The sequence below is a fragment of the Phoenix dactylifera genome, chromosome 14 (assembly GCF_009389715.1).
Source record: "Phoenix dactylifera cultivar Barhee BC4 chromosome 14, palm_55x_up_171113_PBpolish2nd_filt_p, whole genome shotgun sequence".
Taxonomy (NCBI): domain Eukaryota; kingdom Viridiplantae; phylum Streptophyta; class Magnoliopsida; order Arecales; family Arecaceae; genus Phoenix; species Phoenix dactylifera.
The window spans coordinates 19,991,706-20,063,794 of record NC_052405.1 but is presented as its reverse complement, the minus strand read 5'-3'; the positions used below and the strand labels follow the sequence as shown (position 1 = coordinate 20,063,794).

Below are 72,089 nucleotides of genomic sequence, written 5' to 3'. Positions count from 1 at the left end.
ATGGTTTAGCTGTACTAGCAAAATAGCTTAATTTTGGTTGATTTCCAGAAAAATCAATTAAATTTGACTATAAGCTCAAAAACCACTGAACCGTAATCTTATTGATAGATTATAATAAAATTTTCAAGGAAGAAGCCATGTAAAGTGAATGTAGGAGCTAAGTTTGGCTCCAGACTACTAAAAATCTTTGTAGTTGTGTTGCTTGTGCTTGTTCTTATCTTGTGCATTTATTCATCACTTATTTTGCTATGCATACTTACTTCACATTGCTCTCACATTACACAATATAGTTTTACTTAAGCATTATTTAGGTTTGTAAAATGTTGTTTAAAAACCCAAGTCACCCTTCCTCTTGTTTTGTGATCTTAAGCAACAATTAATTTCATGGGTGACTCTTGCAAGCTTAAGGGAGTGCTTATAGCTCACCTCCAAGTGGGATCCAAGGTTTTGATGATCTCTTTCTTTGTGATCGAAGCGGTCTCTACTTATAATAAACTGCTTAGGAGAGATTAGATCGATTATTTCTACCTTAATTCTTAGTCCTTGTGAAATATAGATGCCACGAACGATGAGGATGTGGTAGAGATCGTCCCTAAAAATAATAGACCTTTTCTTGTGAATGCCAATGTGGCCAAGGCATTGCTATATGATCGTGTTCTCGGCCCAATCATTTTCTTAGGCTATGACAAGTGTGGAAGATTGACAAGCCTCATGGCGTCAAATAAATTAAGACCAACTCTTCATGTCCGCATACATTTTGAAGATGCCATGGCTCATATGAATAAAAGGGTCACACATCCAAGAGAAGATTGATGGATGAGGCGTCTGAAGGAGCCAAGGCCATGAAAGAAATTCTTGCAAGATAGTAGCCTGCGTAGAGTTAGAAGAGAGCTTAACTTTGACTTGCATGATTGAATATATACACAAAGATGAGAGTTTTGATGAGATTCAGATGGAGGAACTCAGCCATGCACCATCTAAGCTAGAAAATACTAAGGGTGAGGTATAAAATCCTTTAGTGGAGGTTCATCTATACACCGACTCTCAACAATGATCGACATTCATTAGTAGGTAACTAAATCTATAAAATAGAGAGAAATTGGTGGACTTGCTCAAAAGATATCAGGATTGTTTCGCATAGGACTATACAAAGATCATGGCCTAGATCAAAGATTGGACGTGCATAGACTGCCAATTAGAGAGGTGTTGAAGCCCTACAAGTAACCCTAGAGGAGAATGTCGGTCGAGTTGACTTTAAAGGTTAAGGAAGAGATTTGAGAGGCTATTTAAGGCTGGATTCATAAGAATGGCTAGGCACACCAAATGGCTGTAAATATTGTATTAATCATTAAAAGGAATAAAAATCTATGAGTGTGCGTCGATGTTCATGACTTGAACAAGGCCACTCCAGAAGATAAAAACGCTATGCCGATCACAGACTTGCTAAATGATGCGGCAAGCTAACACGGTATTGTCATTTATGAATGGCCATATCTATTACAACCAAATCTTCATAGCAAAAGATGTGCTGAAAACTACTTTTCAATACCAAGGGCAAATTGGGATTTTCGAATAGGTAGTAATGCCTTTTGGCCTAAAAATGCAGGAACCACTTATCGAAGGGCGATGAATGTGATCTTTCAAATATGCCAGGCCATTTCATAGAAATCTATATAGATGATGTGGCGGTAAAATCATAAGGCATGCCCAAGCATTTAGTTTGCCTAGAAAACTCATTTCAAAGGATGAGATTTTACCAATTGAAGTTGAATCGACTGAAGTGCACCTTTGGAGTTACCGTTGGTAATTTCTAAGGGCTTTTGGTTTAGTAGAGAGGGATCGAGGTAAATAAAAACAAAGTGAGGGCAATAACCTAGGCTCAACTACCATGCAATAAGAAGTAGTTATAGAGGTGGCTCGATCAGATAAATTTTCTACAAAGACTTATATCTAGCTTTGCTAAAAAGTTTTATCCGTCTTATTACTATTTAAGTTATGGGTGGAAGACAAATTCATATGGACCAATGAACATTAGTGTGCTTTAGAGGAGATCGAGACCTAACTTGCCAATCCTCCTATCTTTGTCCCTGCAACAACAGAGTCCCACCATGGCCAAAAACTCTATTAGGAGCCTCTTGGCTCAAGATAATGAGGTTGGGCATGAGTAGGCCATTTATTACTTCAGCAAGATATTAGCAAAGATCGAGCAACAATATATGCCGATCAAAAAACTATATCTAGCTTTCATTATACTTGTAAAAAGTTAAGGTATTATATATTTCCTTTTCTTGTTCACATGATTTGCACCACTTATGTGATTAAATATATACTAATGGGGTCAATCATACATTGAAGGATTGACATGTGGACAATTGTTCTCTCCGAGTTTGCTTTGTAGTACAAAACCATGCATGGCGCAGAAAATTAAAACTGCAGCGGAAGACACATGCACGGTTCGTTCATCGCATAAACATATTTTAAAACCGTTCGTAGATAGATTAAGATTAAATACTTTAGAAGAAAATATCTGATCTTCACCTTGTGTGGATAGATGTTCACCGCAATCTGATGATCGGTGTAATACTGAAAGGCTCGCTTGAAGCCAGACACGTGTCCGGCCTCTACGGGTATCCACACAAGGAAGAGGACCAATCCAAGCATCTGAATCTCTCTGAGGTGCTAGCTCCCTTACAGAGATTGCTTTTGATGGCTGAAATCCTCTCTTTCAATCAACTCTTGATTTCTTATGAGAGGAAGATGAAGGATGAAGAAAGAGGAAGAAAGGCCACGTCCTTCTTTTTCTTTTCCTTATGGTGGAACAAGAGGAAGGGGAGAGGGAGGGCCGCCAACAAAAAACCAAGAAAAAAAATCAAGGGGGGCCGGCCCCCTTTTTTTTTTGCCTTTTATAGGGATGCCTTAGGCATGGAGTCCTAATAAGGAGGGGTCCACGCTGATCCTCTTGCCCTCACGCACGCCCAAGGACCAAAAACAAGGAGGGGCGCACGCCCCACTCCTTGCATGCATGTATCCTCTTCTAAAGAGGACTAAGTGGCCCAATCCTACTCCAATTAAGATTTCTTTGCATCATGACTCAATTGAACTCTTAATCCTTATCTAATAAGGAGTCATTCTTATCTAATAAGGAGTCTTATTGCAATTAGGATTCTTCAATTAAGATTTCTAGTCCTAATTTAATTGGGACTCTAGGAGTCCTACTCCAAGTAGGACTCTAAGAGTAGATATAATTTGCAGTTCTAACTAATTAGGACTCTAGGAGTCCTACTCCAAGTAAGACTCTTAAATCTTACCTAATAAGATCAAGCCCAATTCAATTAAGTTCAATTAATTCAATCAAATTGCAATCCAATTACAATTATTTCTTATTCAACTTACTAACTTTTAGTGGGTTAAACCAATTATCAATCAAATCGATAATTATGAACTATTGTGATTCTAAATCACAATCCAACCATCGGATCGGTCAATACTTCTAATGTATGTGACCCCATAGGTTCTATTCTATCTGGTAGTGTGAAAACTCAGGAAAAAAGAAAAAAAAAGAAGGAAAGGGTGACGGGCCGGCCTGAAAAGACCGGGCCCATTCCCTTATAACGATCGTGCCCTAGGCACGATCGTGGAAGAAGAAGGGTGAAGGGGCTGTGGCAGTGTTCGGCGGCGTGAGTCGATCGCCGGAGGAGACGAGCGCCGGAGATAAGATCCGGCCGACCGCGGAGGGAGCCTTATTCCTTCGGTGAAAGCCCCCACAAAAGCTTGGGATCTGTGAGTTTCATCCGAGCTCGCTTACGGACTTCCTCCTCCGATTTCACGCCGGAAAGGTCGCCGGAATACTCAACGGATGGAGGTAAGCATGGCTCGCTCTTTTCCGTTTCATTTGCTTGGTTTTTGGATCGTGTGGGTGAAGTTTTGGCCGGTGAATCGTCGGAGAAGAGTCCGAATCAGGGTACCCCTGTTTCGGCCTCTCTCTCTTCCAGATTCCACCGCCGCCGGCCGCCGGGTTGGCCGGGATTCATGGCGGTTGGGGTTGGTCGAGTCTGTGAGGGGGTCAGAGAGGGTTTTCTAGGCTGTGTATGTGATGAGGGAGGGTGGATCCGAGGTCTTCTTCCTCGGGATCCCATCCTCTCCTCCTCTTCCCCTCGTCGGTTGGCCACTAGCGGCGACGACGGCGGTTGGGTGCCGTCGGGTGGGGGGCCGAGCCACCATCACGGTGGCTGTGAGGAGCCGTGCGGGTCTTCCATGGATGCTGAAGGAGGGGGAAGGGAGGAATGAGGCCCTGCCTGTTCTTGGGAGAAGAAAAGGAAGGGACCACCTTTTCCTCCCTCTCTTGGCCGGCCATCATCGCCGGAGTGGTGGCCGATGATGGTTCGGCCAATGGTGGCCGAGTTGTTGTCGGGTTGGGGAAGGAGAGGGCACAGCCACCATGGCTGTTGCCCTTGGATCAAAAAGATTTGAGGAAGAGAGATGTACTCCCAATCATGAAGAGAGGGATCTTCCTTTCTCTTGGTTTCTTCACCGGGACCGGCTATCGTCGCCGGCGTGGCTGCGGTCACGGCTGGCGACGATATAGGCCGGTGGTACAAGGGTGGGAGTCGGGCCACCCCGACTGCCCTAGATTTGGAAGGATTGAGATGTTTGGGGACCTGGTGATGGACTCCATAGTAGATGTGAAATATGGTTTAGAATATTTAAATATTAAATAATTTAGTTTGTGATTTATAATTAATGTTGTAGGAGAAGAGTCAGCGGTGCCAGGAGATTTTGATCAGAAGATTCAGCACCCCAGCGCGTAGGTTGTGATTCGGATCCGTGGTAACGTCAGTCTACAATTTCTGTAAGAATCCCTACAACTGAGCACCTCTATTTATGCATGTATGGAATTTATCTTTGGATATATTTTTATCAGTATGTTGATATTAATTTTATGAGCTTGTATGACACATATGAGATGTGCATTTTGATTGCTATGAAAATATTGAAATAATTAAATTGGGAAGAATTAACATATTTTTGAGAAATTATGAAAATATATGATGTGATTGGAATTTGATTAAACATGTAAAACTGGACATGTAGAATGGGTTGGACTAACCTTGTCATGAGATAGCCTCTACGAGCTTATGCGTAGGATAGTTGCCACGAGCTTATGCGTGGGATAGCCTCTACGAGCTTATGCGTAGGATAGCCTCCACGGGCTTACGCATGGGATAGCCTCTACGAGCTTATGTGTAGGATAGCCTCCACGGGCTCACGTGTGGGATAGCTGCCACGAGCTTATGCGTGGGATTTGTGCAGTCTTGGACTGGGTCATGAACTTGGTTAGTCCAAAGCCAGAAGTGAAAAGTCTGAAAACTTGGAAATCAGAGTAATACGGAAATTGATCACATAATGTGAAAAAGGATTTATGTGTATGAAATGGTTACTTATATTTGCTATTTGTTGAGCCTTTGAAATGATGAAATGGCATTTATTTGATGTTTTGATCATTTTATTATTATTACTGTGTGTGGCTGTTGGGATTCTTACTGGGCTGGAAAAGCTCATACTATACTTACTTTCTTTTTCAGAGGCACTGGATTTGTAGAGGCCATTGGGTGGGACGAGAAATAAGATCAGCATGGAGTCTGATTGCTGGATAGATAGAAGTTAATCTATCTTTTATTTATGGATATTTGAAATTATGTAATAAATCAATACATTTTAGTTGGATTTGATTGAATTACATTAATCTTTGATTTTGGCATATATGTGAATATTGTACCTTTTAGGCCTTGCATGATCTTTAGGGTATTGCTCTAGGGCTCATGCGGCCGGTCGCGTGCCGGATCCGGGAGTTGGGTTCGGGGCGTGACAGAGTGGTATCAGAGCTTAAGGTTAAGGTATCCTAGGGTTTATGTTCAAGTGAGTATCGGTGGAGAATTATGATAGAAAAACTATCAAAGATTTGGTTTATAATCACTTGAGATTGTAACAAGAATGATATTATAATCTAAGATTTAAGACCACTAGGGACTGTGGCCTTAGTGGCATTAAAGTTTGAGGTTTAAGATTATTGGAAAATGTGTCCAGTTGGAATCTGAGCATATGTTTAAGATCACTAGGGATCGTGACAGAAATTTATCATAGCTTAAGGTTATGATCACTTAGGACATGACAATTAAATTCAGTGCTTAAGCTGTAACATCACTGAGCATTGTGATAAAATGCATGCATTGGGTTTGGTTTTCGATGAGTGTGGAAGGAAAGTATAAATTGTCTTTGATCATGATAAGAGAGGTTTGACCTAAGATAAGTGTAGGTCAACAATGGTATATCGAGTATACCATGTTCAGATATTATTTAAATGATTTGAAAGTTCAAATTTGATATGGGTTTTGATGTGACTGTACTTTTGGATTTTGCTGCTAATTATTAGAGTGGGATTTGTACGTTCATCTTCCATAGTATTGGAGTGAGCTAAGAAGATTTCATAATATTGAAAGGAACGTTCTTCGAAGTTGAAAATGCATGTGGATTATATCTGATATTGGCATGTTGGATATTGCAAATAGGTCTATTTTCTATTGATGTATTTGATTATTTTGAGGCCATAGAGTATGCATATTGATGGGAAAATTCTAATTATTTGAATTCTCATATTTGGATTGGGCTACTGAATTTTTTCTTATAATTGTTGGAGATTATTGGATGTGTTAATTTGAATTCAAGTCTAAGTTTATGATCTAACTAGAAATCTTTATCATTGTAAAATACAAAATTGAGTAGAAATGAGATGCTTATGTGAGTTATTATGTGTAGCATTGATCATAGACATTAAGAATTTTGGTGAAAAAGAATTTGGAGGTTGATAGGGTTAATTCCTACTCATAGTGATATTGGCTCAACAATTCTAACACATTGAATTTGAAGTAAATTCTGTTGGAAGGAAATCAATGTAGATTTTCTAATTAAATTGCTAAGGGAATACAAGAATTACCCCCTTTAAATTAAACTTAGATATTTTGGATTCTAAGAAGGTTATGGAGATCACGTAGTGACCTTAAACTTGACTAAAGGATTGGGGGTTAGTTATGGTAAGTACACTCTATATAAATCGAGGACAAAAAGATCTAGAGGTTTTGCTCTAGTTCTACTTGAAAATTTAAAATTTGGATTTTCTTAGTCTCGGTGAAAAGTGATGCTTTGGTTAGAAATCATTTTGTGACTTTAAAGAATTTGATGAGTTAGATCAGAGTGCGCAGTAGAAGTATAGTGGCTTGAGTTATTTTGAAACCGATTAAATAATAATAATAATAATAATACCTTGATCTGAAAGGTATTATTATAGAAGACTTGAGTTAGTTTTCTAGTAGAGGGGAATGTCGTTGATTCTTTGCCTACTGGAAGTAGCTATGGGCTCTCCTATTTTTGATAATTCTAAGAAGAATTTTGGGGCATTTTAAATTTAGCGTTAACGGATTGATAGCTATGTGATTAAGCTTGGGCCTGGAATGATTTAATATAGTTCTTCGACTCCTAGCTATGACATTGTTAATATACCTATTTGAATAGGTTTGCAGTTTTTCTAAGATAAAGGTTGATCATCTAATCACAGGCAAAGTTAAGAAAAGAAAAATGATTATAGAATATTAAGAGCATTTGATACTAAGGATTTCTCCTATTTCTGTCAAGCCAATTATGATCTCTGTGTAGAATCAAGAGAAATTAATTTCTTTGGGATATAATTATGGCATTTTAATCCAAAGTTGGGAGTTTGAAATTCTTTTGAAGGAGATCAAAAGAACTTACTACGTGTGGTAAATAGAAAGGATAAGTTTTGAGATGCTGTGATTTTTTTTTTTGTATGTCACAATCTTATGAGTAGGTACTCCGAGAGGGAGACTATTTAAGATCTCAGGGATGATATAATGGATGCATATTTTTAAAGTTTGAGGCTTCAAGTAAGTTAATTTCACGGACGAAATTTTTTTTTTAGGAGGGGAGAATGTGAAAACCCAGGAAAAAAGAAAAAAAAAAGAAGAAGGAAAGGGTGACGGGCTGGCCCGAAAAGACCGGGCCCATCCCCCTTATAATGATCGTGCCCTAGGCACGATCGTGGAAGAAGAAGGGTGAAGGGGCTGCGGCGGTGTTCGGCGGCGTGAGTCGATCGCCGGAGGAGACGAGTGCCGGAGATAAGATCCGGCCGGCCATGGAGGGAGCCTTATTCCTTCGGTGAAAGCCCCCACAAAAGCTTGGGATCCGTGGGTTTCATCCGAGCTCGCTTACGGACTTTCTTCTCCGATTTCACGTCGGAAAGGTCGCCGGAATACTCAACGGACGGAGGTAAGCCTGGCTCGCTCTTTTTCGTTTCATTTGCTTGGTTTTTGGGTCGTGTGGGTGAAGTTTTGGCTGGTGAATCGTCGGAGAAGAGTCCGAAACAGGGTACCCCTATTTCGGCCTCTCTCTTCCAGATTCCGCCGCCGCCGGCCGCCGGGTTGGCCGGGATTCATGGTGGTTGGGGTTGGTCGGGTCTGTGAGGGGGTCAGAGAGGGTTTTCTAGGCTGTGTATGTGATGAGGGAGGGTGGATCCGAGGTCTTCTTCCTCGGGATCCCATCCTCTCCTCCTCTTCCCCTCGTCGGTTGGCCACCGGCGGCGACGACGGCGGTTGGGTGCTGTCGGGTGGGGGGGGCGAGCCACCATCACGGTGGCTGTGAGGAGCCGTGCGGGTCTTCCGTGGATGATGAAGGAGGGGGAAGGGAGGAATGAGGCCCTGTCTGTTCTTGGGAGAAGAAGAGGAAGGGACCACCTTTTCCTCCCTCTCTTGGCCGGCCATCATCGCCGGAGTGGTGGCCGATGATGGTTCGGCCAATGGTGGCCGAGTTGTTGTCGGGTTGGGGAAGGAGAGGGCACAACCACCATGGCTGCTGCCCTTGGATCAAAAAGATTTGAGGAAGAGAGATGTACTCCCAACCATGAAGAGATGGATCTTCCTTTCTCTTGGTTTCTTCACCGGGACCGGCTATCGTCGCCGGCGTAGCTGCGGTCACGGCTGGCGACGATATAGGCCGGTGATACAAGGGTGGGAGTCGGGCCACCCCGACTGTCCTAGATTTTGAGGGATTGAGATGTTTGGGGACCTGGTGATGGACCCCATAGTAGATGTGAATTATGGTTTTGAATATTTAAATATTAAATAATTTAGTTTGTGATTTATAATTAATGTTGTAGGGGAAGAGTCAGCGGTGCCAGGAGATTTTGATCAGGGGATTCAGCACCCCAGCGCGTAGGTTGTGATTCGGATCCGTGGTAACGTCAGTCTACAATTCCTGTAAGAATTCCTACAACTGAGCACCTCTATTTATGCATGTATGGAATTTATCTTTGGATATATTTTTATCAGTATGTTGATATTAATTTTATGAGCTTGTATGACACATATGAGATGTGCATTTTGATTGCTATGAAAATATTGAAATAATTAAATTGGGAAGAATTAACATATTTTTGAGAAATTATGAAAATATGTGATGTGATTGGAATTTGATTAAACATGTAAAACTGGACATGTAGAATGGGTTGGACTAACCTTGTCATGAGATAGCCTCTACGAGCTTATGCATAAGATAGTTGCCACGAGCTTATGCGTGGGATAGCCTCTACGAGCTTATGCGTAGGATAGCCTCCACGGGCTTACGCATGGGATAGCCTCTACGAGCTTATGCGTAGGATAGCCTCCACGGGCTCACGCATGGAATTGTTGCCACGAGCTTATGCGTGGGATTTGCGCAGTCTTGGACTGAGTCATGAACTTGGTTAGTCCAAAGCTAGAAGTGAAAAGTCTGAAAACTTGGGAATCAGAGTAATACGGAAATTGATCACATAATGTGAAAAAAGATTTATGTGTATGAAATGGTTACTTATATTTGCTATTTGTTGAGCCTTTGAAATGATGAAATGGCATTTATTTGATGTTTTGATCATTTTATTATTATTACTGTGTGTGGCTGTTGGGATTCTTACTGGGCTGGAAAAACTCATACTATACTTACTTTCTTTTTCAGAGAGACTGGATTTGTAGAGGCCATTGGGTGGGACGAGAAATAAGATCAGCATGGAGTCTGATTGCTGGATAGATAGAAGTTAATCTATCTTTTATTTATGGATATTTGAAATTATGTAATAAATCAGTACATTTTAGTTGGATTTGATTGAATTACATTAATCTTTGATTTTGGCATTATGTGAATATTGTACCTTTTAGGCCTTGCATGATCTTTATGGTATTGCTCTAGGGCTCATGCGGCCGGTCGCGTGCCGGACCCGGAAGTTGGGTTCGGGGCGTGACAGGTGGTGAGATATATTATGATCTCTATCACAATATTATTAAAAACTCTTTTTAATGGGTTGGAATAATTCCAACTCATCTCATCAGAAATCATTGACCATCAAGATAATCTCTGTGAGTCTCACCATCCACCAATGACGCCTACCAGCATGTAGTAGCAACCTAACAGAATGAAATAGATGAACCTTTAAGTGCGGTTATCGTATGATACGGTCATTCGATCATGGATTCCTACAAGATGGAGGTCATGGATAACTCGTCAAACCCCATCATCTGTCATATATCAAGATTTATTCGACTTTAGTTCGAAAGTGGAAAACTCCTTTTCCACTATACAAACTGCCCCGGTCGAGGTCTTTCGAACTCAGTCTCATAAATCACATAGAACAACTCCTTATCTATCAAGGTCGATAGATTCCATGTAGGTGCACACCCTACTCCTATAGTGAACCTACTGCAGCCAATCTGTACCACAAGGACCCATATGGCTAGAGATCATGTACATGTGCAGTTAAATTATAGCAACCTCACTATGAATAGCCGAAGCACCGCAGGTCAAAAGACCAGTCATACTACTGCAACATCAAGTAAGTCACTGACGAGTAGATAGACATTTAAGTGACTTCTTGCTTTGGACACGCTCAGTGTCCTTGTTCTCTAACAAGCACTTGCACTATCACTCCAGTGTTCCTACACTGTGGGCTCGAGACTTGTCCATCCAAAAGGATAGTGATCTGTGCACTAATCTCATCGGATCAATCACCGTTCTCGTGATGATCCGTCAATCAGGAGCATTCAGGAATTAATCACTAATGACACATGGCTCAAATTTCAACTCTTGAGAATATACATCATCATTTTATTAATTTCTTGGACGATTCATAGACACACACACTATGAATGAAAAAGATGCCTATCATTATTCAATAATAATAAAGTCAAGTACAAAATTATGTCCCAGAATAAATTATGTGGCAGCAAGATTGGCTTCTAGGGCATACATCTAATAATCTCCCACTTGCATTAAAACCAATCAGCCATATATCTAAGCCCCATCTTATCAAGATAGGCTTCAGTCTTCTGCTGACTAAGCTGCTTAGTGAATGGGTTCGCCATATTGTCCGTGGAGTTTACTCTCTGCACCTCGACATATTTCTTCTCAAAGTAGTCGCGTATGAAGTGAAAGCACCGCTCCGCTCTATGTGCTTGGATTTCTGATGAGACCTAGGCTCCTTAGCAAGAGTTATAGCGCCATCGTTATCGTAGTAGAGTGTTATGGCATCTGATGATATTACATCTAACTCTGCAATAAACTTCTTGAACCAGAAGGCTTCCTTTGTAACTTCAGAGGCGGCGATATACTCAGCTTCCATAGTAGAATCAGCAATGATCGGTTGTTTGAAACTCTTCCAATTTACCAAACCACCATTGCACAAGAATATATATCCTGATGTAGACTTTTTATCATCAATATCAGTCATAAAGTCTGAATCTGTGTATTATTCTATCTTTAACTCTGATCCTCCTCCAAAGACCAAGAACATATCCTTAGTTCTTCTTTAGTACTTAAAAATGTTCTTTATAGCTCTCCAATGCTCCTCGTCTAGATTCGATTGATATCTGCTCGTGACACTCACAGCAAGAACTATATCAAGTCGTGTACATAACATTGCATACATGAGGCTCCCTATAGCCGAAGCATAAAGGATCTTGCTCATGCTGAATCTCTTCAGATGTGTTGGGGCACATCTTCTTAGAGAGATGTATTCTATGTCTAAGGGGTAGAAGTCCTCTTTTAGAGTTTTCTTCCTGAAATCATTGAAAACTCTTTCTTCCTGAAATCCTACTCTCGTTTCTCTCTCTCTCTCTCTCTCTCTCTCTCTCTCACCCCACCATTCCTAAGAACACTAGGGCATGCAATCATTATTGAAGAAGAGCCAAATTCCGCTTGGCTCTTGTCCTCCTTCACCATTAAATTAAGGTCCAACGCCTCTTGCAGTATAGGGGATACCCTAGGTGCTGTGGTTTGAGGCGCTCATCTCCCACAAGAGCTACATCAGATGGATGTGAAAATATCTTTCTTGAATGATGATCTTGAGGAAATGGTGTACATGGACATGTCTGAAAGATTATCATCTAAGGATAATCATCTAGTTTGCAAATTAAGAAAATTCATATATGGACTTAAACAAGCCTCCCGCCAATGGTATATTAAGTTTCACAATATTGTTACTTCATATAGTTTTACGGAGAACATTGTTGATCAGTGTATATACCTTAAGGTGAGTGGGAGTAAATATATTTTTTTAGCCCTATATGCGGATGATATTTTGATTGCAACCAATGATTTGGGTTTGCTATGTGAAACTAAAGATTTTCTTTCTAAACACTTTGAGATGAAGGGTTTGGGTGAAGCTTCATATGTCATTGGCATAGAGATTCGTAGAGATAGATTCCGAAGGATATTGGGATTGTCTCAAAAGGCCTACATCGAAAGAGTTTTAGAAAGATATAATATAAAGTTTTGTTCACCTACAGTAGCACCCATTGTCAAAGGAGACAAATTCAATTTGAGATAATTACCACAAAACAGTTTGGAATTGGAGCATATGAAAAGCATACCTTATGCTTCTGCAGTTGGTAGCTTGATGTATGCTCAAGTATATATTCGTCCAGACATTGGATTTGCAGTAGAAATGTTGGGGAGATACCAAAGCAATCCAGGACAAGAACATTGGAAAGCTGCCAAGAAGGTGATGCCACTACAAGAATAATGGTCATTAGCGACGCTTTTTTTGGCCTTTAACGATGCTTTTAAGCGTCGCTAAAAACCATCCCGACGCTTTCGTAAGCGTCGGCAAAGCGTCGCCTATGCTACAGTGGAGAAAATGTTTTCCGACGCATTGAAAAGCGCCGAAGGCTTTCCCGACGCTTTTTAGCGACGCTTTAAAGCGTCGCTAGATGTAATGTAAAGCGTCGGTATCTAACGACGCTTTAAAGCGTCGTTAATTGATTTCTGGTCGACATTTTAGCGACGCTTTAAAGCGTCGCTAATTGAAATTTTAGCGACGCTTTAAAGCGTCGCTAATTTATTTCTGGTCGAAATTGTAACGACGCTTTAAAGCGTCGTTAGAATATTAATTTTTTTAAAAAAATAATTTTTAAAATTTCTAAACCCTGTTTACAAAATCTAAGTGCCAGCTTGGGAGTGGTAGAGCTGACTGTGGCTCTCCATCATGTGTTCGATACCCCTGAAGACGATCATTTGGGATGTTGGTCACCAGGTCAGGAGAAAAAAAATCAAAAATAGAATTGCTCGTGCCTTTTTTTCCATATCAAAGCATTTGGATTTTGATCTTGTGGATTAGAGAATGGTTTTGAGGTTGAATTGACTGAATTGCAGGCCTACCCACATAAGATTTTGACTGGAAGGAGGGGAAGGATGCATACTATCAGGCAGACCTCAGGGCTTGCAGGGTTCCCCAAAAGGGTTCTCCGCTGGCCTTGGGATGCTGTAGCTCAGCTTGGCCATACCAGGAGTTCGTTCAGGCTCAGCTTGACTTGGCTTATGACAATTTGAATGAGCTGGTTTTCATAGCTTTCCTGTGCTCAGAAATCTGGAAAGAACTCCAGCTCTGCTCATTTATAAATTCAGCCTTAACTGCAGCTTGAATTCAACTAGTTGAACAAGCCTGATCCATGCTTGAGCAATTTATGAAGAGCTTAGTTCATTTGTAGCACAATCAAACATTCCAAATATCCTTTAGTTGTTTATTAGCTCTTCTACTTCAGTAGCCATAAACCATTGTTCAATATCCGGATGCTGCAAAGTCCTAATTCCAGAAGGCAACACAGAAACATTAGTATCATCCAATAAGAAAAAGGAAAGCAATGAAAGTCTTGGTCATGTTGATGTCCTCCCAAAGAATGGTTCATTTGCCTTAACAAACATAAAGCTAGCGACAACATTATATACTCTTCAACCTTCATAATTCCATTTTAAATGAAAGATTATCAATATATCAGCTGTTCTTATCGTTGTTCCTATCTTCCAGCACATCAATAGAATTTGATCATAGTAACTTGACTCCAAAAGCCTACATCTTCAATGGTCCTCCTTATACCATCGACCAGGCAAATCCTCCACAAAATCAATTCTGAAAACACTTCTGCATTTCCAAAGTAAAAGCCTCTAGAATATTTATTCATGGAAACTGCAAAAACCTGTCCTCAAAAATAAGGATACAGATTTCAAAAGTACTGGAACTACAAAACGCATTCAAGTGCCTGGCTATGCAGATCAAATATGTAATATATTTAAAAGCAACAGATACAAGAACAGTGCATAGTACTCGACAACCACATTTTAAAGAGCACCTGCAGTTCAAGAAAGCCAAGGTATCTAAAATAACATTAGAGTATAGAACCCTATCACATCTCCCAATATATGGAAAACAAGCAAAGGCCATTTATGTAATCACATGAGAATAATAGGACAAGGCGTACCCTCAATTTTTGTTTCTCAAATTCTGATACAATAAAGCTTGAAATATCAGAAGACACAACATAGCCAGGACCATTTGCATATGGTGGATAATCTTCTTCAGGCCATTCCTGAAAAGGGAGCACCAAATTTCTAAACCCTGTTTACAAAATCAAAGCCACACAACTAAGCGAGATATACACAAAATCAAACATATTTATCTAAACATTCATATTGTCAAATTACATTCATACTATCAATTTACGTTTACAATGTACTTCAAAAAGCATAAAAAAATACATATAAACTCTAAAATAAATGCTTCAGGGGTCGCTAGCATCACCATCTCTACGTGCAGATGAACCATCAGGAACCTGTAATAAAAAAACTAAAGCAGTTAAGAATACGAAAATTATTAAACTCTTTAAGAAAAATATGATACTTATGCAAAATGTTCAAGTAGATGTAGTAATTTACCTGAGGAGGGACAAACTGATGCAACAAAGATGTAATCTGATTAATCTGAGCCCTCAAAGATTGCATCTCTGTCTGGTGGCTCTGCTTCAACTCTTTTATCTCTGCCTTCAGATCATTAACCTCTGCAGTGCTACTACTCTGTCTAGCATCTTGAGTATATCTACCCACTGCAGACAACTGAGTGGGGGTAACTCCAACGCCATAACCCCTCACTCTACCATAACGCTCCGAGCCCATCAACTCGGTAAACACCTGAGCTTCGACACCTCTGGTGTTGCCGATTGAAGATGACTCTCCGATACGCTCTGAAATAAGGGATGTAGCTCTGTCCTATATCTCTCAAAAACAATCAAATTAATTTTTGAAAAATTAATATATATAAAAAATCATTGCAGAAATTATTAATAAATACATACAACTATATCTCTCGACTCCTCTCGGACAAAGCTGCCATCTCGGTGGGTGTGAGTCATCTTATAGAACTCCACCTCACCAGGTTTCCTCCCATGGTCTTCCATCTACAACAAAAAGTATATTGGAAGAGTTTCATCTTATAGAACTATATCATGATACATGCTATATGATACAAGAGTTTCAAAAAGTTTCAAAAAAACTTACGAATTCAGCTCTGAGCCTCGCTTAACTCTTCGAGCCTGAAGTGTGAGGAATTGTCTGAGATGCTCGTGCGGCTCGACCAATGTCAGAATATGTCTACCACGAAAAAATTAAACATTGTAATATATTAAATATATTAAACATTATATAAGGTATTGAGAGAGAATACACAACCTGTCCTCTCTCGGAAAATCAATAGTGAACAAGCTCCCTCCACTGATGATGGTATACATCAGGAGGACAAACACGAGCAACTTCCTCCTCTGTCATACCCTCGCGCTTCCAGTCGGCCTTCAACTTCGACTTATATTCTTTCCATTTGCGGTTGAGGGACTTTAGCACCCAATCATGGCTCTCTGGAGGGAGCACAAACTTTTTCTACACCAAAACAAAAGAATGTTATAATAATATTAAATCAAAAAATTACCTCTACTCAAATGCGGTGATCAAAAGAATGTAATGGTATGATCAAATGCGGTGATCTCATCACCTCTACTCACATCACCCTTAATCTTAGGATGATCAACAAATAACTGAACACCCCCCTCATGGTTTCACGCATGTCTCTTTCCTTCACAACAATACCTATCATCGAGGCAAAAAATACCATCATGCCCCACACTACGGAAATATATACTAACGTAAGCTAGGTCAATGCAACAAAATCACTTAATAGTTTATCTGCTAATGTAAAAGGTACAATAAGCCAAATATTAGAGCTAAAACCAAAGGCCTTCAACAAAGGAAAATCATAAAAAGATATGAAATACTAATACAAATTTAGATGTATGAAATTCGTTAGAGAACATAGAAGAAATATATGCTTGCCTGGTTGATAGCACAATCTGTTTGCAAATACTCCCTTCGAATTCCTCCAAGACCCAAATCTATGCTTTTACGATCAACACAACTACATAAAACAAGAAGAAAAACAAGCAAGAAGTCATATCCCTTGACCAGAAACTACATAAAACTGTTTTGGTACTGCCTAGATTCAGCAGTTTTGGCCAGAAATAATCAGTTCTGCCATTCTGGTCTTGGTGGATTTGACATTTCTTTGGCAGACAGCAGTTTCTTTAAAGTTACTAAGCTCGATTGGAACCATAGGGTTCTCCTACATTTCTTCAACTGAGTTTGCAAATGATCAATGGTCTTCTTTTGAACATCCAAGAAGCCAAAATCATCACTTTTTTTTAGGTTCTGTTTGATGCCTCCCAGGTTCTGCCACCATTGGGAGGTTTACATAGTTCTTCCATACCTAGAGTGATAGCAGTGCATTCTTCCACACCTAGAGTGATAGCAGTGCATTCATTTTATTCGTGTAGAAGTGATTCTTCCCTCCACTAGCAACCATTACATTCACCATGCCAAGTTTGGTTCTCCCCGATTCCTTCCTATCTTGTTTCTGATTATTAAAGAGTGATATATTTGGCATGTTTAATATAACACTTCCTCTGGCAATATACATATATATTATCAGTGTGTGTGGCTGACCGTATCTCAAGTTACGATCGATTTGGCCAGAGGATAAGTTACTGCAATTGGATGGCTTAGGATAGGTTCAATCACGACCTTCACAGGCTTACGGAAAACCAAACAGAGAGTCTACTCTAACTGGTACATCCTGCAGCCAATTAAATTTGACCGGACACACAATAATCCAGAGAATGTCATGGTGTTTTCTACATAAGGCATTTTAATCCAGAGAATAATCCCTCCCTCTAGCCATTCAGAAACTAGCAAAATCTTATAAGACTTTTCTACCTGATCCATCCAAAGGATGCACACTCCAGGCCGCCTCATAGAATGGGGAATCAATTATTGGGGCAATACACTTCTGAATTGAGTCAATAGCTAGAACTCTGAGTACCATAGGTCTTACCTATTGGGGCAATACCTATGTTAGAACTCAAGATCTACAAGGGAAAAAGAAAAATGAACAAAGAAACCCTAGATCTATGATAGGCGATCATTACCTTCTTTCTGAGGCCCCTCAAAAGGAGACGTCTCCTTCCGAGTCACCGTAAACATCACCATTTTCTCCTTCTTTCTGTCGAGATTGCGATCAAGATCGACAGAGCGGGCGAGAGGTGTGGTGACGAGAAGCGAGCACGGATTTAAAGATCCAGAACATCTAGAATTTAAAGATCGAAGCAAGAGAAGAAGATCCCAAACCTGGCCTTGTCCCTGTCCTTGCCGGCTCCAAACTTCAAACGCCGCGTGATGCCTATTTGCGGCGGAGGAGGCGGGAGATATCCACAGAGAGGAGGCCAACGGAGAGGGGGAGGAGGGGAAGGAGATGCGGCGGAGGATCGCTCGAAGGAGGGGAATGGCTGAGATCGGCGGAGGGAGGGGGGAGTCGGTCGGCGTGAGCTAGCTAGGGATAAGGTTTAAGGCTGCGGAGAGAGAGGGTCGATCGGGTTTTGTCGTGGGAGATATGAAGTCCGACGACGCTTATAAGCGTCGTCGCATCCGTCCCTTATGCCGACGCTTATAAGCGTCGGTGATTCCATCAAAAGCGTCGGCGGAAGATTTTTTACCGACGCTTTCCCAAAGCGTCGGCATCTACTGTTGCAAGAAAAAAAATTGCCGACGCTTTTATCTAGCGTCGGCAATTTAGAGTCGGCAAACACCTTTTTTGTTGTAGTGTGCGGTATTTACAAGGAACCAAGAACTTCGAGCTTACTTATAGACATACAGATTTATTAGAGATTGTCGGATATTCAGATTCAGATTTTGCTGGATGTTCAGATACAAAGAAGTCTACTTCAAGATATGTTTTTCTCTTGGCTAGAGGAGCTATATCTTGGAGAAGCATCAAGCAATCTATAACTACTTTATCAACCATAGAAGCAGAATTTGTTGTATGCTATGAAGCGACTTCATAGGCTATATGGCTACGGAATTTCATAGCAGGACTAAGGATCGTTGATTTTATATTAAGGCCAATAAAAATTTATTGTGATAATATGGCTGCAGTTTTTTTCTCTAAGAATAATAAAAGTAGCAGCCATAATAAGCACATAAATATAAAGTATTTGGTTGTAAGAGATAAAATGAAATCTGGAGATGTGTTTATTGAGCATATTAGTACTGAGCTGATGATTGCTGATCCCATGACTAAAGCATTGCCGGCTAAAGTTTATATTGATCTTGTGGATCATATGGGACTTATTAGCTCATTTGATGTATGATTTATTTTTCTCACTTTGTATTCACATTTTGTGAACAATGCTTACAGCTTTGATTAATAAAACATGACTATGGTTGTGCACATAAAGTTTATCTTTTGTCATATATGATATCTTTTGATATATAAAGAAAGGACCCTAATGAACTATTATTTAGTCATTCAATAAGATATAGATATATCTTATAAAGTATACATCAATATATCCTACATTGTAATACATGGAAGGAAATGTCTTCATAATAAGATATAACCGCTATAATTCATATAATGGTATTTATTGATTAAGTTACATGATTGGATAAATTTAATTTATGGCCATACTATGGTTTTATCACCATTATGTCATGGGCCAAGCGGGAGAATGTTAGCATGCCTCCTAATTCTAGGAGACTTGATGTGGCCCACTTGATCAAGCTTATCCCTCAGCAAGATAAACCTCGTTTAAATGTTGATTAAATCCAATCAAGAAAGAGGTTATATGGAGTTTATCTTATCTGGTAGTTTCTGTGATGGATGGAAATAATTAGAGATAAATCTTATGGATAAGCATACGAGTCCCTAACCTAGCAGTATAAATAAGCCTGTGGATCCATCACCTAAGGCACTCAAGTCCTGTATAGGTTTAGAAGATTCGGGCCTCCTCTCTCTCTCTCTCGTGGAAGTTCTTCTCTTCTTCCTTTTTCTGGTGTGACAACTACATGCTTGAGCAACATGGGCGGAGGTCAGTAAAAATTATTTTATATATTTGTTATTCCGCTGTGCATACTCTACCCAACATTAAACACCTACCTTCTCATAGAATCAACCACGTTGTAATTGTTAGTAGAACTTAAAAGAAAATTCCTTGCATCGGCCTAAGCTTTATTGCAGGGACACTCCATTCATCTATTAAATACACCTTTCTTGAACTTTTCTATATCCATAAAATTGAAATCAAAAGACTCGGAATGGGCCATATTGGACTGAAGTCGGCAAGCCCAACTGACTTCAGCCTTCGACCCAAAGCAGGATTGGATGAATGAAAAAGAGGATCACGATCGTGATCCTCTGCGTCTTCTCCTCCTCTTCGGTTAAGCAGATAAGCCACATCAACTGTGGCTTCTGTGGATTCTGCGGACCATTCGAATGGCCGCCGGCCGTTGGGTCGTACTCATCCGCCGCAAGGATTGCGAGCGGGTGCGACGACATCAAGCTTATTCTCCCATCTGAAATCCTTTAAATCCCCCTCATCTTTTACGATTGATCCACCATCAAGTATCTCATCCTTCTTCCTCACCTCAAGCGGCCATCGTGCTACCGAATCTGAGCTCTACCATCCCAAAATTCTCTCCATTTCTCTCTAGATCCCCGACGACCCTGTTTTTCTTCTTCTCAACTGTTTCGAGTGCCGCCGCCACTACACCGCCGTATCAAGCTATTCTCGGCTGAGATTCACCATCTCTACCATGCCAGTGCTCCCCTTCCTCCTATTCCTCTATTCCAAGCTAACCGAGCCTCTATTCCTCTGTTCCTAGACAAATCAAGCTCGTTTCTTTGTTCTGAGCCAAATCCTTGGCTTCTCCCTTGTTACTGGTCACCATAGCCACTGTCGGCTGCTGTCGGCTGTTGCCGGACCTTCTTCCCGCTTCTCTCTTCCTTCTCGTTCTCTTCTCTTCCCTTCCATTCTATATTCTTCTTCCTCTTCTAATCCTCCATTTCCTTTCATTTATTTAGCTATGGATTAATTCACAAATCCTCTTTTCTCTCTCCTGACTCATGGGCCATACATGATGATTAATCCAGAATGCCCCATGCCATCGACAAACCAAACCCAGATCCTTGACTGAACCCGAGCTAAGATTCTCTCTCCTCTTCCTCTTTTTCTCTCTAGACAGGCTTAGGGATCCTAGTGTAAGATTTGCTTTTCATATTGCTTAGATCCAAGTTGACTCTAGTGTGGAGGCCCTGAACTGCCCTAGTATCCAGGCAGTAGACCAGCCCATTATTTCAGTCCCGGCTAGATATTTTTAAAATTTGGCCACTATTGATCTTCACCTGACTAGTTGAATTCTCCTTACCCAGATCGACCTGGGCAGTTGAGCACTGCACCTAACCGACCTAATTTGGGGGCATGAGATTGTTTTCCAGTAGTGTTTAAATTTTTGACTTTACTTGGATTCTAAAATGATGATGAAATTAATAATATTTTAATGATATTAAAATAGATGAATCTAACCCACCTACCTGAAATAAGATTTTGAAGCAAAAAGAGGTAAGTCATTTAATATTTTAAAGTGTGTTTTCCAAATTTTTGTAAAATAATAATTACTTTATTGAATATGATTGTTATATTTGTTTTATACTTGGTCAAATGGCTCGAGCATATTTTTGTTATAATAGTAAATTTTTTAAAAAAATATATTATGTGTTATGTTATAAAATTTGAAAAATTTGACTGGGTAAAAATTGTTTTATATGTATATATTCTTAACATGGCTATGATTTGGCCTCGCCAATAGGGATTACTCGCTGGCCGTACCAACTTGTAATATGAGAAATTGGTTTCAACACCGAATCACCGATGATTAAATAGTAGTATTTGGACACTGAACAACCGGTGGTTAAGAATAGTAGTAATTGGCGCTTTGTGTATTCTGACCCATGATACTGGATTATGTGACCACAGTTTGATGTTGGATTTCTAGTATCAGTTTATAAAAATAATAGTAAACTTAAAAAAAGAGAGAGATATATATATATTATTCGAAAATTGATTTATTTTTCAGTCAATATCTTGATCTTCAACTAATTATTTGGAATGCTTAAACCCCACTTTGGAGTGTTATGTTACTTATTGGGCTAGTATAGCTCATTATTATACTTTCTTTAATTTTTTTCAGATCTAAATGCATGATTGCTTGGGACTTGAGGGAGTGTGCTAGATCTTCTGAAAATACTTTTAGTTATAAAAGTTTTAGTCAGACTATTTTGACTAGTTAGAATATTTTACTTGATTTAAGTAAATAGTTAGCATATATTGACTTATGTTACTTTGAAACTATTGTAAGAATTTTTTAAATAAGTTTTTAACTAAATAAATTTTTAAAAATTATTATTATTTTGATATGATTTTGTAGTTTTGCATGCTTCTATAATCCCCCCCCCCCCCTAAAAAAAAAAGAAGAAAAAAAAAGAAACAGAAAAAGAAAAAGAAAGAAAGAGGGAGAAAACAAAAAAACAAACTCTCGCCTCCCTGAGATCAGATGCTGCATAGCGTTTCTTAATCAGACCCTAGGACCAGCTCGTCCTATTGGATCGGGGTTGTATCTTTCAGGCGAAGGAAGGTCAATCCTTCCTTCGTCAGAATCCACCGTTGGATCGTCGACTGGTGGCTTTGAGGCAAAGAATGATCGCGTTTGGAGCGCTTTAGGGCTGTGCGGCGGGTGATGTACGGTGGATTCGCACGAAGGAAGGTGATTCCTTCTTTCGTGCGAAAGATACAACCCCCTTGTCTTCTTATCTTCCCTCCGCATCCTGAGGGGCCGCCAAATCCTAGCACGACAAATGAACTTTGAATAAGGACCACCAACCGTTGAGACTTTGATACGTGTACCACTCCAGTCTTTAACCCGGAACCACGGCGCCCTCGCATCCGACCGTTACATGAACTCCACGTGGCCCCTTCTTCCTCGGCCCGCCGGGCCCGAAACCACCCCTCCCACGTACCAGGGAAAAATAGCAACAAATATCATTAAAGCCCCACATGACACCCTACACTGAATGCGGGTCCCGCGGGTGTTATCACAGGGCTTGTTTTTGGGTGTTTCATATCGGTGGCGCTAAGCGTTAGCGCAGAAGATAATTATGGCGGATACGAACAACGCTGCGAGTGCTGCCCAGCAGCGGGTGGATAAACGTGAGCAAAAGGAACCGAATGGCCCTTGGATTTCCTCCGAATTACCCATATACCCCTACTCGGGTGAATAAAAATAACACCCCGCCACCCACTCGGCCTTCGTGCTGTCAGATTTTTTATTAAATGCGTTTTACACCGTTGAATAGAAATCAACGCCGGTGATTTGATGGAGTCCGCAACGGTCCATTCCCCGCATCGATAAAAGCGAAAGAGGGAGAGGCTTCAAACAAAGACCGGGGCCAGAGTTGTAGTTTCGAAGTGAGAAGAAGGGGTTTTCGGGGACAGAATAAATAAATAGCAACAAATCGCCCGCACCTGTGAAACGGTTTCGCGGCCCTCGGCTTCTATAAATACGCCCTCACCTGCCCCCAAACTAGGATCTCATTTCGTTCCTTCTGCCCTCTCTTTTCTTCTCGGTTCTCTCTGTTAGGGTTAGGGTTTTCGCTAGGATTTTCCTTCTCTTTTTCGTTGCGGGGGACGGCGATGGCGCAGGAGGGAGCAGGGAACGGGGAGGCGCCGGCGTCAGCGAGCATCGCTTCGTTCAAGCCGCAGCTGCTGGTGCCGGCGATGAAGGCCGACGAGGCGGTGCAGTTCTACAAGGCAGCGTTCGGGGCGGAGGAGCTGAAGCGGATGAACCACCCCAAGCGCAAGGCCGAGCAGGAGGTCCCCCTCATCCTCTGCGCCGAGCTCAAGATCGGCTCCTCCTTCCTTCTCGTCTGCGACCAGACCGAGGACGACTCCTCCCGCGCGTAAGCCTCTGAGATCCGCCTCTTTTCCTCCGTTTTCTTCCTGGAATAATCCCAGATCTAAGTCATTTGTTTCATTCTCGTTGATTTAGGGGGGAGGGGGTGGCGATCGTGTTCCGATTGGAGACGGAGGACGTGGAGGGGACCGTGGCGCAGGCAGTGAAGGCGGGAGCGGTGCTGCAAGGGGAGATCACGGAGGAGGAGAGCGCGTGCGGCTGCGGGCTCCTCGGGAAGGTGAAGGACCCCTTCGGCGTCGTCTGGTACGTCGCATCCACTGCCCAGAAGTGCGCCGCGGCTGAGGCCTAGATCTCCATCGATTCTCTCCTTTTGGAACGGAACGGACTCTTCTACCTAGTTTATCTTATTATCGCTAGTAGTAAAACAGTTGTACTTAAGTAGTTCTAAGTACTTAGATACTTAAATGATGACAGTGGTCTCTGTTTTAAGTAAAGACATTATTAAGGCGGTCGTCACGGTCGCCGTTAACTTTGACGGTCATTGACGATTGCGGATATTGCGGTTGATGTGGATTTTTCTGGGCAAGTGGAAAAGACTGACCTTCATGCGTCGATTTCCACCCTTATCCGTATCTCTCTTTTTTATGGTCTCTATTTTATTTCCTCTAATCTCTAATTAACTCTTTAATTATCATTTCTATATTTGCTTTTGATTTGATGTAATGATGTTTAGTTTGTCTTTATTTATTCTTATTCCCTGGGCCACTTGGACGGAGGTGGAGCTTTTGCAGGAAAGGCTTCGAAGAGGGCAAAGGTTCTCCGTGGAGTCATCGAACTGGTGGCCTTTTGACATTGGGAGCTACTGGGACTAAATAATGATTGTGGATGATGCTTGTCTTGTCTCTGGGTTTTCCTGCTGTTTTTTAAATCCTGGTTTGACTGACCGACTGACTGACTAGTTTGGAATTCCAGGATTGAGTGGTTTGTTGGTATTGTGGATATTATATTGGTGGGCTTCTGGATTGATAAGGGTGGATAAGTTTATTTGCCTTATGTATATTATGGAATTTATTTATTCTCCAAAGACTGTGTCCAGTTTGCTGTTGCGAGGAAATTGTGTGCCGTATTAGTGTAGTCGACAGATCATGCCTTGTATGTGATTCCTTATTCAGTTGTAAATTAATTAAATATTTTGTGAACCCTCAAAAAAAATATGTTGTTTGTTGTATTTTATGTTACTGCTGAATTTAATTTTTCACTTGATTTTTCTGATGGATGGGAATTGCTAGGTTTCGATCTTGTTTATTATATAAATCAAAAATCTCTCTAGGACGATCAAAAATTTATTGATTAAATAGATTAAAATTTTGAGTCTGACTATTTTTTATTACATAAGTTTCTTATCTGATTTAGAAATGGTTGAATCAATTGGATTAATCGGGATATTGTCAGCTATACTGTGGGTCTTTCCATTGTTTCTGCATCCCTGTGGTCACAAACTCTATTCCAGAAAGCGGGGGGGGGGAGAGTCATCGGCAAGTTGTCCTCAATGGGTGGAATCTTTTTGTTATAATAGTGGTTCTGCTTGATTGCTGTATCTCCTTTTTGTCCTTACACATCAATCAATACTACCGTCTCCGTTCGGGTCTTTGCTTGTTGATATTAAAGAACGATTTTTTTTTGATGTTCTGAGCAGTGGTGGTCGTTTTTGAGTCTACCAATTTTTTATGAGACTTGTTCGATATGATTTGATTTGTGGGTGGACCATATAACCTTAGGACAGACGTGTCTTGTGCTGCGACGTGACATTTGGAAGTCTTGCAAAATGGCAAGAAAGTTACGGTGTCTCCTGGTTTTCTAAACGGTCTGCTTACTCGGATTTTTCGAAATCCCAAGCCAAATCAAAGTAAACCAAACCAAAGTCAACAGGCCCTTCTCTCATTCACATTCTCAAGTCCAGTCCTATCTTATCACTTGTGTAATCGTGAAAGGGCAGAAGATTAGAGCGAATGACGAGAAAGCCTCTCTAGGTATCAGCTATTTTAAACACGGGAATGTCAATGGATGTGGTTGTCGCTTGCTTCTAGGAGCTTATAGCAGCAAACTTTATCCTGTCCTTCTTGACCTTGGCTGGTAGTCCCAACCTGTATTGGTTATCATAAGCCAGATTGGCTAATTTACCTGCCAGCAAGATTTCAAATCTTAATATATTACATCCAGCTAGACTGACATGATAGATCTTATCCTGAAATGGCAAGTAAGACAACCAAGATTTTCCAATGTCTTGGCGACTGTTTTCGGATTGAGATATCAAAACCCGTCCAATATGATAAATCAAAGATTAAAATTACATTTAAATATTTTAAGTTTCATTAATTAAAAGTTATTTAAGGAAGCAAAAGAGTGGTTGAACTTTGTATTAACTGCTAGCGAACATAATAAGACCAATATCTATATATACATATCCATTCAGATCAAGATTGGATGTAAGATATGCTATATTAGTGATCCAAACCAATATCTATATGTACCTATCTGTTCAGATCAAGATTGGGTGTAAGATATACTATATTAGTGATTCGAGTTGTTGATCTACTATCTCTAAATTACCTATATATACAAGTTATATAATTTGGAAACCATTTAGTCTATGCATCATGTAGCCCCAAAAAATCGAAAACTCTAAATAGTATGAAATAATGCATTTTATTTTTTTGTTACTTAATGTTTAGATTAGGAATCTCCAAATCACATAATTTTTGGTCTAGCCATGTAGAGATCTACTTGAATATACACACATACATATATACCAACAATACACAAACATAGATACATACATACATACAAATAAACATAGATATACACAGACATACATACAAGCACACACATATATACACAGATATACATTTGCACACATACACATATACATACACATACATATACACATACATACATGTATATTAGATGAGAGCCTATGAACCCAACAGATCATAAGCAATAGTAATTTGAAAATATTCAAACCATGCCAAGAAGCTAGCTCATAATGACTTTGTGTTGTAATCTTGGTTCCAATTTGTAACAGCATTTTGGTATAACCTACCCTGTAACAAACATTTTTTTGTAACCTACTATAACAACATTTCATTATAAATATCCAATCAAGGAGAAACCCAAGAGTGGGCTACCGTTCAATGTCAAAACACGCTTTGTAATTTGGTATCAAGGCCAGAAGAGAATGATAGCCAAACGATCCTTCCATCTCAGCTTCCTATGATCTGTCTGCCATGACTTCATCTGCTGCAAGCTCCTAGATGTTGCCACCCGTTACATCATCTGTCCAAAGTGCCGCAGCCCCTATCATAGTGATTTCTAATATCAAACTAAATGCAAGTAATTATCTATTGTAGAAGTCGCTTTTTGTTCCCATACTTTGTGTCCATCGTCTTTTGGTTTTCACTGATGGAAGCACTCCGGCACCATCTCCATCTAGTCCTGAGAGGGAGCAAACCCTTTTATCATGGATTAATGCATCACTTTTCAAGTTTTTGCATCATCATCTACTGTTGGTGTTTCATCTTCAAATAAAGAATGAGAGGCACTTGAGAGAAGATTATTCCGACTTTTGAAATTTTTATAGCTTTCTGATTGGGATATACATCCATATGATAAGATGAAAGATATTATATACAATATATAAAAAAGCAAATTGTGTAATTCAATTCTATTTGATAGCTTAGTCACATGCATCAAACATACAATAACATTATGGCAACTATCCCTAGCATAATGAAAAATTCATCTATGCCCTAAAAAATGTTAATGAAATTGGAGCATTAACAATAATCTAACCAATACTTTCGCAAAATAATTCTCTGATGAGCACAATGTACAAATTTACACAATAAAAGACATGGATTTAGTATATGTCAGCATGACTGAATGTTGGAAAACAGAGATAAGGGTGTTTTTGGAAAATAATTATCTGATTCAGGAGAGTGGTTACAATATAACCGAAAATAATCCTATATTTGGTTTTGAATGCTTGAGATATCTTCTTTGTTAAGTTCCATGGAGTTTTAATGGGGAAGCATTTCTACTTTTCGAAAGAGGTAAGATTTTAATAATTTATCCACCTTAGTAGGATATAAACAAAGATTATCTACCAATTAATTAGTTATAATAAAATAACGTACGACGTGCCGTCTTAGCTCAGCCGGTAGAGCGCATGGCTTTTAACCATGTGGTCGTGGGTTCGATTCCCACAGACGGCGTAATATTTTAGAAAATCTATGGCGCGCTCTAAAATTTTTCCCATCAGTAACTCTCTGCCTCTCTCCCAGCCCAAAGCTCCATTCTCTTCTTCTTTTTATCTCGTTTTTTTTTATGTGCTTTTCGTTGTTGAGTTTGATGGTTGGTGGCGCAGTTGGAGGACATGGAGTTGGACGAGTCGTCGGAGAGGGTGGCGGTGGAGATAGCGGCTCAGGGGGTTATCAGGAAAGAGGGTCGACGAGATGGACTCTGGATTCGTGATGCTCATTGTTTACATGATCGAGATTGTCGACAACGATTACGATGACAAGGTTACTGATAGAATGCGTCGCTTAGTACCATTTCATGATGACTTAGTCATTTTCTGCAGCATTTTATTTTGCTTTATTTTGCTCGTTTTTTCCCCTCTAGTACAGTCGCATTGTTCTGCAGCCTAAAACTAAAGTACCTCTTCTTTCTGGAGCCTTCTTTTCGTTGCGCATGTCTAAACGATCTCAATTGATTTTCCATCACTGGTCCTTGTTTTGGACAACGTCTACAGCTTCTCCAGTAATCCATCAAATAAACACCAGAAGAAGAAATCTAGAAAGAGCTGCAAACATAATATTTCACCAAACAAGAGCAAAAAGATCAGAAAAATTAATATCTTATGTTGCTGGAAATTGGACCCGGGGGCGACCGTCGGCTGAGAGGGGAGGAGCTCCACTGCTGGAACGGTAGGTGGCGGTGCGTCAGCTGGTGGCGTCCTCCTGGAGAGTCTTGCAAGAAGCCGGTGGCCGGAATCTCCGGCGCCGGCCCTCCGATGCTTAAGTCAGAGGGAGATAGTATATGAGTGGAGTAAAAGAGGAGAATGTTTGTTCTTGTCCCCTTTCTCTTTTTCCCCAGGTTTCCTTTTATAGAATGATATTATATTGCCTGGGAGGTGACAGGGAAAATTGTCTTCTTCATGATAATTGGGCACGATCATGCTCATTAATGGCGTTGTGGAGGATGAGACCGGATCAGACCGGAGTCAGCGAATTGTCATGGTTGATCGGACCTGGTGGAGTGGTTCAACCGTCGGCCGTGGTGGGCTTGGGGTTCGTAGATAGTAAGTGCATTAATTGCTGAGTGAACCGGTGATCAGGGAGAGCCATACGTTTTGATGGTCCAGTGATTCGGAGATCATCTCGAGCCGTGTTCATTAATGGTTGAGTGCACTGGAGGCCTGCAGAGACCATACGCATTAATGATCGGGTGTGCCGGATGCCTGCGAAGGTCACGTGCCTTAATGGCTTGACGACGGTAGCAGAGTACGATGGAGCTGGATATCTAGTTGTCAGATTCTCTCTAAGGAATCAGGCTGGGGTCGAATATTTAGACAAGGCATTTTAGGGCTCGGCACCCGGCTTCTCTCTAAGGAATCAGGCTGGGGTCGAATATTTAGACAAGGCATTTTAGGGCTCGGCACCTGGCCGGGTGCCGAGCCGAGCCAGTTGCTCAGTGGGGCGCCTCTAATTCGAGCGTCGCGAGGTCGGCGCGTTCTAGTCGGCGTTTCCTGGTCGGGCGCTTTTTGGTCAGGCACCTTTCTGGTCGGCGCCTTTCTGGTCGGCGCGATTTGGGTTTTCCCTCGCGTCGGGAGGTTGGCGCCCCATGGTCGGGCGCTTTTCTGGTCGGCGCTCCCTGGTCGGGCGCTTCCGTTCCGGGACGACTTGGGTTTTCCCCCAACACTACCCCCCGACTTCCGAGCTCGAGCTGGCCACCAGCTCGAGCACGGGAAGTAGTTTTAGCTGGGTTAGGGAAATTTCGAATTATCGCGCGCTTCGAGGCGCTTTTAATGGGCGGCGTCTCTTCTTTCCCGAAACGTTTCATTATTAGGGTACCTTTTCATTTCTCGAAGCGTCCTCGCATCGTGGGCTCATGATGGGGCCGCACAATCCGACGAGGTGCTTCTGTGTTCGAAGCGTCAGCCTGGATTAAATGCGGCGCTCTGACTCTCGAGCCGACACGCGTCATGATCTGAACGGGGAGCGGCGTTCTTTCTTGCTGATTTGGGCCGTTGGAGGGATCTATATAAACCCCCACCTGGCCTCCAGCTACCTTCTTATTGTCTTCTTCTACCTTCAGTTTCTTCTTAGTCCGAAGTTACCGATCTCCGGCGAACTTCACAGGTCTCTTTTTTTATCCGCCCGGAACACTTTCTTCTCTCTTTTTTTTTTTCTAACGGGTCCCGGTCCGAGTGACATCGAGTCCACCATGAGTGAGTTAGAGGTTGAGATGGTCGAGGAGTGGTTCTTTCCTCGACGAGGGTTCCGTTTGGAGCCCGCCAGACTGGGGGATCGAGTAACGAATCCCCCAGTAGGCCGGATCGGAGTGTACCTGGAGGCACTCTGGGCCGGCCTACGGTTTTCCTTCCATGGGTTCGTGAACGAGTTGCTTGCGGAGTACCAGTTGGTCCCGACGCAACTTGCTCCGAACGCATGGAGGACGATCGTCGGGTTCCTGTCGCTGTGTTTGGCGTACGGGATTCCGACCTCCGTGAATGTTTTCCGGCGACTTTTTATGTTGAAGTCGAACCCGGGAGACGGAGAGTGGCTCTATGTCGCCCTTCGGGCGGGTCGGCCACTCTTCCAGGGCGCTCCGTCGTCCATTCACGACTGGAAGAAGAAAATTTTCTTTCTGGGCTCCGAGCGGACGTGGGGGTTTGACCCCAGATGGAGGCCGAGCCGACTCAGGACTGTCAACAAAGTCCCTAAGCTTTCTACGCGCGAGCAGGGGATCCTTGACGCCGTTCGCAGCCTCGGGGACGGTATTCTGCTGAGTGGCCTCATAAGCGAGGACGCTCTAGTGAATGTAGGCCTGAGCTCGGCGCATCCTCAGGGTAAGGGTAATAATAGAAAGTCCTCTTTTTTCTGTTAACATTCTGTGTTCTAATCCTGCTCGTCCTTGCAGATATCGCGAAAATGGTGACCAAGAGCGAAGTCCTGTACGCCCGTTTCCAAAAAAGGGCGGCCGAGCTTGCGGGAGAACCACCCGAGCCAAAAAAGAAAGCGAAGGTCTCGGCTGCCGTGGTCGCCGAGAAGGGCGCTCCTGGTACCGAGCACTTCGTGGCTGGTCGGGGGGAGGGCCCAGGTTCTAGGGGCGCGAGCTCTGGTGGAGCTACAGTGGCGCTCCCGTGCCCGGCGCCAATTTCACAAGTTCCTGGTCGGCAGGAAGCCCCGAGCACCGACCAAGGAGGGATAAGTTCTACGGCGGATTTGGCGCTTGCGTGCCCCGCTCCAATCTTGCGGCAATCAGATTGGCCGCCTGTCCGACCTCAGTTCCCCAGTCCCGAGCCAGGGAACAACCAGGGAGCCACGGGGCCGCCTCCACTGAGGCCAGCAGAGCCTAGTCTACTGGGCTCGTCGGGTCGTCAGGGTCACCAGGAGAGGGTGCCCTATGCTCCTGGTTGGGCGGTCTTCGAGGGCGATTCGGCTCTCGATAATCCCCAGACGGCGCGTGAGGTTCTTCGGGTCGCACTGCTCTCGGCCGACCAGGCCAAGATCCGGTCCATGAACTACGGCGCTTTCATGGACTCGGCCCTTTGCTCTGCCATCCGGGTAAGTTAACCTCTATATTTGTGCAAGTTTATTTTGAGTTAGATTCGTTTCTCACATCCCTCTTTTACAGCATCTGCACGAGACTGAGACAATGATGCACATAATTCAAGACTATCGGGAGCGAGCCCGAAGGCATCAGCGAGGGCACGAGGAGGCCGAGGCGAGGCGTCTGGTGTCCGAGGCCGAGCGACAGGAGCTCCAGACGAGAATGGGGGCGACCGAGGATGAGATTCGGGCTCTGACCGCCGAGCTCGAAGAGGAGAAGGGCGCACATGCCCTGGCCAGATCCGAAGTGCGCGCCGCAGAGGTGCGTCTGGCCGAGGCCGAATCGACGCTCGCTATCCGCGAGCAGGAGGTGAGAGAGGCTCACCTCAAGGCCCAGGAGCTCGAGGCCCGTTTGCTCGACGCGCAGTCCTTGCTCGTCGCTCGCGAACGGGAAATGAAGAATCTAGAACGGAAGGCCGGGTATCACGAAGCTCGGGAGAAGGAGGCTCGGGAGCAGGCCCAAAACGCCGTTAAGTTCTTCCGTGAATCGGAAGAGTTTCGCGACCTGCTCGAGGAGGAGGGCGTAAATGGACTCATCCAGGGCTTCAAGGACTTCCGTAACCAGTTACGGTGGCTTCTCCTCGACTTTGACCTTAATCTGCTTCAACCGGGAGTGGGGGTCGAGGAATTAGAAGCGGGTACTCCGGCGGTCGATGAGGCCGCCGAGGAGGGCCCAGCTGGGGCACCTGAGGCTGCTCCCAAGGTCACTGAGGACGGTCACGCGGAGACTTCGGCCGCGGAGGAACCAGCTGTCCCCGAAGTTGCCGAAGACAATGGGGCCGAGCCTTAGGATTTCTTCATATCCTTTTATCATTTTTGTAAATAGGGACGGCCTTCATATTGTTACAAGGCCGAGCCTAAACTTTGTACTTGGCCTTCGGGCCTCCTTAAATGAATATCGTTTTCTAACTTGTATGATTGGTTTAAGTTTCGATTTTCAGTAACCCTAGATTTCTTCAATCGAATCCGCTTTAGGTTCTAAGGACTTGGGCTCTGCAGCCCCAACTTCGTTCGCTACGTAGACCCATGTTTAGGTTCGGCATACTTGCCGAGTCCGAGCTTAGGTCCTAGGTTTCCGTTGCTCGGACTTTCGACCAGCGATGTTGCGATGTTTAGGTCCAAAGAGATACTTAGGCTCGGCAAGCCTTCTCGAGCTTGGTTCAGAATTCGGCCGAGCCCTAGGACCAAAGGTTACTAACCCAACTCGAATTTTATTCGGACTCCGCGAGCTCGGACCTTGGGTTGCCGAGGCGGATTGTCGGACCTCTTCCGACTTAAAACAGGTCTAATATCCCGAAGCTTGGGATGGGAATTCGTCGAGCTGCCGGTGTAAACCAGGCTAGAGTTCGCCGTCGAGCAGTGCATGCGGGACGGGCGAGGCCAGGCAACGATTGGCCCGGCCAAGTACCTCGACGCTGGTCGGGGTTTCATTCAAGCGCTTAATCAGGAACGAAGTAGATGAAATAATGTAAACATCGATTAAAAAGGGTACCTTGTACCATTGGGGTCGAGCGTCTTACGCCGAGGTCGTCAGCTTTGCTCCTCGGCGAACTTTTGAGGACGCTCTTTTGCTCGGGGTCCGTTCTCTGGGGACGCCGGCATAATAGAAGAAACCAGTTGCCATCAGGGATGTTCATTGCCAATCACGAACGTTTTGCTGATCACGAACATTTATTTAGGGGAAGACCACGAGGGTGCTCCATCATCCCGAAGTATCGGGGCATCCCGACTGTAGTCGAGGTATTTGATGGAGATCGAGCCGAGCTCGATGGCCGGTGGAGATCGAGCCGAGCTCGATAGAGGACCGCATCTCGAACTGTTGGATGACCACGAACATTTTCGGGGAGACCACGAGGGTGCTCCATCATCCCGAAGTATCGGGGCATCCCGACCGTAGTCGAGGTATTTGATGGAGATCGAGCCGAGCTCGATGGTCGGTGGAGATCGAGCCGAGCTCGATGGCCGATGGAGATCGAGCCGAGCTCGATAGAGGACCGCATCTCGAACTGTTGGATGACCACGAACATTTTCGGGGAGACCACGAGGGTGCTCCATCATCCCGAAGTATCGGGGCTTTCCGACCGTAGTCGAGGTATTTGATGGAGATCGAGCCGAGCTCGATGGCCGGTGGAGATCGTGCCGAGCTCGATGGCCGGTGGAGATCGAGCCGAGCTCGATGGCCGGTGGAGATCGAGCCGAGCTCGACATCGGCGCTCCGAAGTTTCGTTAAGGCGCCCGGCTTCGCTCAATGCTGATTGACGAGCTGGGCCAAGTCTGGGAGTTATGAGACAATCATTAGGAGAATTTTGGCACATTTGAACAATTGCACATAAGTTGTTGTAGAAAAGTGAGATTTATGATTAAAATGGGGAACCCCTCGGGGTTCTACTGGTAGTACATCCGGAGATTTTCGGAACTCCAACTTCGTGGAATGGGGGTCGGTCCTGCCGTTGTAAGGCTCCACCTGGGGCATCTTGAATCTTGGCGGGACCGGCTCATCTTCAATCTGTTGGGAGAAGGGGGACCTCGTGGTGAACTCGAAGTCACCATCGCGTCCCGACCTCCTTCCATGGAGTGCCTCAATCTGGCGCTCCAGCTTCTCGACCTTCTTGTCGAGCTCATCATTCTGGGGGATCGCCGCGGCGGTCCGCTCCGGCGCAGGTTGCCCTGGGACTGACTCGGCTTCTGATGGTTGTGGCCAGCCACCAGGACCTCTCACCGGGTGTTCTCTCCAGAGGGAGGCCTGAACTTGGGAGTCTTGGCCTCGGAGGGGGAATCCGCTTGCAGGAGGCACCGGCTGAACTGGGGCTGGAGGGAGCGGTGCCGTTGGGATGCCCTGGGTTGCAAGCTTTGGACAGCAGTGGCCAAGGCCTGAACCTGTTGTACCAGAGCATCAAACTGCTCCGGCCGGAGGTGGCGAGTTCTGGACAGAGTGTCCAGGACTGGGTGGAGGACGTCGAGAGGTATTAGAAGCTCCCTTGCTTCTCAGTTTCATGGCCACGACTCGGGCCCTTCCTCTAGCGCCAACTGTTGCTGGAAATTGGACCCGGGGGCGACCGTCGGCTGAGAGGGGAGGAGCTCCGCTGCTGGAACGGTAGGTGGCGGTGCGTCAGCTGGTGGCGTCCTCCTGGAGAGTCCTGCAAGAAGCCGGTGGCCGGAATCTCCGGCGCCGGCCCTCCGATGCTTAAGTCAGAGGGAGATAGTATATGAGTGGAGTAAAAGAGGAGAATGTTTGTTCTTGTTCCCTTTCTCTTTTTTTCCAGGTTTCCTTTTACAGAAGGATATTATATTACCTGGGAGGTGACAGGGAAAATTGTCTTCTTCGTGATAATTGGGCACGATCATGCTCATTAATGGCATTGTGGAGGAAGAGACCGGATCAGACCGGAGTCAGCGAATTGTCATGGTTGATCGAACCTGGTGGAGTGGTTCAACCGCCGGCCGTGGTGGGCTTGAGGTTCGTAGATAGTAAGTGCATTAATTGCTGAGTGAACCGGTGATCAGGGAGAGCCATACATTTTGATGGTCCAGTGATTCGGAGATCATCTCGAGCCGTGTTCATTAATGGTTGAGTGCACTGGAGGCCTGTAGAGACCATACGCATTAATGATCGGGTGTGCCGGATGCCTGCGAAGGTCACGTGCCTTAATGGCTTGACGACGGTAGCAGAGTACGATGGAGCTGGATATCTAATTGTCAGATTCTCTCTAAAGAATCAGGCTGGGGTCGAATATTTGGACAAGGCATTTTAGGGCTCGGCACCCGAGCCAGTTGCTCAGTGGGGCACCTCTAATTCAAGCGTCGCGAGGTCGGCGCGTTCTAGTCGGCGTTTCCTGGTCGGGCGCTTTTTGGTCGGGCACCTTTCTGGTCGGCGCGACTTGGGTTTTTCCTCGCGTCGCGAGGTTGGCGCCCCCTGGTCGGGTGCTTTTCTGGTCGGCGCTCCCTGGTCGGGCGCCTCCGTTCCGGGACGACTTGGGTTTTCCCCCAACATCTTACATCCTGTGGTCCTTGCCTCTTTAGTACTTCCTTACTCCTTGAGTTTGTTTAAACCCATGTACTACCACATTGTAGTTCTTTGATGGACAGAATGTTTTATATTTCTCTAACTTAATGATATTGATACTCCATACGTTTTCATTAATAACTTAAGAAATTGTTTTTTATAATTTTTTTACACTTATTGAAGGCTGCATTTTTCAATTATATTTTCTTTCCCATGCAGCCGTACCATTTAGTTTTGTTTCCTTCATTCCTTTAACCATGAGAAATATTTTATTATATAATCTTCTCATCGACAACATTACAATTTAGAACTATGTCATCTTTATTCCTATCAACTAAAAGTTCATATAGCTAATTGCTATTAAAGCATGTTAAACAATTCACTAGTTTAAGATCTATCATACCGTTGCATAAAGAGGACTGACAAAGTGTTGAATTGGAAAAATCCAGTCTGGAAGCAACCTTTGCATGTTTAGAGGAGGATGTAATTATAATCAAATCAACTGTAACAATCCAGCCTTCTCAACTATTTGTGTTTTGACTTTATATGTTGAAGATGAAGTTTGAACAAATTAGAAGCCATGGTGCCAAACAAGAGCCTTATAATGTAAAACAACAAAATCCAGACCTTTATATTCAAAGTCTTGTAGTGGAGATCGCTTAACCATCTTGAAATTCCGGATTTTGACGTTAGTCTAAGCCATTATCTTCCATATATAAGATGTTTGTAATCTTGATATATCCTTGCAGTCTCATGAATATGCTTAAAGAATATGAATGACTTATCCTAATTTATTTTTGAAGAAAACCAGATCATGTAAATATTTCTAGGTAGGAAAGATGATGAAGTTTTCATTGTGAAGGAACTTAGATTTCATTTCTAGCTAGTATGATAAAGGTAAAGGTTTAACATGCTGTCAACAATTGTCTGCCATCTCTAGCAAATCCTTTCTGGGTAATTATGTGCCTATGTGTCATGATGCTGAGATGAATGCATTTTGTAGGCAGGAATGGTTTATTAAAATTTTTAACTAGATCAGTTAGGTAGTTTGCTGCACCGGGTACCATTGTGAAGTGCAGTTAGGAGTGATTCTAACGCTGATTCTATATTGCCTTTTTTGTGAAAGAGAAAAGTTCGTCAATCGAATCTACCAACCAGTTTATAATAAGATTATTATTGATAAGATTTTAGGAAGATAAGATGAAGATCATTAAAGAGTTTAAACCACTAATTGCTGCAAAAAAAATGGTTAAGATAATTCCAAGACTCTGTTATGGCGATCGATGAATTTCAACATCAAGAAACTTGCAAACTAAAAAAGGATGAGAAATTTGTATGCTTTGCAGCTTACTACGGATGTTTATTTGAATGCTGCTTGAAGAGAGACCATATTAGGGAGGTTATTGTGGAACAAAACTTGAAAAGTCCTTATGTGAAGTCATTGATGTTGCCCGCTACATTTTGAAGCATAGTTTCAAAAACCACTAGAACGGGATAATAACACCAGTTTATACTGTTTTGATGCAAAACCAGCACCTATATGGATGCTGCAATGTTGAAACCTGCTGTACCACTATGTACAGGCATTTGTATTGGTGCATACCAGGTTCTGTATTGGTGCATAACTTGTGATACTGTACTAACCATACTGGTCGGTACCAATGACTTTTCATATTTTCTTTAAGCTGTCAGTTTCGGTACTTACCATCAGTATAGGTATTGTACCATTTCGATGAAAAAAGGTACAGGTTTTGACACTGGTATCTAAACCTTGTTGTGAAGGTCTATCATCACATTGCATCCAAGAAAGTTGCAGAGTCATTTGATGTAGACCACCTAGGGGTGGATACGGGTTGAGTTGGTTTGGATCAATCTAAAACAATAACACACAAAATATTGACTTGTTAATGTGTGAAACATTGACGGGGCTTGTCAGGGAAGGTTTGTTTGGATTCTTTGAGCCATATCCAGCCATTAGTCAACTCCCAGAATCCAACCTGACTGACCTATACCATACTCTACATGATCCAATCTTGACATGATTGGATGCAATCCTCTATAATTTAAGTTAATGTTGAATAACCATGCAACAGAAGTGGGGAATCTCCATTTTGACGCTTAAAAGAGACTAATCACTCTTGGAAACCTTACCCCATTGGCATGACTTGACCCCACGTAGATAAATATCTAGTCCAACCTCGACACGACTGGATGGAATCCATTCCAATTCAACTTAATGCTGAATTACCATGCAACAGAGAGGGGGGAACCTGCATTTTGACTGATTAAAAGAAACTAATCGCTATTAAAAATCTTATCCTTTGGTCAGGATTTGACCTGACCCCACCTAGATAAATCTCTACTTTCATGAGTTGAGTCTAGTCAAAGATCTGACCTACACCTGTTTAAAATCCTTGGGAAGAAATTTGACCTATAGTTGATCTCAACTGAAGCCCAACCTGGTCAGGTAAGTTTTTGCCACCCCGGAGCTCAGCACCTTAAATTGATAGGCACAAAGCAGATGATATCTCTTTACAATTCTCCTCACAATTTGGAAGTAAGGTTTCTTTCTTTTCTTTTGATGGAATGACATAGCAAACATCCGTCTCCACGCAGTGAGAGGCCGACTTACCCCCCCCAAAAGAAAACATCCATCTCCACCCATGTCAGCACTCCAATATATGATGGGTCCAACTGGTTGACGGTTTGGTCTCAAGAAGGCTATTTGAGGATTGAGACTTTTGGAGACTTAGAAGGACACTTGATCAAAATGTGGAGTAGACTATTATTATTGTAGATAGATTTGCTTGTCTTGGTTTAAAAGTGATATGGTCACACTAAATCAATATTGCAAATTTAGCCATTGATGGGGGGATGGGGGTGTTTAGTATCATATGGATTTTGACTCCTTGATAAGATATGGTATCTAGCCAGGGGAATAAAACATCATCATATGGGCTTCTATACTCATGCCCTAGCAAGTGTGACTTCATTGATTAAGTTACCAAATCTGTTTGCCTATGTGATTTCTTATGTTGTGGTGAACTGATTCTCCCTGAAGGATTAGTTAATGCTTCAAAGAGCTATTGCTCTGTCAGATAACTGTTTTGAACAGGGATGTGTGGTTTGTAAGTTGTTTTAAGTGAATGCAGTAAGTAATAAATAACAAACCTCAGTTGATGATGCATAGTGCATGACAAATGGATGACTAGGGTGAACTGTTGAATGCCATGTCTTTTCGTGGGATCAAATTAGTTCTATGACTAAGTTTTCCCGCAATGTTTTGTCAGTGAATAGGTCCATGGGGATTCCTCCTTTCAAGGTGTTATTGGAATCTGATTCATATCATTCGATCAAATCATTGACGACACAAACTCTTCTGCATGTAACTCGCAAGATATTCATGAAGAGATGAGCAAATGACGGCCTTTGGGAAAGAAAGTTATAAAGCAAGGGCTGATGTTCATTGAACGTCTGTTGATTTCATTTAGGAGATGTCATCATGGTTTGCTTTTGGTAAAAAAGATTTAAGCGAAAATATTAATAATTTCATTCTTATAGTTCTTAACCTTTCTGAAGAAGCTGATTACCAATGCTCATTTTTTGGGATCATTTAGGTTCTTAACATTAGCATTACCTTTCATATGGAAGATTTGACCATCTATTGTGCCCCTCATGTAGATGAGACACAAAAAATAAGCAATGAAATCGCCTTCTGTTCCACAGTTTTTGAATTACAGAATCAAAGCATCTCAACAAGGGATTCTATATCATCGTTCTTTTCTAGTATGCATATTTTGGACGGGGATTTCCAATGCATAGGATTGGATCCTTATGATGCTTCGGATCCAAGTTCTCTTAAGTCAAGGTACTGATCCTCCTTATATTTCATTGTGGAATCATTTTTCCTGAAGAAAATAAGGTTGAATTAACTCGAGAGGCTTCTATTTACTTTCATACTAGTTTGAGAAACAAGGGTTTGTTCATTCTCATCTCAATCTCGCTAAAATCCTAAGATAATAAACCCTAGCCTCTATACCGTCTTTCTAACATAGTTTCTCTCTCTTTCTTGCTCTTTTTTTTTTAAAATGAGCCTTCAAGATTCAATCATAAGCCAAATTTGAATCAGGAATAAAGTTGCAATAAACCTATTACCCATTAAAAGAGCCCACCATAACCCAAGCAATTCCACACCTATTCCCTTTCCTCAGTCACCATTATAATTATGGGAAGACATCATCCTATACACCTTAACTCAAATGTAGATTAGGTTTTGATTTCAGTAACCATTAGTTTTGGTTTTCACGGTCCTGATTCCCTATTAAACTTTGGAGAACTTTACATTATCCAATCTTACATTGCCATGTTAGGCCCAGCTGATCAGCCCAGCCTCTTGAACATTGTCTCATCTTCTTTTTCCCTCATTTACTCTGCATTTTTACTTTATCAAGTGAAATCATTAATCTTGTGTCAGTCAGCAAGTCAAGAAGTCAGTAAATGAACTCTTGGTAAGTCTTAAAGTTAGATTAGTTGAGTTACTAAATGAACCTTGTTGAAAATTAAATGCAATTATCACTGTATTCTGAGTGGATGGTGATGTAACTCCATAATATAAATGTGTTGATAAAATGGAAATCATTTTTGAAATGATTTTATCTTGTATTTCTTTGATAAATTTTTTTCAATTTCTCCTATTATTTTGTGATTAGAAACTGTGGCTACTGCCATATACCTTTCCTGAAAATTGGCAAAGGTTGTTTTGATAAGATGTCCTTTCATTATCCCTGACACTGACTATTGATCAATTGTATTTAGCTGTTCTGCACCAATATCATATGCCTGCATCATCAATGCATCTTAAAATTCTTACTTGATATTCATGGTGAAGCTCTGGCATTCTAATCTTCCCATCACATTGAAAAGTTAGTAAATTCATGTCAGACGTGTTAAATCTAGAGGAAGTGTATTCTGACACCAGTTTTATGAACTTCATTAAATATGAACCAATTAAACATGTTTTTTTTTTTTTACATCCTTGGAGTTCCCTGTCAACTTTCAATAGCTATGTTAGCAGTCTTCAGTCAAGTTGTTTGTTGTTTAAATACAATATTTCTGTTTGGGCCTTACATTCTGCTTTCCCTATGCTTATTTAACTAATTGATTCTTTCTGTAATTCTGTAGTCTTAAACTTATCACATTGACATTGTCTTATGTGTCCAGTGTGAGTCACTTTTGGAAGTGATCGAGCAAACAGCATTAGACCATCTCACCAGAAAGTGTGCTCCACGTGTAAGCTTCTCAACATGACTTTCTATTGAATTTCCTGTGCTACCATCTTTTTTTTCGAAACAGGTTTATGTGATTGGCCTTCTTTGTCAGATTCCTCAAAAGGAAAGCAGACATGAATTACTACGCTGTATTTGTGAGACACGGGGCTGAAGTCGGCAGCCCTCGCCGACTTCAGCCCCGATTCATTTGGGGAAGGAGCCGGAACAGAGGATCGCGTGGGCGATCCTCTCCGGCTCCTCCGGAAGGGCAAACAAGGCAAGGGCGCCGCGAGAGTCCCGCGGCGCCCCTCCTAGTCCATCCACGGCCGATTCACGGCCGTGGATCTCGCTTGACCGCCGCGATTTTCGCGGCGGAGAACGGTTGCGATGGGGCTATAAAGCCCCATCTACTTCTTCCCTAGGGCACCACCGAACCCCCTCCTCTTCTCCTTCTCCTCTCCCTCTCCTCCCTCTGTTCTTACCTCCCAAGTGGCCGGCGTGCCGCCCGATCAACCACCACCACCATCCGAGCCTCCCCTGTTTCGAGACCTCCTTCCTCTTCGGAAAGCACCGCCGCCGCCGCCGCCGCTTGACACCGGATCGAGCTTCCCTTGGCTGAGACCCACCACCTCCGTCGACCGCCGGTGAGCATCCCTCCTCCTTGCCTTCGTTCCCATGCCAAATAACATGATGCTTTCTTTCCCTGTTTCGGCCCCAAACCGAGATCTTCCCGGTTGCTCCTTCACACCGGTCGCCGCAGCGGCCGCCGGCCACCACTGCGGTCGGCTGGCCGTCGACCGGGCGTCAGCCTCCGGCCACCCAGGCCGGCCACCCCGCCGGCCCTCCCTCTCTCCTCCGTCTCTCCTTCTCCCCCTATTCGTGGGGGGGGGTTTGGGGAAGGAGGAGGCCCATCACGGGCCAAACTGGGCCGTTGGGCCCAGTCCCCTGCAGGCCGAACTTGGGCCCAGTCCCCTGCAGGCCCAACTTCGGCCCAGTCCCCTGCAGGCCCAACTTCGGCCCAGTCCAGTCCGGTTGGGCCCAGTGGGGCAGTATCCTTGTGGGCCCAACTTGGGCCCAGTTCAGACCCAAGCCCGGAACCCGAACCCGGATCCGAAACCCGGAATCCGAAACCCGAACCCATTGGGCCGTGCCCAATATGGGCCTATCGGGCCATGCCCATTATGGGCTAACTATGGGCCCTGTTGGACCGTGTCCAATAATATTATTTTTGAATTTTTTTTGCTTAATTCTGACATTAACAAAGAATTAATTAAACTTTAACAGGTGAACCTGATCCGTCTACCTGAAGTAGGAATCAAGCGAGAAGAGGTAAGTGACTTAATACTTCAAGTGTGATTTTCAAATAAATATATTAAATTCTGAAATATGTTTTGTATTTAGTAAAATGGGTCTGGCATTTCATTTTGCTCTGAAATCCGTAAACTATGACTGAAAAATTTATGAAATCTGTTTTTATATATATATATTCTCAGCATGGCTATGATCTGTTCTGTTCTGCTCTGGCCCCGCCAATGGGGATTATACGTTGGACCTGTCGACTTGTATTCTGTGAGGAACCGGTTTCGACACCGCGCCACCGGTGATTAGAATAGTGGTTTCTGGACACCGTTTCCACCGGTGACTAATAATAGTGGTTTCTGGCACTCTGTGCAACCCATGCCACTGGGTTACGTGGCCCTAGCCTATCATGTTGAGATTATGATATCAGAGTTTTATAAAAATAAAAAATGATATTATTTGTGATTTGTTTCAAACATTATCCTGTATTTTGATCTGATATGCTCTGACCCCACTCTGGGGTATTTTGTTGCTTACTGGGCTAGTGTAGCTCATTATTCTGTTTTCTCCATTTTTCAGATCCAGAGGCTTGATCGCACGGGATTGGGGAGTGCGTTAGAGTTTCCAATGATTCTTCAGTTATTGGCATTTTAGTTAGTTTAGTTTGGACATTTGAATTATGTTGGCATATGTTATTTTGGAGTTTTGTAAGACTGCTTTTGAATGATTTTAAGTATTTTGTCAATTTTAAGCATCTGCTATTAATCCTTAAATAAAGTCTTGAACATCTGTATCTGCTTTGATGTAATCCGATGCCTTGCACGCCTGCGCGGCCCGCCGTGCGGGCATGCGGCGTCTGCCGCGCCTCGGGCTCGGGGCGTGACAGATTTGGTGGTATCAGAGCTCGGTTTAAGATCACTAGGGATTGTAACTGAAACAATTATATTGAGCCTAAGTTTTAGGATTCGTAGGATCCGTCAGAAAGGTTGAGAGATGGGTAGGAACCAGATAAGGGGATAATGTTTATTTATTTTATTAACTATTTCGTATTATTCTGTTTGGATGATTTTATAATATCTATATATTTTTACTGAATCAGAATGCCGCCTCGTCGTGTCCGTAGCCTGAATCGGATGGTCAGGGGCCCTCGGGGAAGAGCCCCTACTAACCAAGCGGGCGAGGCACCGCATAACTCAGGGACCCAGGGTCAATCAACTCCAGAAGCTGCCGCCGGAAATCAAACTCGGGTGCTCGAACTGATCGAGGAGGTCGTCGGGTTAGTACGCCAACAGAGGCAACAACCTCAGCAACCAGTCCAGCAGGATGTTGCTCCTCCTGAGCAAAGAAGGAGTATAGCAGAATTCAAGAGAATGGCACCTTCGGCTTTTAAAGGCACCACTAGTCCTCAAGAGGCCGAAACCTGGATTAATGAAATGGAGAAAGCCTTCAGGGCAATGGAGTGCACCGATGAAGAGAAGGTCAGATTTGCCACCTATATGCTTCAGGACCGAGCTCATCATTGGTGGATGTCTGTGGAGCGCACATTGGCACCCGAGCATGAGGCGCTTACCTGGCAGAGATTCCGCACAGCATTCTACTCCAAGTATTTTCCCTCTAGTCGCCTGAGGGAGCTGGAGAGGGAATTTCTCAATCTGAATCAAGGAACTATGACTGTGGATGAGTATGAGGCAGAGTTTGACAGGCTATCTCGGTTTGCTCCCACCCTCGTCATGGATGCAGAGTCTCGGATGAGGAGATTTGAAGAAGGATTGAAGCCTCACTTACGTCGGAGTTTGGCCGCAATAAACTCGACAAACTATGATGATCTGGTAGATAGGGCTAAGAATCTGGAAATTGTCTGGAAAGAAACCTATGATGCCAAAGATAAGAAACAAAAGAAGAGAAGCAGAGATTATGATGCTCGCAGTGGACAGAATTCTAGCAAAACTGCAAAATCACATAACCAATCTTGGCAATCAGGGAAGCAAGGATCTGATGGAAAGACTATTCAGCAAGAGAAGCAGAAGTGTGATGCATGTGGTGGTATGCATAAGACTGAACACTGTAGACGATTATCTGGTGCCTGTTTTAGATGCGGCCAGCAGGGTCATAAGGTAGCTGAGTGTCCTCAACAGGACCTTCGATCAGTTCAGAGGCCTCAAACTTCAAGAAACCAGCAAGTGCAAGCTTCTCCTGCTCCGGCTCAGTCAGCTCAGCCTTCTTCTCCTAAGCAGCAGAAAGGGGGGAGACTGCGCACATAGGGTCGTATTTATGCACTGACTCAGCAGGATGCTCAGGCATCCAACACGGTGGTGTCAGGTACATTGCCAGTTGCTTCTGTTTATGCTCATACACTATTTGATTCTGGTGCTACGCATTCCTTTGTGTCATCTACATTTGTGCAAAAACATGACCTGCCTTGTGTGCAATTAGAGTATGATCTGCATGTTAGCACTCCTGCAGGGAGTGGGATGATTGGTAATCAGGTCTGCAAGACTTGTCCAATTCGGATTGTAGGTAGAGACTTGCCTGCTGATTTAATAGTTATAGATATGCATGACTTTGACATAATCCTCGGTATGGACTGGTTAGCATCACAATTTGCCACCATTAATTGCCATGAGAAACGGGTAAACTTTCAGATCCCCGGAGATACCGAATTCAGCTTCGTAGGGAGTGGTGCTTATACCTCCCCTCGAGTTGTCTCCGCTATGCAAATTAAGCGGCTGCTTAGAAAGGGGAGTATGGCGTATATTGCCACAGTGGTTGACACCAGACAATCAGATCAAAGATTGGAAGATATTCGAGTAGTGAATGAATACCCTGATGTCTTTCCGGAAGACCTTCCTGGCTTGCCACCAGATAGAGAAATTGAATTTGCAATTGATTTAATTCCTAGTACCACACCAATCTCTAAGACCCCCTATAGAATGGCTCCAGCTGAAATGAAAGAATTAAAGGAGCAGTTGCAGGATCTTCTTGATAAGGGTTTCATCAGACCTAGTGTTTCACCTTGGGGAGCTCCAGTCTTATTTGTAAAGAAGAAAGATGGTAGTATGAGATTATGTATTGATTATCGAGAGATAAATAAAGCAACAATAAAGAACAAGTATCCTCTACCAAGAATTGATGACTTATTTGATCAGTTAAAGGGTGCTCAGATATTCTCTAAAATTGATCTTCGTTCTGGGTACCATCAATTAAAGATAAGGGCTGAAGATGTGCCTAAAACTGCTTTTCGTACTCGCTATGGGCACTATGAATTTTTGGTCATGCCTTTTGGACTGACAAATGCCCCTGCAGCTTTTATGGATCTGATGAACAGGGTGTTCAGACCCTTTCTGGACAAATTTGTAGTAGTCTTTATTGATGATATCTTGATCTATTCTGGGAGTCAGGCCGAGCATGAGCAACATTTGAGGTTAGTACTGGAAACCCTAAGACAAGAGCAGTTGTATGGTAAGTTGAAGAAAAGTGAATTCTGGCTAGACAGTGTGATGTTCCTAGGGCATGTAATATCTAAAGAGGGTATCTATGTGGATCCAAAGAAGATCGAGGCAGTGGTCAACTGGAGCAGACCCAATAGTGTTACTGAGATTCGCAGCTTCTTGGGCCTAGCAGGATATTATAGACGATTTGTTGAGGATTTTTCCTCTATTGCTGCATCTTTGACCCGACTAACTCGTAAAGGAGTTAAGTTTGAGTGGTCAGGTAAATGTGAACAGAGCTTCCAGGAGCTTAAGCAACGTTTGGTGTCCGCTCCCATCCTTACCCTTCCCTCTAGTGGCGAAGGTTATACCATCTACAGTGATGCCTCAAAGAAAGGATTGGGTTGTGTACTGATGCAAAATGATAAGGTTATTGCATATGCTTCCCGACAATTAAAGTCATATGAGGAGAACTACCCCGTTCATGATCTGGAACTTGCTGCTGTTGTGTTTGCATTAAAAATTTGGAGACATTATTTATATGGTGAATCTTGTAAGGTGTACACTGATCACAAAAGTTTGAAATACCTTTTTACCCAGAAAGAACTAAACATGAGACAGAGAAGATGGTTGGAGTTACTGAAGGATTATGATTTGACTATTCATTACCATCCAGGAAAAGCTAATGTAGTCGCAGATGCACTAAGCAGAAAATCCACTGGTAGTATTGCTGCCTTACTCACCTCTCAGAGGAAAATTCTGGAAGATCTGAGGAGAGCAGAAATTGAGGTATGTTGGCATGACTCCGATGCACAATTGGCAAACTTACGTGTCCAACCTACCTTGATAGAGAAGATCAGGATTGCTCAAGCAGATGACCCTCAGTTGCAAAAGCTTAGAAGTGATATTGAATCAGGTTCTCAATCAGAATTCAGACTTCATGAGGATGGATCATTGAGATACAGGAACAGAATGTGTATTCCAAATGACTCCGATTTAAAGAATGAAATTATGAAGGAAGCTCATAATACTGGATATACAGTGCATCCTGGGGGTACTAAGATGTATAAGGATTTGAAAGGTACATTTTGGTGGAATAATATGAAGAGAGAAATTGCACAATTTGTGGCTCGGTGTTTGACATGTCAGCAAGTTAAAGCAGAGCATCAAAGACCGGCAGGGTTGTTGCAGCCCCTACCACTTCCTGAATGGAAGTGGGAACACATCACTATGGACTTCGTCTCCGGGTTGCCTCGCACTCTTAAAGGTTATGATGCTATATGGGTGATTGTGGACAGATTGACAAAGTCGGCACACTTTTTGGCATTCAAAGTAGGAATGACCTTGGAAAAGTTTGCAGAGCTCTACATTGAACAAATAGTGAGGTTGCATGGAGTACCCGTATCCATTGTTTCCGATAGGGACTCGCGGTTTGTATCTCACTTTTGGAGTAGTTTGCATAAAGCCTTGGGGACCACTCTGAGCTTCAGCACAGCTTTCCACCCTCAGACTGATGGCCAATCAGAAAGAACCATTCAAACCTTGGAAGATATGCTAAGAGCTTGTGTAATGGATATGAAAGGTTCTTGGGACCGTCACTTGCCTTTGGTTGAGTTTGCATATAATAACAGTTACCAGGCAAGTATTCAAATGGCACCTTATGAGGCTCTATATGGAAGAAAGTGTAGATCACCTATCTGTTGGGATGATGTTGGTGAAAGAAAAATTATGGGCCCCGAGATTGTGCAACAAACAGTAGAGAAGATCCAGCTGATCAGGGAACGCCTTCGGATAGCTCAGAGCAGACAGAAAAGTTATGCAGATAATAGAAGAAGGAAATTGGAATTTCAGGTCGGAGATCATGTGTTTCTGAAAGTGTCTCCTACTAAAGGGGTGATGCGATTTGGAATACGCGGAAAACTTAGTCCACGCTATGTCGGCCCCTTTGAGATTCTGGAAAGAGTAGGAGCAGTGGCTTACAAATTGGCACTCCCACCGTCACTGTCTGGAGTTCACAATGTTTTTCATGTTTCCATGCTAAGAAAGTATATTCCAGATATGAGCCATGTGGTAGAAGTGGCTCCCTTGCAGCTTAGAGAAGATTTGACATATCCTGAGCAGCCTGCACGTGTGGTTGATAGAAGAGAGCAAGTGTTGAGGAGGCGCACGATTCCTTATGTTAAGATCCAGTGGAGCCATCACTCAGAACGAGAGGCCACGTGGGAGCTGGAGGACGAGATGAAGGAAAAATATCCGGACCTTTTTGCAAGCTAAGGTATGTTAAATTTCGAGGACGAAATTTTTTTTTAGGGGGGAAGAATGTGAGACACGGGGCTGAAGTTGGCAGCCCTCGCCGACTTCAGCCCCGATTCATTTGGGGAAGGAGCCGGAACAGAGGATCGCGTGGGCGATCCTCTCCGGCTCCTCCGGAAGGGCAAACAAGGCAAGGGCGCCGCGAGAGTCCCGCGGCGCCCCTCCTAGTCCATCCACGGCCGATTCACGGCCGTGGATCTCGCTTGACCGCCGCGATTTTCGCGGCGGAGAACGGTTGCGATGGGGCTATAAAGCCCCATCTACTTCTTCCCTAGGGCACCACCGAACCCCCTTCTCTTCTCCTTCTCCTCTCCCTCTCCTCCCTCTGTTCTTACCTCCCAAGTGGCCGGCGTGCCGCCCGATCAACCACCACCACCATCCGAGCCTCCCCTGTTTCGAGACCTCCTTCCTCTTCGGAAAGCACCGCCGCCGCCGCCGCCGCTTGACACCGGATCGAGCTTCCCTTGGCTGAGACCCACCACCTCCGTCGACCGCCGGTGAGCATCCCTCCTCCTTGCCTTCGTTCCCATGCCAAATAACATGATGCTTTCTTTCCCTGTTTCGGCCCCAAACCGAGATCTTCCCGGTTGCTCCTTCACACCGGTCGCCGCAGCGGCCGCCGGCCACCACTGCGGTCGGCTGGCCGTCGACCGGGCGTCAGCCTCCGGCCACCCAGGCCGGCCACCCCGCCGGCCCTCCCTCTCTCCTCCGTCTCTCCTTCTCCCCCTATTCGTGGGGGGGGGGGTTTGGGGAAGGAGGAGGCCCATCACGGGCCAAACTGGGCCGTTGGGCCCAGTCCCCTGCAGGCCGAACTTGGGCCCAGTCCCCTGCAGGCCCAACTTCGGCCCAGTCCCCTGCAGGCCCAACTTCGGCCCAGTCCAGTCCGGTTGGGCCCAGTGGGGCAGTATCCTTGTGGGCCCAACTTGGGCCCAGTTCAGACCCAAGCCCGGAACCCGAACCCGGATCCGAAACCCGGAACCCGAAACCCGAACCCATTGGGCCGTGCCCAATATGGGCCTATCGGGCCATGCCCATTATGGGCTAACTATGGGCCCTGTTGGGCCGTGTCCAATAATATTATTTTTGAATTTTTTTTTGCTTAATTCTGACATTAACAAAGAATTAATTAAACTTTAACAGGTGAACCTGATCCGTCTACCTGAAGTAGGAATCAAGCGAGAAGAGGTAAGTGACTTAATACTTCAAGTGTGATTTTCAAATAAATATATTAAATTCTGAAATATGTTTTGTATTTAGTAAAATGGGTCTGGCATTTCATTTTGCTCTGAAATCCGTAAACTATGACTGAAAAATTTATGAAATCTGTTTTTATATATATATATTCTCAGCATGGCTATGATCTGTTCTGTTCTGCTCTGGCCCCGCCAATGGGGATTATACGTTGGACCTGTCGACTTGTATTCTGTGAGGAACCGGTTTCGACACCGCGCCACCGGTGATTAGAATAGTGGTTTCTGGACACCGTTTCCACCGGTGACTAATAATAGTGGTTTCTGGCACTCTGTGCAACCCATGCCACTGGGTTACGTGGCCCTAGCCTATCATGTTGAGATTATGATATCAGAGTTTTATAAAAACAAAAAATGATATTATTTGTGATTTGTTTCAAACATTATCCTGTATTTTGATCTGATATGCTCTGACCCCACTCTGGGGTATTTTGTTGCTTACTGGGCTAGTGTAGCTCATTATTCTGTTTTCTCCATTTTTCAGATCCAGAGGCTTGATCGCACGGGATTGGGGAGTGCGTTAGAGTTTCCAATGATTCTTCAGTTATTGGCATTTTAGTTAGTTTAGTTTGGACATTTGAATTATGTTGGCATATGTTATTTTGGAGTTTTGTAAGACTGCTTTTGAATGATTTTAAGTATTTTGTCAATTTTAAGCATCTGCTATTAATCCTTAAATAAAGTCTTGAACATCTGTATCTGCTTTGATGTAATCCGATGCCTTGCACGCCTGCGCGGCCCGCCGTGCGGGCGTGCGGCGTCTGCCGCGCCTCGGGCTCGGGGCGTGACAGTATTGCTGCAGGTGGTGGTGTGTTTAAAAGAGAGAACGATGTTAAAGTTCAACTTCCAAGTGCAAATCTTAATGATATTGCTAACGGGGCTGATGATGTATGCAAGGCTTGAGGATGTAAGAGTATGTACATGTTTTTTATTTTATAAATTGGGTTTGGACCAAGAAAATCAATTTTCCTCCTAGCTATCTTAGAATATTAATATTTGATAGTTGCGTGTTCAACTGTAAAGCATAGTCGAAGTATAGCACCCTTGCAAAATTTAGGCACATACTTGGGTACAGGCTTGATACAGCATCCTATGACAACTCCTGACCATAAACATGTATAGAATGCGTTTTGGATTTTCTTGCTGCAGCAATCAAAATTATAAGCCTCTTGGTAATTTAACTGAGGGCTACGCTCATAATATGTCTCTGTAGTATAATGGCACTGATTTTCCACATAAATATACTATAGTATTACATGCTTGCACTTATGATTAAAACACATGGGGGTCATAGAAAAGTTGCTAAGCACCTATAAAGCTTGGACATGGATAAATATACGTGTGATAGAATGTGGATGCATATATGATAAATCTTGAAGATATAGGATATGACTCAACTAAGACATGACAATTAGACTTGGCAAACTATACGCAACCTGACCCATTTTGTTAATCTTAGGTGTGCTTGGGCAGGAGTTTCTGACCAGTTGGCTTAGGCTAGGCCTACAAAGCACATTGTATTCAGTACAGCCACCATTTCTACAACCACATAATTTTCCTTCTTCTAGGTCAAACATGAGCCTCCCGGATTTTCAAATTGGCTACTTGGTGGGACTGAGATTGCTTGTCTTTGGTTTCTCCACTAAATTGGCTTCACTGTTGGCACTCGACAAGATGGTGGCTGTACTGAATACAATGTGCTTTGTTGGATCTCAGATTTGAGCTTCTTGTGCTCATAGATCTGCAATGAATGTTTAAAATCAAATGGTGCCTTGAGGGGCATGGAATGAGATATACTAACATGCGAAATTCTTCAGAAATGTTATTTTTCTCCACACTGATGTATTGTTCCTTGGCTGGAAGGATCACATACTCCCTTTGCCTGCCCTAAGTCTTCTTCATGGGATCCTTTTCTCGACCTTAACATAGAGAGGGCTCAATCAAGCTGACCTGTTGACCAGATGAGGATGACCTTGGCCAAACTGAACATGGTACATGACAATCAGATATGGTTTTTAGAAGTTGTGGAAAGAACACTGACCAAAGCTTTTACACCAATGAAGGAGCCCAGCGCAGACTTTACCTACTGTCAACAGATGAATAAAATATTGTTTCTAGTTTCTACTTTCAAGTTCTTAGGATTATCCATCAATACTATTGCATGCACCCAAGATGGCATTTTTGGACATAATATTTTATGCATCTGGAACAGGTTGGGAGTTGGGATCCAGCCAAACTCGCATTTCTTTTTGGATGGTTTTCTGAACAAAAAAAAAAAAAACATCTTGGGATCAATTGAATTGTAAGGATCCTGGCAGGCCTGAGGTTCTTAAGACTACATTAACATTACACCATAACAGAAACATCAAGCATTGCTCGAATAGTTTTGAATGGCAATTTTTCCCTCAAATGTTTAATCAAATTGATTTCACATTTATGATGCTCGAAAATTACTTCGAATGCTTGAATTCTAAATTTCATGAGTACACTGAGTATTCCCAACTCAATTTATTATCTAGTATCTTCCTCTGTTACATTGGTTTTCTTCTCATTTCCTTTTGTTCATCGAAGCAGTATTGGAGGAAAGATAGTATTTTTGATAAAAATTGTTAGAGAAGCTGCAAAATATTAATTGTCAGTTTTAAATGGTCTAATGATTCTTCTGTGGGAAGATTTTCTGCTAGTTTCTGATTGCTTCTATGTCTCTATAGACAATGGTATCTAGGCCTACTGTTCCTGATCGGAACCTGCTTGCGAGAATTGCTTTGATCAGAGAGGAAGCTCAGACTATGATGGGTGGTGGAATATTAGATTAAAGAAATGATCATAATTTTAGTACACCATCCCATCCCAGGCAGTGGTCTGTTTCTATTCCCTCGTATATTCTTCTGACGTTAAACTTGCAAAAGTTATGGGTGGTGTTTTGGGTGCAAGAAACAATCTTCCAACTGAACAAATACAATGGTTCAATTGTCTCAAATACTATGTTTTTTGGCAAATAAATTGCATTTCATAACATACCTTTGATAATTTCATAGATTACACGTCAAATTTACACATGCAGCTGCAATTACTTGTGAAGATTTTGGCTTTACTACTTACTACCTATTGTTGTGCAAAGAAGTTTTAAATGTCAACAAAGATATTCCCATCCTTTCATTTATATGAAGAATGTTCAGGAGACTTCCTTATCATCACCGTGAGTTTTGAAACAAATAAAATCACTTAGCCTTTTCTTCTTGCAACCAAAATGAGGAATTAAGGCTAATATAGGGATTTTGTGCAAATAAATATCTTTATATTTTCTTTTTGTTCTGGTAAATAAAATTAGTATGTTATAAAGTTGGTGTTTTATTTTATGCAGCCAAAATGCTACCAAGCAATTTGGAGAATATCTGCAGAGACAAGGACCTTTGAATTTTATAGATTCTGTGGTTTTTCTTTTCTCCCTGGGCTGAAAGTTGGGGAGCAAGAACCTAGCCAAAGATGAGATTTGAGAAACAATTAGAGGAACAAATCACTGAACAAAAGTGATGAACGTCCCTTTTTTTGTTTATAAAAGAATGTGCACCGATCCACAGCAGATCATCTCATATACAGAAGCAGAACCACAGCAGAGCAAAACAATGCCAAACCCCACATATAAGAGCCAAACAGCTGATCCCCTAGGTTCTGCAGTATCGTCCCCTGGAACAAGTTGAGTGCCCACATCTTGCTTAATCACAGCTCTTCGTGGTTTCCCTTCTAATATCTTCTATCGATTTTTTTAGTCATCTCAGTTGGCTTTTGCCTATGAAATATTAGTCATGTGGCCACCTCACCGTATGTTAGAATTTCTATGTTTCCATATCCCTCGCTTAAAGATATCTCGGTTCCATCATGATGCCATTCTCTTCATATTCTTTTCCTCCAAGTTGTTCACACAGACTTGATGGTACAAAACACAAGGAAACCTTACAACTCACACGTCTGTTCTGTCACATGCTCAAAAGAGAAAGATCCAATTAATTTTCTCTTGGGTACAAGAACATGTCTCCCACCCAGATAGCTAGTCCCAATTAAAGGTGCTGGACATGACTCGAGATGTTTCAACACATAACAAGCACAAACCCTGATAGTACCTTGAATGTTGTTCCCTGTCTCAGGAACTTTCTGCTGAAAACTGAAATCCTTGTCCTAAACCTTTTTCTGGCTAGAGAGAATTAGTTATAGTTGTTTATAATCTTTTCAAATTTTACAGGCTCAAAAATCACCTTTTAGAAAGAAGTCTCCAACCCATTTTGCAGGAATAGCAAACACATGCCCTTTGTATTAACCAGATGAAGCCCCCAATACTCTTCCATTTACATGCTTTCAACTAACTAAATAATGTCCTTGCAGATCCCTTTTTTTATAATAAATTTCTTAAAATACGGACAAGTAAAGACAAATATGTACGGGTTGAGGACATTGTTGATTGATATTTAATTAGAGTTTTCCTTCCACTTAGAGACAATATCTTTTGTTGATTGATATTTAGTTAGAGTTTTTCTTCCACTTAGAGACGGTATCTTTTGTTCTAATCAGCCAGCATCCTTTCCAAGATTTTAATTTTTAACCAAAACTGGTCCAAAAGTGACCAGAATTTCAGTTTTGACTTTCTCTGATTTCAGTCATTCAAGCAGGTTTTGGTCAGTTTAGGCTGTAGCTGAGCAAGATTGTTGTTTCTTTTCTTTTTCCCCAGTTTTTCCTTTCCCTCTTGTTGTAAGACTCATATTGTAAATAGTTTCTAAAGATCCTGCTAGTTTGTGAGTATAACGTGTTCCACATACACACGTGCGCACACACAAAAAAAAAGAGAAAAACTAACTGAATTCTTTGCTTATATTAAACATCTGTCTTGCAATATAATACATCAATAAGCCTGTCGTCTCATGTCTATTAAAGAGATAATATATGCTGTTGTCCTAAGTTTCAGTTATCAGTCAGTAAGACAACTAGAATGTTAATGTATTTGAAAAATATGTTGACAACCTTACTGAAGCATGGACAGAGTTTTACATTGTGATGGATTTAGTGAATGAAATTGCTTATTTATGACTAGATCCAAAGGACTGAGCAAATCACTTTTGTTCTCATGACTCACCATTATGTTCTGAAACATGGTTTATCATGCTATTTCTTAAGAATGAGTGAAATTCTAAATCATCATCCAAAAAGCCTCTAGATTTTCATTGCCTCTTTGAGATATTCACAAAATAGAAAAAGTCCTTTGTTCTTGCTTTATGTATATTCTATTAAATTTTTAGGCATGTGTCTTATACATAAAACCATTGTATAGATAAACATAATGTGCATTGAAGGATTGTGCTCATTTACTCAAACTAGACATACATGGTCCCAAATAATTCAAATACAACAAAATAATTATAGATAACTTGCCTTGATTTATTTCACTTTTCTATGTTTCTTTTGATTTTTTTAGATTTCCCTTTATTGACCAAAGCATCACTTTGGATTGGATGATGCTACAAAGCAACACTTTTGGGAGGACATGGATGAACTAATACAAGAGATTCCTAGTAGAGTATTTATTACGGGAAATTTGATTGGGCACATGGGAAAATATGATTTAGATTTTGAAAGGGTGCATGGAGATTACTGTTTCGGAGATAGAAACTAGGAAGGAAATGCCATTTTTGTGTTCATGATGGTATATGACCTAGTATTAGCTAACTCTTGCTTTAACTAGAAGGATTTTCACTTGGTGTTTCAAAAGTGAATATAATACTAGCCAAACAGATTTTCTGCTTGCTAGAAATATTGATCGAGTTTTGTGTAAAGATTGTAAAATTATACCAGATGAGAGTTTAACTAGCCAACAAAGATTGGTAGTTTTCAATGTTTGTTTTGGAAAATAGAAGAGAAGGACTAAAGAAAATAGGAACCCGAGGACTAAGTGGTGAAATATGCGAGAAGAGAAACAAATAACTTTCAAGAATGGAATGTTGAAGGAAAGAAAATGGGGACTAGAGGGAAATCAAAACCATGTCTAACAATATTAAGAAAATGGTTATAGAGATATTAGGAGAACGAAAGGGAAAAGGGCCATTCAATAGGGAAACTTGGTGGTGAATGAGAAAGTTCAGTTAACAGTTAAGGCTAAAAGAAAGTGCTATAGAAGATTATTTAAATGTAGAAATGGAGAAGCATATAAAACTATAAGATGGCTTAGAAGGAAGTTAAGAAGGCGGTACTAAATACTAGATTCAAAGCATATTCGAAGTTATATCACAAGTTAGAAATTTAAGATAGGGAGATAAATATCTATAAGATTGGAAGATTAAGAGAATGGAAAACTAGAGACTTGACTCAAGTTAAATGCATCAAAGAACAAAATCTAAAAGTTTTGGTTAAGGAGGACGAGATCACAGAATGATGGAGGAGTTATTTTGATAAGTTGTTTATGTAAACGATTTAGGATGCCTTATTAGTTCTGTTAAGGATAAAAATACTAAGTATGCATGTAGAATTGGAGTATCTAAGATAAAAAATGAAGGCTATGAAAAAGATAAAAATAGAAAAAAATGGTTAGACTTGGAAAAATCCCTATAGAGGTTTGGAAGCATTTAGATGATATGGGAGTAATTTGTTTGACTAATTTGTTTAATAAGATCTTAAAAACCAAGAACGTGTCTGATGAATGGAGGAAGAGTACTATCATACCAATTTATAAGAAGAAAGGTGATATTCAAAATTATTCTAACTATCGTGGTATTAAACTCATGAGCCATACTGTGAAACTTTGGGAGAGGATGATTATGGATTGAGGTGTGACAAAAAGTTTAGAGAATCAATTTAGTTTTGTGCTAGGAAGGTCGACTATGGAAGCTATTTTTTTCTTTTGAAGGTTAATGGAGAAATACAAATAAAAGAGAAAAGATCTTTATATGATTTTCATTAATTTAGAGAAAGTATATGATAGAGTATTTTGAAGAAGTTTTATGATGGAAGTTAGAAAAGAAACGAGTTTTCATTATCTATATTAATTAGGGATGCCAATGCTGAAGTCATTTAACCCATTTGACTCAATTCATCCCAAGGTACGCCGTATCGAAATCGGTAGGCGTACCGGTCGCTTACTAGACCGGTATGGTACCAGTTCAGATCGGTTTGAACCGGTACCAAATCGGCAAACAGAGATGCATCGCGGAAGGAAAAAAAGTCCGTGGGCGTGCACGCGCCCGTGTTAGATGCCACAGAGTGGCTTAAATGCCACTTTGTGGCAGTAAAGGCCCCGCGCAGGGACCTTGCGCGGGCGCGCAGGCGGATTCGTGCGTGGAAACTGCTCGTGGGCGCGGTTCCCACTGTACGCCCCCGCGGGCGTGCTGCTCAGCACGAAGAACCGCACGCGGGCGCGCTACTTCGGTGCGAACCGGTCCGCTTTGCCCGGGTATCAGGCTTGTACCGGTGCGAACCGGTCCGCTTTGCCCGGTATCAGGCTTGTACTGGTGCGAACCGGTCCGGACCGGTACAGTGGATTTACCGCTCAGTTCTGGCCTTGAAGGAGCCGTAACCGTTTTCCACAGCCAAACCGGACTGGTCAGGGAACAGACCGGTCCAGTATGGGCTGAATCGGCCGATACGGGCTGATTTAGCATACCATGATTCATCGTGTTATGCATCATGGTAGATTACCAGTTTAATAAAATGATTATGTTCGGGTCCGGATTTTTGACCTATTTTATAAATATGTGGGGTTCGGGTTGATGAATTTTTGTGTAACCTTATCTGACCTCCAGTATTTGGTCCAACCTGATCCGATTGCCACTCCTAATATTAATGTGATTGAAGACATGTATAATGGATTGGTTTAGTATAAGAACTACTGGTGATAATACTAGTAAATTTCCAATCATCATAGGTTTACAGCAAGGATCTGCTCCAGACCGTTACCTTTTTGCATTAGTTATAAGTGAGCATGTTAGGCATATGTAGGATGATATTCCTTGGTGCATGTTATTTGCGGATGATATAGTATTAGTAACTGAAACTAAGGTTGGAGTTAATCGTAAGTTGAAATTATGGAGGAGATGCATTAAAATCTAAGGATTTAGGTTAAGTAGGATCAAGATAGAATATATGGAATACAATTTTAGTAAAATTAGAAATAGAGATGGTGGAGTGAAAATTGAGGATCACGAAGTTTTTAAGAGTGATTATTTTCAGTTTTAAGGATCAATTATTCATAAAAGAAGAAGAGTTTGAAGAGGATGTTATCTATAGGATTAAAGCAGGGTAGATAAAATAGAGAAGTACAACTAGAATGCCATCATAATTGAGGAAAAAAATTATAGGACAGCAAACGACCAGCTATACTTTTTGGTACAGAATGTTAGATAGTTAGAAAACAATATGTAAATAATGGTGAAATTGGCTGAAATGAGAATATTGAGATGGATGTGTGGTAATACAAGAAAAGATAGACTAAAAATGAAGTCTTTTATAAAAAACATAGAGGTAACACCAATTGAGGACAAACTGAAAGAAGGATGACTTAGATAATTTGGACTCATCATGTGGATTGAGAGTTGCACTAGTATGAAGGAGTGATCCGATACATGTAGAAGGAAAGAATTCTTGTAATTGATCCCAAATAGTTTGCGGTTAAGGCTTAGTTGATTGGAGTTGCTTTATTGACCAATACTTTGGGACTTGGAGCAAAACCACTGAAACGGACAAAAAGCAATGCTGTATTTGAGGGGCCTAAATTAAAACAGAAACAGCATTGAGATGTCAATTTATTTTCCGCCCCAAATGAGATGGGAAATTAGTCACCTCTAATAGCTTGTTTCGCTTTTATGCATCAACCACATCTAGCTTAAGCACTATGCGAGGCCTTTACTGTCAGCAAAATAGAAGTAGGAGAAATTAAAAGAAGAATGTGCTTTTTCAGTTTGGCTTTGGTCGTAGTCTTAAGTGAAAAGTACGTGAGAAGGCACTGAAGATGATCAGCAAACTACAACTCTCTCTTATGTTGGGTACTCCCTATCTCCTCCATTGTAACTCACCTATACTTTTGATCATAATTTTGGTGATTGTTGATGGCAAAGCCATCTTTTCTATCAAAAGGAAAAAAAGGGAAAAAGCTTAAAGGCAGTTTGATATAACTCTCAGCGTGGGTAGGCATACCCAAACTATCAAGCAGCAGTTTGACATGCCTCTTTTTTTTTCTTTTCTTTTTCTCCCTTTTTTTTTTCTTTTTCTTTGAGAACTAGGATAGGTTGGAAGCCCAGCCAAGATCGGGTGAGAGTGAGATTTGAACCCAGGTTACTAGTACCAACACCCAATGACTTTACCAAATAAGCCAGTTAACACCCTTGAGTGGCAAAATGACGACTTACAGTTTGACATCATAACCAAATCCTTTTCTCTCCTGAGGCTTATTTAAATATTTGTGGGAGTATCTAAGGTTAGATCCTTTGCCCAAATATTCTGTGGAAGTAGCAAATCGGCAGTTTTAAGTCCCAGTCCATCTGGAAGAATAAAAGCATGCATCCTTAGCATACCATAGATGATGATCCCAAAAAATTCATGCTTCAAAACCTTGGCAGTGATCCTGAAAACTCAATTAAACAAGCTTATGTGTCTGAATTTCCCCACGCAGCCTACCATTTTGTTTCTAGGTATCAGCACAATTTAAATTTGACCTATGCACCTGGAAATTACCTTCATAGAACTCCTCAAACACGCTTGTAAGCAGATTTCATAAAATAAGAAGGGAAACCATCCAGGACTTCATAGGTTTTCTGCTTCAATACTAATCCCACTTTTTTCTCTTCCACGTTAGAAGGAAGCTTCCCAAACCGTTGGCATCCTGATCCTGACTCTGGTAATGAACAATATGTCCAAATCTCAGATCTTTCTTCATCTCAGTTCCTTCAGTACTTTGTTTGTATACCAAACCTTGTCAAGTCAGAAAACATTGATTTAATGGTCATTGAGGAAAATGGGGATTTGTGGAATGACATGGCAGGATTTTTCCCTCTTTTTTTGCTTTTTCTGTTGGCAAGAGACAGCAAAGTTTCAGAAACATCAAATTTTCTTTTCAGAATTTATACATTCTATTTAACAGTGTATGTTGTTTGCTTTTACCAATCAACTAAGTTGATGAGATTAATTATCTCTGTCCATAATGCATTTATGACCTAAGGTTCTAATCTCTTCCAAATTATTTTATTACAGGAATCCACAATTTCTAAATGTTTTCTGATAACTGTTTAACTTGAACCTTTTCCTCATGCCTCTTAACTCTTTTTTCTTGTTCGTCTCATTTTATGTTATGAAGCCATGTAATGAATATTTTTCATAAAATCTATCTAATGGAGTTGCAGGTGAACTTCTTGAGCAAGCTAGTTGCTCTGAGACACGGAAAAACTGTCCAAAAAATGATGAGTGATGCATGGGAAAGATGGAAGTGCGGACAGCTTGAACAATGAAGATGAAGATCCTAACAACGCAGAGTAAAATAGCAGCTAGGGTGAGTTTTTATTTGCTTGATGCTCCAAATCCCTGGTGCTTGTGGTTATTAGGAATATTTATATGCCACCCCTATAGATTCCTCTAAAAGATAAGAATCTGAGTTGACAGTGAAGAAACCGAGGAAATTATCGAAATTTTTGGAAAGGTGCATTGGGGCAGCGTCACAGTATAAGGTAGTGTCAATGTCATAGGCAACAAAATATTCTTGAATATTAACAACCCTTGGTTTTCTCAGGGTAGTGTTACAGGCCAAAAGCGGCGTCGTGTTCATCCTGGAATCTTCCTAGAGACTGTTTGCAAGGTATTCGCTCATCGTTGGGTTCATGATCTTAAAATCAAATTTTTATCTTGTGACATTGTCTGGTTGACAATTTAAGGTGACAAATAAATCAAATGTTCTTCAGATAAACTTTAAATATGAGCATACTCTAGATACTGATATGCAGAACATGTATAGAAACTGGCACTCTCATTTCTTTTCGTGGCATGTTAGGTTTTGGGAGGAATTTGTGCAGAGAATGCATCTGGTATTGCAGCTCAACATTTAGAATGGGTAATTGCTCTACCTTCCTTACTGTTACAATCACATATATCAAGATTTTTTTTAATAAAATATAACTGAGAGCATTTACCTCTCCTCCCCAGATTCATGAGAAGACCCTTCAAATTCTTCCAGAGATGGCCTTTTTAGTTCTGGGAGCAGATTCTGAGAATGCCTTTGCTCTTTGATTTTGCCAAAGTTGGAAGTAAGCACAAAGCTTATTCCTCGAACCAAGGTCCACAGCATGCAACTTCAAATATCACCAAAACGGGCATTTCTCAGGGTTAAGAAGCTATGATGACCAAGATAAAAAGAAGTGAAACATTGTCTAATGGAAGCACGGTTGATTTTATTTATTTTTTTTCATGGCTATATGGGCATGAGACAGAATGGGTCTTGGGTGCCTTTGGGTAGTATGACTAGTCCCCTGCTTTTGGATCGTGCATCTTCTTGTGAATCTTCATTGCAATCTCCTGGTCAATAAATTCCATATCAAATTCAAAGATCACTGTATGAAGTATTCTGTGCTTGGACAGTTTGTTTTACCTAATATTCTTACTTGGTTCACTGCTCCTTGCTCCTTTTCAACTTGCAGTTGCGACTATGACCTATAGCCCCAATTGGTTTCAATTGGAAGCTAACCTTTTGTTCTATTTCATCATAATTTCTCGATGCTATAACATTTAAGCAGTACAAATGCTTCCCGTGTGAGGTCGGTGGAGGACTAGGGAAATTTGATCAGACTATGCTGAAAACTCTGAAATGAATGCTTAAAGAGGGTTCTTCAGCGTTTTAATTGAACGAAGGTTTAAAAGAGCAGAAGGCTGGCTAACTTTAGGAGCATTAGTTTTAGATTTTAGAGCCATACGGCTCGTTAGGTTTGTAGCTGGGCCACCTTCCATGTTGGGTCTAGCAGGGCTTACACTAAGCTAGATTTTTGTAGGTTCTTCATACCGGACCGTACCCACCGGTGAGGAAGATTATTTTTGTGAAACCTTGATTTTAGACTCATATCCAAACCATTGGTTAAATGGATTGGATCAAGCAGGAAGAAAGGAAGAACCAAATCTAACCCAATACATTCATATCTAGTTGAGCTGGTTATGCAGGAATTATTATTAATGGATCATAATTTAAACACAGATGTGACCCAAGGATTGAAAAAGCTGGCTTAGAGCTGGTCAGTTACGTCCTTGACCTCAGATCGCAAGTCAGAGATCACGACAACTGCTACATATTCATAGGAAACTCTCCTTCCATGAGTGCAAGGCATCTCCGCATAATAGCATGCATAAACAAACAGTGGAATAAATTTGAATAATAATATTTAAACTTTATTTTAAATAACTAATTTCAAAATTTAAATATCTCACAATTCCTACAATATTTTAAAATATTGCGTCAACTTAAATAACCCTAATCTAAGATAATATTTGTCAAAATTCTATCGCTAGTCGCTCTCTCATAACGAATCCTCGAGTCAAGCTAGTTCTTCGAATCTGTAAAAATAATAGAATATAAAATAACAAGCCTAATAGTTTAGTAAGCAATGAACACATTAGCTAGATGAATCAAGCAATAAAATAATTAATAATATATGAAAAACAAGCATACAAAATATGTCAATTCAAAACCAGATCTAAACACTATTGAGTCATTTCAAAATTTAATTTTCGTTTATAAATCAATTTCTTTCAAAATATCAAGTTCATTTACACAACAATGAACTATGACCACATCAAAGTGCTATCGCATTACCCTTAGGGCTCGTTTGGTTCGCGGGAAGCATTTTCCTTCCTAGGAATATGATTCCTGGGAAACAAATTCCTAGGAAGAGGATGCCTAGGAAAGTATTTTTGGCATGTTTGGTTGACCATGGGAAAGTGACAAATTTCCAAGGTGCTTATGTTTGGTTGGCCATCCACTTTCCTAGGAAAGTTATATATAATTCCTATTATGCCCTTAATAAAAATTAGGTTTTTAATGCCTCTTTAATGCTTCTTTAATACTGAAGGGACTTTTTGGAAAAAAGTAAAAATGAAGTGATTCCCGCCTCATGGGAAAGTAACTTTCCCATGTTTCTCATGGGAAAGACTTTCCCATGAAATGTGGGAATCACATTCCCATGGAAATACAACTTTCCCTTCTCTCTCCTTTGAAAACTCCAACCAAACAAGAGGCATCTCATTACTTTCCCGTTGACCACACTTTCCCCCCTTCTTTTCCCGCGAACCAAACGAGCCCTTAATGGTAGAGTATCGAAGTGCCAACATATAACCCCTCACTGGCAAGTTATCGAAGTGCCACCATACAACCTCCACTGGTAGGATTTTTTTTCAAAGAGCCAACATACAACCTCCACTTGTAGGGTGTTAAAATACCAAGATACAATCCTACTAGCAGTCTGTTAAAATATAGTCTAGCTGCGAGTCCAAATCTATTATAAATCAAAACTCTTTTTCTTAAAAATATATTTCATGTTCTAAATTAAAAAATTTCTAAAACTATGTATTATCAAAATCAATCGAATATAATTCATATCAAAATTAATATTTCAATCATGAGTCATTTAATATTATGAACAAGGGCATATCCAGTAATTAAAGTACTATGCATCAATTCATAAATCATGAATAATTTTATTAGAAAATATATAATATTTATTCGTAAATCTAGTAAAATAGTTACATTACTTATTTTACGAGTGCGAGCCAACTAAACGATCCAATTAATTTCAAAATCCCTTTTAGAGCCTAATATTTAAAAATTATATTTTTATTAAAATTTCATCATAGTTATTTTAAAAATAAAATTTTAAATTCCAATACTCTCACAAGGTTAACTAAATGGGAGTGCTTCGAGCATCCTAGTGGATTCGATAAAGGTGATTTCATAGGATTATGCTTAGAGTAGGGTATAGGTGGTTCAGTAGAGATTAGGGTGGCTAAATTTAATTGTGCCCGACAAGAGCCAAGACGGGGACTAGCATGTTGCCCAATGACCATAGATTAGGGCTCTTCATCAGGGTCAATCCAAAATCACTAGGAGGAGTCCCTTACTGGATCCAACACCTTTAATGATGGAGTAGAGAGAGAAAGTCTAGGCAGAGAGAGAAATAAGATAAAAAAAGGATGGGAAAGAGAGAGAAAGGGAGAGAGAATAAGCTTCTCTCTCTAACTAAGGAAGAGGAAGAGAGAGAGGTTGGTTGCGGGTGCAACCTGGGGGTCAGGAGATCCACAATCAGCCAACAGGCAACTGATAGCAAGAGGCGGCCAGTGGCACTGGTAAAAAATAGGGGTTTTGACCCCTTAGATCAGTGAATCTATGGTATCTCGGTGGCCGACGCTCTAGCCCTGGTTTCCAGCCATCACGACGGACTAGAGGAAGATCTCGACGACGAGCCCCGGTAGAAGGAATAGCCAAAATTGAGGAAGAACATAGGGGTTGGCCAATTGAAATAAGGAAAATAGGGCATCACCCTTTTTTTTCCAAAAGTCAGTCATGACTGGCCAAAATCGGGCTTCTAAGGGCCACGAAAAAAGGAGAGAAAAGCCAATCAAAGGTTGCTGGATTCTTACCTGACTTCCGACGATGATTGGTAGTGGCAATGGCGTTGGTAGCAGTCGGCTTTCGGAGAGTAAAACACGAGAATTCTGGCGATGACTTCGATCAAGGGCCTGGGTTCTCTAGTGAGAAGGAAGAGATGATGAGTGGATCTCTAAATAGAGCTCGATCGTGACTGGAATCCATCTCGGAGTTGAATTTCGTCCGACAAACTTGGAAGAAAGAAGACTTTTATTGGAAGTCCTCTTCCCTCTTTGGGCCAAACCATTTGGGCCAGTCAAGTGGATAAGGCCAAGTTTATTGAGTATTATGATGAGAGCACAAAAGTGCGTTCTATACGTTGCTTAAATTAATATTATTGCTAACAAATAATGATAAAAGGGCTGCATTAATTTTATATTTTATTTGGCACAGATTATCGTAAATTAGAGTTTAAATATGCATTTGGTCGACTTCAAGCCTGATTACACTAGAACAGAATTGAACCTGGTCAAGCACACTTGCACCCGAGGGACACATGGCGGCCATTTGGAAGCAATGCGTAATGAAACATCCAAGGGCTTAGATTCATCAAGCCTAAGAGGATCCGCAATCGGATCTCCTAGCTTCCTTCACAGCATCCCCGATTCCATCTGCACCCGTGATCATTCCCGCTCTTCTCTCACGCCCATCCCGCTGATCCCGCCTGCAGCCATCCAGCAAACCGAGATCAGCGGCCGCTTCTTCCTCGCCTCCAGCCATTTATGAGCATCTCAGCCCCCAGCAAAGGCAATCGCAATTCCCACGCGTCCGCCTGCCTCCTCCACTGATCCCGTCCTCCACAGCGTTCGCGAAGCAATTCTTCCGTGATCAAAGATCCTTCTTCTTCAATCGATTCCAGCTGATCACCTCCCGGCCGTCCGCCTCCTCCATCGCGTCCGATCTCAGCATCAGATCCGGCCGTGATCAGCTCCCGCAGGTCCCGCGTCCACTTTCCTCCTCCGTTCCAACGATCCCAGCATGTCTACACCATCCGTATCCGTCCGCTCCGTGAACAGAGCTCCTCAGCGGTCCGTGATTCTTCCATCTCTATGTGCATTCAGCCCAGCGTCCGTTCTCAGCGCCCCAGCTGGCTGCAATCATCTCCGCCCTAATCTTCTCACGCGGAAGATTATGTCCGCTTGATAGGTCGGGAAAGCTATAAAAAGGAGATGGGGGATCGGTTCAAGGGGAGCTCCGATTTGGGGAAGAAGAGTGGAGCCGGGTTGCTGCAGTAGAAAGAAAAAAAAAGAAGAAGTAGAAAGAAAAAAAAAGAAGAAGTAGAAAGAAACAGGGGATGCCCGTTTCTGTTATTAAAAAAAAGAGTGAGAAAGAGAGAGGGAGATGATCGGCTAAAGTCCTAGGTGATGGGTGAAGGGAAATCATTTGGTGTACCAAGTTCATGATGTAAATTCTAATTCTTTATTTTAAATGATTTACCTTTTGATTATGTCATGATTCTTATATGTTGAAAATTCTTTTATGATTTATGCTTATTGATACATATCTTCCTCGATTATTTGATTCATCATTGACGTTATAAGGCACGTTGAATGCTTAAAAAAAAGAATTCATATTATCAAGAACATACTCCATAATTAAATTTTATCTACTTATAATTCTTAAAGAAAACAAAAGAATCATAGAATTTATCGCATAAATTTGATATTATCAAAGGAGATTCTGGATCCCTACACCATCTTAATCTATCCTAACTTCGATTCTCTATTGACTGATTTATTTTCTATTTGCAAAACATCATCTTAATCTACAAGTTTATTGAAAAAAATTACATCTAAAAATTACGCTAATAATCTATAGATCGTTCCCTGAGGAATCGACCTCGGACTTCCGAGTTATACTACTTGTGCGATTCTCCTGCACTTGGGAGAGCAATTTTTCGAGAGCACCAAGTTTTTGGCGCCGTTGCCGGAGAATGGCTGAGTTATTAGTATAATTTTGGATTTAATTTTTACCTTAGTAGTTAGTATTTTTCTTTTGAAAAAAAAATTAAATCTTTACTACTATTTTTAATTCCCTACACAGTTTGCATCAAACTCTGATATCATAGAAATTAGCCGTCTGATCGGCCTCAAATTTGGTCAGCTAGTGCAAGACACATTGTTCAATAATCTGAACGGTCTGATTGATATTCTGAGACTTTTAAGACCATTAGATTAATACAAAACCTTGCTGCTCTCTGTTTTGAATTTTCTGTATTTAATTTTTTTTTAGAATCAGAATTTTATTGTTATTATATCTCATTAACCCTTATTGCTAATTGAAAATCAATAAAAAAAAAACTTTAAGAGAAGGTCAAGGGTGATTATTCAAAAAAAAAAAGAGAGGGAAACCTAAAATTTCAAATTTTAAATTTCAAATTTCAGAATTCAAATTTCAAACTTCAACTCATAAAATTTTTAAAAAAAAGAATAATAATTTGCTTGATCACCTATTCAATGAAATTTAATGTCATGTCATAAAACATTAAAAAAAAAATCTTTTGATTGTTGCATATAGCATAAGGCATCAACATAAAATATTCTAAGGGCTGAACCCATTAAAAAAGATAAGGTCGGGATTTCATCACTCGTCCTTAGCCCAAAAATCACCCCAGTGCATAAATATCCTAAGCTTAACTAAAATCAACTAGACATTGGCCCCTAAGGATATTCGAGCTCAATAGGACGAAGACTACCGAAAGTTGCACCAATTTCGCTCTATGGCCCAGTCGATGTCTAGGCAAGCTTTGTCCCTTTAAGGGAGACAGTCTCTGTTCGAGGAAAGTGGGTTTTAAGTGGGACCCTTGCTAAACGCATCGTGACCCCTCCACTTACCTGGTCGACTAGGTTACTAGACCGGATTGGAGGCTTAGGTGTCCTCTTCAAACCAGTTAGGAGCTGTCTAAAAATTTAAGAAAAACATTAGAAATTAAGGTGTAATGTTTTGATGCATGCTTAATTGTGAATAGATTTTTATTTTTCTGTATTAGGTTGTCCTTTTAGATATCTTTAGGTAGCACTTATATTAAAAAAAAAGAATAAAATAAAAAAAAAGAGAGGGAAATATTTTGCATGCTAAAGTGGAATAGGGACGACACCGGTCGATTAAGTCGTACAACTTTAGATCATCCATTAGGACATACTCCTGAAATTCCTTCGCAATATCTCACACCTTGTGAGATGGCTGATTTAAATGAAGATGCGGGGAGTCACCACAATCAAGAACGAGAACCCAATGTTATGACCCTAAGATAATACCTACAACCGGCTAGGACTAGTCAGCCTTCATGCATAATTTTTCCTGATAATGTAGGACATTTTGACATCAAACCCGGGGTAATTCAATTGCTGCCCAAGTTTCACGGGTTAGAGTCCGAGAGTCCGTATCTTCATTTAAAGGATTTTGAAGAATTGAGCATTACATTTAGAGTGCCGAACGTCACCGAGGATGTCCTCAAGCTGACATTGTTTCCTTTCTCTCTAAAGGATAAGGCCAAAACATGGCTAAACTCTTTGCGACCTAGATCAATAAGAACTTGGCAAGATATGCAGAGAGAATTTTTAAAGAAGTTCTTCCCCACACAAAGGACCAACTTTTTGAAAAGACATATAAGCAATTTCCAACAAAAAGATAATGAAACAAGGCAACGGCGCCAAAAATTGATCGGTTCTTTCAATTTTGAAAATAAACCACGCAATAGCACGTATCCTGTAGGATAGGGATTACGGGTGTCGGTCCACAGGGATTGAAGAATAAGTTATTTTTCTTTTAAAAATAAATCAAAAAGAAGGATTTGCTAACTTGATTTAACTAAATTAAACTATGAGTACGGATTGGAATTTATCAGAGTAAATAGATCTAGGGTTTGGAATCCACCACATAGCATTGCATCAAGGATTGTGTTCTTAATTTTTGTCTTTTGGAGAGGCATGCAATTTTGGCTACAAGCCTTTTAAAATAAAAGCATAAAGAGTGTTAGGAAGATCCATCTTCGGTGTAGCATGAAGTGTCTACCTAAGTATGCTAATCTAGGATGCAGCACACTTCATCTTCCTAGGCATGGATCATCTTAGACTACTTTAGCAAACATGATTAGTAACTAGCATGCTCGAAATTTAAATATCATAAAGAAATATTTCATTGAAAATAAGAATTTAAACAAGCTCCAAAATAATAAAAAAGTAAGAACTACAATTGCCCTGATACATTGCTAGGGTTTCATCCAGCCCTAGACTAGACGTTTAGCCAAGCACGGCTTCCGGATGACCTCCCATCTTCAAATGAAATTGATCACCTCTCATTATTCCCAAAATATCACAACTCTTCTCTTTCCTCCCCTCTCTCTTCTTTTTTTTTTATTTCTTTCTCTCGGCTTACTTCTTCTTCTTCTTCACTGAAACAGAGCCTCCCCCCTGTTTCTTTCTTCTCAACCGAGCTCTCTCCCTGCCTCCCCCCTTTTCGAACGCCTCAGCCCCCTCCTTTTATAGCCGTCCGGCGCACGCGGAGAGAGGGAAGAAGGGATCACGGCGGCTGATTTCGGGGCGTGGTGCCGGGATGCAGATCGCGGGAGAGCAGGAAGAGGGGCCGCGGGATCTGGTCGGTGATGGCGGAGAGAGGTGCCGACTGATGAAGTGGCGGAGGATCTGGTCGCTCCGGATGCACCACGGGCGGAAGACGGGGCGACGATGCTGGGATTTCGACGCGGCTGGGTCGCTGATCTTGGAGGAGAAGACGCCGCACGCGATTGATGGCGGAGGACCCGGGGACGACGACGACGTTGGGGCGTTCGGCTGGGACGAGCTCCTTCGATCGTGCGGGGGAGGATTGCATCGCGTGGGACTCGTGAACGGGCGGGGGGGCGCTCTGTGAGGCGAGATCACGGGAAGAATAGATAGTGGGAGGAAGAAGATAAACAGTGAAACAATTATATATATATATATATATTATATTATTTCTCACTGTTCATATGAACAGTATTTTTACGGGACACTGTTCATATGAACAGTGAATCCAGTGATTCTCACGAAATTATTTTTATTTATTTTATTATATTAATTATCTTCTTTTTTTTTGTTTATAAATTTTATATGAAGGCTAGTAAGGAATTGGTTGGGAATTGACTTTGGGTTTGAGGTGGGTCATGATGGTTGACTTGTCCTTGAGCCTATTGTCATTTAAATTTAATTCTTGCTAAGCTGCTTCAGATCGAACTCGACCAGGCAAGACTAAAAACCGGACCGTGACCTAATAAAAATAGTTAATCAAACCTTTGCCCCATATATAATTAATTATAACTTTCGATCGAATCAGGACCAAAACCCATTTAATTATAACCTTAGCTTGATTACAACTCCATCAGGTTACCAAATCGGGTCAACACAATCTCCTCCTTATATGTTTTCATGAACGATTACAACCAGGAGAGAGACAAGTTTAGAGTCTGTTTTGAGAAAAGAATTATTTACCTCTTACCATATTTTAAATTCATTTCAATGTTTATTTAATTTTATGGTAAAATATGTATTTATCAGTTTAAAAATATTGATAAGTGCCATGGAAAGATAACTAAATTATAAATTATTAAGTACTTATCAAGTCACCACAATCAAGAACGAGAACCCAATGTTATGACCCTAAGATAATACCTACAACCGGCTAGGACTAGTCAGCCTTCATGCATAATTTTTCCTGATAATGTAGGACATTTTGACATCAAACCCGGGGTAATTCAATTGCTGCCCAAGTTTCACGGGTTAGAGTCCGAGAGTCCGTATCTTCATTTAAAGGATTTTGAAGAATTGAGCATTACATTTAGAGTGCCGAACGTCACCGAGGATGTCCTCAAGCTGACATTGTTTCCTTTCTCTCTAAAGGATAAGGCCAAAACATGGCTAAACTCTTTGCGACCTAGATCAATAAGAACTTGGCAAGATATGCAGAGAGAATTTTTAAAGAAGTTCTTCCCCACACAAAGGACCAACTTTTTGAAAAGACATATAAGCAATTTCCAACAAAAAGATAATGAAACATTTTATGAATGTTGGAAAAGATTTAAAGACCTTCTTCTCTCATGCCCTCATCACGGATTCGAAACTTGGAGAACCATTAGCTTCTTTTATGAAGGTTTATCTCCACAGTTGAAACAGTTTGTAGAGACCATGTGCAATGATAGATTTTTAAAAAAACACCCTGATGAGGCGTGGGAGTATTTGGATTCCCTTGCTGAGACTGCCCAACTTTGGGATAACGGGGATAAAAACAATAAGTCTTTACCTAAGCCTACTAGCTCTGTACAGGGAGGCCTTTACAACCTCAAAACTGAGGATGATCTTCATGCTAAAATGGCAGCCCTCACTAGGAAAATTGAGCTTAGAAAGGTTGAACCTGTCAAGACTATAGAGCTTAGAAACGAGTGTTGTGGTATCTGCGATATGTCGGGTCATACCACTACAGATTGCCCCACCATACCGGCATTCAAAGAAGTCTTGCACGATCAAGCAAATGCTATAAACTCCTACCAAAAGCCTTATAATGATCCATACTCGAATACCTATAACCCTGGTTGGAAGAATCATCCAAATTTTAGGTGGAGAAATGATCATCCTCAACAGTCACACCATTCGGCTCCTCCACCTGCACATCCTACTTTGGCATCACCACTCTCTCAGAAGCCGAATATTGAGGATACCTTGCAATCTATACAAACTTTTCTACAAGGTCAAGCTAATATCAATGCTCAAAATACTCGAAATTTTGAAGATATAAGGAACTAATTGTCAATGTTGACTACCGTCTTAAGTACCCAAGAGAAGGGTAAGCTTCCAGCTCAACCCCAACCTAACCCACAAGTGCACGGTAGTAATAATACGGCTCCTTCTAGTTCGCATACAGAACATGCAAAGAGCATCATGACTTTGCGTAATGGAAAAGTCATTGATCAGACCGTCCCATTGAGACCGCAGGTCACTTCTAATTCTAATGCTCCCAAAGCCGATGAAAAGGACAAAGAAGAAGTTGAGGTCCCAACTTCTACCGAGAAAGTTGAATGTCCTTTTTCCCCACTTTTTCCACAACGGTTAAAGCCGTTGCAAAAGCTCGAACCTAATTCTAAAATTCTTGAGCTTTTCAAGCAAGCAAAGATCAATATACCTCTTCTTGATGCAATCAAACAAGTACCCTCATATGCCAAATTTTTGAAGGACTTGTGTACTGTCAAACGCCGATTAAATGTTAAGAAGAAGTCATTTTTAACTAAAAATGTGAGTGCTATTTTGCAGCACAACATTCTCCCTAAATTTAAGGATCTAGGTTGCCCAACCATCTCATGCATCATAGGCGACTTTAGGATAGAGCGAGCATTGTTAGATTTAGGGGCGAGTGTGAATTTGTTGCCATATTCTGTAGATGAGCAACTTGATTTAGGTGAGTTGAAGCCAACCTCCGTCACTTTGCAATTAGCTGTCAGGTCAGTTAAAATTCCAAGGGGGATTATCGAGGATGTATTAGTCCAAGTAGACAAGTTCTATTTTCCTGTCGATTTTATCGTATTGGACACACATCCGGCTTCAAACTCACAGTCTCAGATTCCGGTCATTTTAGGACGTCCATTCCTTGCAACTTCTAATGCATTGATTAATTGTAGGAATAGTGTCATGAAGCTTTCTTTTGGTAACATGACCTTAGAACTAAATATTTTTAATGTATGCAAACAACCCAATGATTCCGAAGAGAGTAAGAAGGCTGATTGGGTTGAAACCATTACAGAAGAATATTTGTTAGCTAAAGCAATTAACGACCCATCTGATGATAGCTTAATTGATTGGTGTCCTAATGGAACCAATGATGGTGATTTGTCAGTCACACCTATTATGGATAATCTGGATATTAAGATGGTCACTGGGTGGAGACCAAAAGTAAGGAAATTTGAGAACTTGCCACCTCGAGAAGCAAAGATAGTACCATCCCATGAGCAAGTGCCTAAGCTCGAGTTAAAACCTTTACCGAAGGAACTCAAGTATGCCTTTCTTGGACCCGAGGACACTTACCCTATAATCATCTCGTCTGATCTTAATCATGACCAAGAAAGAAAATTATTCGGTGTTCTAAAAAATCATAAAGGAGCCTTAGGGTGGTCTATTGCCGACTTGAAGGAAATTAGCCCCTTAATTTGCACGCACCGGATATATTTGGAGGACAATGCCAAAACCACAAGGCAAATACAACGAAGGTTAAATCCTACGATGAGAGATGTGGTTAAGGCAGAAGTCCTCAAGTTGCTTGACGT

General features: G+C 41.7%; 2 protein-coding genes, 2 non-coding genes and 1 pseudogene across 5 annotated transcripts; 3 read left to right on the top strand and 2 right to left on the bottom strand.

Annotated features, from left to right (window-relative positions):
- Positions 1-15,019: 15,019 nt before the first annotated feature.
- Positions 15,020-16,101, bottom strand: LOC103708155. Of its 2 annotated transcripts, none has more exons than XM_039133980.1 (4): positions 15,919-16,101; positions 15,717-15,818; positions 15,301-15,630; positions 15,020-15,197 (listed from the first exon to the last, which is right to left on the bottom strand). In XM_039133980.1, exons 2-4 carry the CDS (start codon positions 15,816-15,818, stop codon positions 15,147-15,149), a joined length of 483 nt encoding a protein of 160 aa, XP_038989908.1. In that variant the 5' UTR covers positions 15,919-16,101; the 3' UTR covers positions 15,020-15,146. The 2 variants fall into 2 exon arrangements, with proteins under 2 accessions (XP_038989908.1, XP_038989909.1); XM_039133981.1 differs by having other exon boundaries at positions 15,020-15,171.
- Positions 16,102-23,361: 7,260 nt separating this feature from the next.
- Positions 23,362-24,429, top strand: LOC103696402 (uncharacterized protein At5g48480). Its single transcript, XM_008778012.3, has 2 exons — positions 23,362-23,752; positions 23,842-24,429. Exons 1-2 carry the CDS (start codon positions 23,487-23,489, stop codon positions 24,053-24,055), a joined length of 480 nt encoding a protein of 159 aa, XP_008776234.1. The 5' UTR covers positions 23,362-23,486; the 3' UTR covers positions 24,056-24,429.
- A 3,475-nt stretch (positions 24,430-27,904) lies between these two features.
- On the top strand, positions 27,905-27,977 carry TRNAK-UUU. Its single transcript has one exon. It is a non-coding gene; the product is annotated as a tRNA-Lys (tRNA).
- Positions 27,978-28,029: 52 nt separating this feature from the next.
- Positions 28,030-60,728, top strand: LOC103696404 (annotated as a pseudogene).
- Positions 60,729-69,784: 9,056 nt separating this feature from the next.
- On the bottom strand, positions 69,785-69,893 carry LOC120113208. The gene has a single exon (XR_005515010.1). It is a non-coding gene; the product is annotated as a small nucleolar RNA R71 (small nucleolar RNA).
- Between the last annotated feature and the right edge of the window lie 2,196 nt (positions 69,894-72,089).

Excerpts from the sequence above, each read along its gene's own strand:
- LOC103696402 (XM_008778012.3), top strand. The coding sequence starts at position 23,487 with ATGGCGCAGGAGGGAGCAGGGAACGGGGAGGCGCCGGCGTCAGCGAGC. Across the intron at positions 23,753-23,841 it reads GAGGACGACTCCTCCCGCGC|GGGGGAGGGGGTGGCGATCG; the intron begins GTAAGCCTCTGA and ends TCGTTGATTTAG.
- LOC103708155 (XM_039133980.1), bottom strand. The coding sequence starts at position 15,818 with ATGGAAGACCATGGGAGGAAACCTGGTGAGGTGGAGTTCTATAAGATG. Across the intron at positions 15,631-15,716 it reads AGGAGTCGAGAGATATAGTT|GACAGAGCTACATCCCTTAT; the intron begins GTATGTATTTAT and ends TGAGAGATATAG. Across the intron at positions 15,198-15,300 it reads ATCAGTTTGTCCCTCCTCAG|GTTCCTGATGGTTCATCTGC; the intron begins GTAAATTACTAC and ends TTTTTATTACAG.